General features: G+C 45.3%; 16 protein-coding genes across 24 annotated transcripts in view; 10 read left to right on the top strand and 6 right to left on the bottom strand.

The window, feature by feature from the left end:
• LOC117589475 (ecdysone receptor) overlaps positions 1-1,455 on the top strand; it is a 64,964-nt gene extending 63,509 nt beyond the window's left edge. For all 3 annotated transcript variants that reach the window (XM_034281430.1, XM_034281420.1, XM_034281440.1), the window contains one exon: positions 1-1,455. This exon is cut by the window's left edge and continues 7 nt beyond it. In XM_034281430.1, coding sequence (XP_034137321.1) covers positions 1-1,124 — 1,124 coding nt within the window. In that variant the 3' untranslated portion in view covers positions 1,125-1,455.
• A 5,301-nt stretch (positions 1,456-6,756) lies between these two features.
• Positions 6,757-12,028, top strand: LOC117589449 (serrate RNA effector molecule homolog). 4 transcript variants are annotated; one of them, XM_034281409.1, is made up of 8 exons: positions 6,757-6,821; positions 7,167-7,316; positions 7,371-7,555; positions 7,614-7,890; positions 8,552-8,618; positions 8,692-10,712; positions 10,771-10,878; positions 11,753-12,028. In XM_034281409.1, the coding sequence occupies exons 2-8, from the start codon at positions 7,177-7,179 to the stop codon at positions 11,823-11,825; spliced, it is 2,871 nt and encodes a 956-aa protein (XP_034137300.1). In that variant the 5' UTR covers positions 6,757-6,821; positions 7,167-7,176; the 3' UTR covers positions 11,826-12,028. The 4 variants fall into 4 exon arrangements, 3 of the variants coding, with proteins under 3 accessions (XP_034137300.1, XP_034137297.1, XP_034137289.1); XM_034281406.1 differs by lacking the exon at positions 11,753-12,028 and adding an exon at positions 11,347-11,719; XM_034281398.1 differs by lacking the exons at positions 6,757-6,821; positions 11,753-12,028 and adding exons at positions 7,083-7,100; positions 11,347-11,467.
• A 103-nt stretch (positions 12,029-12,131) lies between these two features.
• LOC117589486 (SET domain-containing protein SmydA-8) lies at positions 12,132-13,984 on the top strand. Its single transcript, XM_034281453.1, has 2 exons — positions 12,132-12,570; positions 12,632-13,984. The coding sequence occupies exons 1-2, from the start codon at positions 12,233-12,235 to the stop codon at positions 13,947-13,949; spliced, it is 1,656 nt and encodes a 551-aa protein (XP_034137344.1). The 5' UTR covers positions 12,132-12,232; the 3' UTR covers positions 13,950-13,984.
• LOC117589499 (mitochondrial mRNA pseudouridine synthase Trub2) lies at positions 13,950-15,139 on the bottom strand. The gene is made up of 3 exons (XM_034281480.1): positions 14,939-15,139; positions 14,671-14,883; positions 13,950-14,608 (listed from the first exon to the last, which is right to left on the bottom strand). The coding sequence occupies exons 1-3, from the start codon at positions 15,066-15,068 to the stop codon at positions 14,004-14,006; spliced, it is 948 nt and encodes a 315-aa protein (XP_034137371.1). The 5' UTR covers positions 15,069-15,139; the 3' UTR covers positions 13,950-14,003.
• An 82-nt stretch (positions 15,140-15,221) lies between these two features.
• LOC117589507 (alpha N-terminal protein methyltransferase 1) lies at positions 15,222-16,243 on the bottom strand. The gene has a single exon (XM_034281492.1). It carries the CDS (start codon positions 16,185-16,187, stop codon positions 15,396-15,398), a length of 792 nt encoding a protein of 263 aa, XP_034137383.1. The 5' UTR covers positions 16,188-16,243; the 3' UTR covers positions 15,222-15,395.
• A 613-nt stretch (positions 16,244-16,856) lies between these two features.
• On the bottom strand, positions 16,857-17,840 carry LOC117589933 (40S ribosomal protein S18). The gene is made up of 3 exons (XM_034282220.1): positions 17,701-17,840; positions 17,286-17,471; positions 16,857-17,218 (listed from the first exon to the last, which is right to left on the bottom strand). Exons 1-3 carry the CDS (start codon positions 17,815-17,817, stop codon positions 16,949-16,951), a joined length of 573 nt encoding a protein of 190 aa, XP_034138111.1. The 5' UTR covers positions 17,818-17,840; the 3' UTR covers positions 16,857-16,948.
• Positions 17,789-18,548, top strand: LOC117589941 (DNA replication inhibitor plutonium). The gene is made up of 3 exons (XM_034282234.1): positions 17,789-17,893; positions 17,944-18,342; positions 18,399-18,548. The coding sequence occupies exons 1-3, from the start codon at positions 17,878-17,880 to the stop codon at positions 18,500-18,502; spliced, it is 519 nt and encodes a 172-aa protein (XP_034138125.1). The 5' UTR covers positions 17,789-17,877; the 3' UTR covers positions 18,503-18,548.
• A 120-nt stretch (positions 18,549-18,668) lies between these two features.
• On the top strand, positions 18,669-19,851 carry LOC117582321 (proliferating cell nuclear antigen). Its single transcript, XM_034269971.1, has 2 exons — positions 18,669-18,968; positions 19,037-19,851. The coding sequence occupies exons 1-2, from the start codon at positions 18,861-18,863 to the stop codon at positions 19,709-19,711; spliced, it is 783 nt and encodes a 260-aa protein (XP_034125862.1). The 5' UTR covers positions 18,669-18,860; the 3' UTR covers positions 19,712-19,851.
• A 17-nt stretch (positions 19,852-19,868) lies between these two features.
• LOC117582305 (hormone-sensitive lipase) lies at positions 19,869-23,835 on the bottom strand. Of its 2 annotated transcripts, none has more exons than XM_034269951.1 (4): positions 23,722-23,835; positions 20,914-23,316; positions 20,731-20,856; positions 19,869-20,674 (listed from the first exon to the last, which is right to left on the bottom strand). In XM_034269951.1, exons 2-4 carry the CDS (start codon positions 23,308-23,310, stop codon positions 20,603-20,605), a joined length of 2,595 nt encoding a protein of 864 aa, XP_034125842.1. In that variant the 5' UTR covers positions 23,311-23,316; positions 23,722-23,835; the 3' UTR covers positions 19,869-20,602. The 2 variants fall into 2 exon arrangements, with proteins under 2 accessions (XP_034125842.1, XP_034125850.1); XM_034269959.1 differs by lacking the exon at positions 23,722-23,835 and adding an exon at positions 23,420-23,430.
• A 647-nt stretch (positions 23,836-24,482) lies between these two features.
• Positions 24,483-26,884, top strand: LOC117583279 (arginyl-tRNA--protein transferase 1). 2 transcript variants are annotated; one of them, XM_034271521.1, is made up of 8 exons: positions 24,483-24,625; positions 24,683-25,120; positions 25,175-25,350; positions 25,709-25,858; positions 25,945-26,126; positions 26,183-26,346; positions 26,408-26,559; positions 26,631-26,884. In XM_034271521.1, exons 1-8 carry the CDS (start codon positions 24,511-24,513, stop codon positions 26,724-26,726), a joined length of 1,473 nt encoding a protein of 490 aa, XP_034127412.1. In that variant the 5' UTR covers positions 24,483-24,510; the 3' UTR covers positions 26,727-26,884. The 2 variants fall into 2 exon arrangements, with proteins under 2 accessions (XP_034127412.1, XP_034127404.1); XM_034271513.1 differs by lacking the exon at positions 25,709-25,858 and adding an exon at positions 25,520-25,672.
• A 1,055-nt stretch (positions 26,885-27,939) lies between these two features.
• On the top strand, positions 27,940-35,295 carry LOC117583291 (sialin). The gene is made up of 7 exons (XM_034271533.1): positions 27,940-28,087; positions 33,128-33,196; positions 33,548-33,699; positions 33,764-34,306; positions 34,373-34,652; positions 34,713-34,954; positions 35,016-35,295. The coding sequence occupies exons 2-7, from the start codon at positions 33,178-33,180 to the stop codon at positions 35,172-35,174; spliced, it is 1,395 nt and encodes a 464-aa protein (XP_034127424.1). The 5' UTR covers positions 27,940-28,087; positions 33,128-33,177; the 3' UTR covers positions 35,175-35,295.
• Positions 35,296-36,928: 1,633 nt separating this feature from the next.
• On the top strand, positions 36,929-39,494 carry LOC117579759 (2-hydroxyacyl-CoA lyase 1). Its single transcript, XM_034265800.1, has 4 exons — positions 36,929-36,979; positions 37,602-37,797; positions 37,871-39,110; positions 39,177-39,494. The coding sequence occupies exons 1-4, from the start codon at positions 36,929-36,931 to the stop codon at positions 39,394-39,396; spliced, it is 1,707 nt and encodes a 568-aa protein (XP_034121691.1). The 3' UTR covers positions 39,397-39,494.
• Positions 39,409-42,142, bottom strand: LOC117579755 (EF-hand domain-containing family member C2). The gene is made up of 5 exons (XM_034265785.1): positions 41,991-42,142; positions 41,383-41,936; positions 40,801-41,317; positions 40,219-40,740; positions 39,409-40,164 (listed from the first exon to the last, which is right to left on the bottom strand). The coding sequence occupies exons 1-5, from the start codon at positions 42,039-42,041 to the stop codon at positions 39,514-39,516; spliced, it is 2,295 nt and encodes a 764-aa protein (XP_034121676.1). The 5' UTR covers positions 42,042-42,142; the 3' UTR covers positions 39,409-39,513.
• Positions 42,143-42,278: 136 nt separating this feature from the next.
• LOC117579769 lies at positions 42,279-43,791 on the top strand. 2 transcript variants are annotated; one of them, XM_034265828.1, is made up of 5 exons: positions 42,279-42,552; positions 42,776-42,857; positions 42,911-43,037; positions 43,106-43,446; positions 43,504-43,791. In XM_034265828.1, exons 2-5 carry the CDS (start codon positions 42,847-42,849, stop codon positions 43,661-43,663), a joined length of 639 nt encoding a protein of 212 aa, XP_034121719.1. In that variant the 5' UTR covers positions 42,279-42,552; positions 42,776-42,846; the 3' UTR covers positions 43,664-43,791. The 2 variants fall into 2 exon arrangements, with proteins under 2 accessions (XP_034121719.1, XP_034121725.1); XM_034265834.1 differs by lacking the exon at positions 42,279-42,552 and having other exon boundaries at positions 42,759-42,857.
• LOC117579760 (leucine-rich repeat and death domain-containing protein 1) lies at positions 43,642-45,845 on the bottom strand. The gene is made up of 5 exons (XM_034265815.1): positions 44,976-45,845; positions 44,743-44,925; positions 44,523-44,670; positions 44,153-44,464; positions 43,642-44,000 (listed from the first exon to the last, which is right to left on the bottom strand). The coding sequence occupies exons 1-5, from the start codon at positions 45,304-45,306 to the stop codon at positions 43,844-43,846; spliced, it is 1,131 nt and encodes a 376-aa protein (XP_034121706.1). The 5' UTR covers positions 45,307-45,845; the 3' UTR covers positions 43,642-43,843.
• Positions 45,846-50,970: 5,125 nt separating this feature from the next.
• On the top strand, positions 50,971-55,584 carry LOC117589987. The gene is made up of 7 exons (XM_034282277.1): positions 50,971-51,191; positions 53,241-53,346; positions 53,777-53,927; positions 54,015-54,157; positions 54,220-54,376; positions 54,434-54,548; positions 54,605-55,584. The coding sequence occupies exons 2-7, from the start codon at positions 53,295-53,297 to the stop codon at positions 54,758-54,760; spliced, it is 774 nt and encodes a 257-aa protein (XP_034138168.1). The 5' UTR covers positions 50,971-51,191; positions 53,241-53,294; the 3' UTR covers positions 54,761-55,584.
• The last annotated feature ends 8,837 nt before the right edge of the window (positions 55,585-64,421 follow it).

Raw genomic sequence — 64,421 nt, 5'->3', positions numbered from 1 at the left:
CATCGGAGGTCATGATGTTGCGCATGGCGCGGCGCTACGATCACAATTCAGACTCGATCTTCTTTGCGAATAATCGGTCGTACACCCGGGACTCTTACAAAATGGCTGGTATGGCGGATAACATTGAGGATCTGCTGCACTTCTGCCGCCAGATGTTCTCGATGAAGGTGGACAACGTCGAGTATGCGCTACTCACTGCCATTGTGATCTTCTCGGATCGGCCGGGCCTGGAGAAGGCCCAGCTGGTGGAGGCGATACAGAGCTACTACATCGACACGCTACGCATTTATATACTCAATCGCCACTGCGGCGACACCATGAGCCTCGTCTTCTTCGCCAAGCTCCTCTCCATCCTTACCGAGCTGCGCACGCTGGGCAACCAGAATGCCGAGATGTGCTTCTCGCTGAAGCTCAAGAACCGCAAGCTGCCCAAGTTCCTCGAAGAGATCTGGGACGTCCATGCCATCCCGCCCTCGGTGCAGTCACACCTGCAGGCCCAGCAGGAGGAAAACGAGCGAATGGTGCGGGCGGAACGCATGCGCGGCGCCGTAGGTGGTGCCATTGCCGCGGGACTCGATGCCGACTCTGCTTCCACCTCACAGGCGGCGGCTGCGGCGGCCGCCCACCATCAGCATCAGCACCATCCGCTGCCCAATCACACGCTGCCGCTGTCGGCACCCCAACCGCAGCCCCAGCCCCAGCCCCAGGGCCAGCCCCAGGCTCAGCCTCAGCCTCTGTCTCTGACGCTGCCTCTGCCTCTGCCACTTCCCTCCGCCCCAGTCTCCGTCTCTGTACCCGCCACTGCCTCTGTGTCCGTTTCCGTTGTCGGCTCGGGATCCAGCTCCGGATCCGTGTCGGCCGTTAGCACCAGCAGCGATTACATCGGCGGCGTTGGTGGTGGCGGAGCCATGGGCCCCACCACAGCAGCAGCCACCTCCTCCACCAGCATCACGGCGGCGGTGCCCGCCAGCTCCACCACCGCGACGGTGGGCAACGGGGCGCCCGTCAGCATGTACGCGAATGCCCAGACGGCCATGGCACTGATGGGCGTACCGCTGCACCCGCATCAGGAGCAGCTAGTCGCCGGCGTGGCGGTCAAGTCGGAACACTCGACGACGGCATAGCCCCTGCTCCACCATCAGCAGCAGCACCACCACCACACCATCCTGCATGAGGTGGTGGGTGGAGTCCTGCTCGACTAGAGCTAGGACTAGGACAAGGAAAGGCAGCTGAAACACACTCTCACAGACATCCCGATCATCAGAGGGGGGATGGGATGCCTGCTCCTGATCCTGATGCCAGACGGAGGGAGGGATCACTGAAGGACAAGCGTAAAATGCAGTTATTTAGTTATTAAGTCTGCAAATATTAGCAATAAGTCATTATCCGTACAATATAACCGATAAACAAATTATTAACAATTACACAAATGCTAAAAAAACAACAACAAAAACAGAGAGGAGAGAGATGAATGGAAAAGCGACAGCGACAGAGAGAGAGAGAGAGAGAGAGGAAGAGACACACACTGAGTGGAGAAACAAATGAAAAAATTATGTGGATCGTGTGGCAGATTTTTTTCCGCCTCACAGTCAATTCTCGAATTTTGTTTTTCGATATCGAAATCGTCCTCCATTTCGAACAGAGTAGAGAGAGGCGAGTGGAGAGTGGAGAGTGTAGAGGAGAGTAGGGTTGTGTGGCAGAGAGAAGAGAGTAAAGATTGTTTATATTTAAAAAATATATAAAATAATAACTATTACCAATAACGATAACGATAACTGTACACTTAATGAAACGCAACTGTATAATACCTAACCCTAACTGTAAAGCTAACATCATTTGGAGCGCATAGATCTGTTTAGTGAAGAGGTATAACAAAATAATACCTTGTATTCAGAATAACACTTATAAACAACTAAAAGAAAGCAAACCTAAGTTAATTCAGATAACAAAACTCTAAAAACAAAACAAACAAAAAAAACACGCAAAACTTGGACTGATTTTATAGATATTTTTTAATCATAGCGAAGGGGAAACTGTAAAAAATATATCACCCAAAACAAAGAGCAACACAAACGTAAGAACAGAACGCAAAACCATTTTCGTCACACCCTCCTTGCATGTAAATTTTTTAAAGTTTAGAAATTCTTATAGTTTTCCCCACACGAATACAATAATCCTTTTTGAAATTGGCGTCGTTTTCTAGGCATTTTTTTAACATTACACTTTTGATAACGAGAACTTTAGAAAGGAAATTCAAGTGATTGGATTAAAAAAGAAGCAACCATCGCATATAAAGGTTTTAGATCGTACAATTCACATCTTTTTTTTTGCTGGCAAGTAATATTCAATCATTCGGACACCACACACACATAGACACACTCGCGTACACACACCAAAAGACTTCAATATTTATTTTTAAAATTTACCTTAAACATTTTATTAAACTTGTGTGAGCAACAAAATGTAATCAAAATTTATTTAAACAAAAATGTGCAAAGTTTTTATTCGGCAATCTATTATGTTAAACAAAATTTGAATGCAATTTATTTCCAAACATTTTTTATATATACTTTTTACATTTACAAAATTTTAACACAAATTGTTGGCCTTATTTAAACTTAAATCAAATTTATTCTAATTTTAGTAGCTACAAAAAAATAAAATACAAAATGGAAAGCGATTGTAAAGTACTAAAATAAAATAATGTAAAGTTTTTAAGTGGACTTTTACGTAGCTTTCAACTTGAATTGTGCAATTTTTTATTTTTACTACTAATATTAATTTAATTTTATATTTTACACATACACCCACAGGCCCCGAATTCACCCATGAACACCCATAAACACACACTAAAACATGTAAAAACCTAAGTAAATTTAATTTATGAAGAGAGCTGAGAAAGGGAAGCCCACGAAAACGAAATATGATATATAATAAAGGAGCACACTGCTTTACAAGAGTGAATTCTAATTACAAAACATAAATCAGTGAATACTTTAATCGTACTACTCGTAGGATCCGATTCCGAAGAATCGATTCCCCGATCAGGCTGGCTCTTAAGTTTGTGTTTAAGTTCGATTCTTATTATTAATATTATTATTGATATTTTTACGACGCATATACCACTACATATACATATACATATACAGATACCGATACCGATAACAGCTACCAATACAGATACATTATATATATGCATACCTTGTTTTGTAGTTTTACAAGAATACTGTAAAGAGCAAACCCTATCGTAATGCGGAAATAGTTTTTACCTTTTTACGATACGAAAGCAAGCAGAATATATACAAAATATATATAGAAGAAGATGTGTTGAAAACGAGCAAAAGAAAACCAACAAGAAAATCTCCAAAAAAGAAACAAAAAAAACATAAACCAAAATCTGTGTGTTTTCATTTTCCCACAAACTGTTTCCTAAGAACATTTTTTAATTTTGTGAATAATCCTGACTGGGGTAAAGTGTGGGAAAGAGATGCCCGGAAAAGTGTGGCGGTGGATGTGAGCAAAGACTTATGAAGAGCTGGAAATTCAGAATTTGAACAAGATTTGCAAGTGCGAAGCAAACGGCTGTGAAAATTGGCTAAGAATGACAGGCAAATAGAGTGAAGTGAGGACATTTGGCGGACAAAAGGAAGGAACATTTTGTATTGATTTATCATAATTTACAAGCAGCTAAACAAAAACACAAAAGACACGAGGCGCTATTAAATAGCTTTATATTGTAAAAAATGGAATAAAATTGTGCTGCTACCTATACATGAATAGATATGGCAGAGCCCCAGTCGATGACGACTTCTCCCTAAAGTACGTTGAATATAGTATAGGATAGGTACAGGCAGTAATAAATACCCACGATAGATCCTCGCTAACGCTAAACCTTTTGAAATATTACAATATTATATCCCCTAGCCTAAGATCTGTACATACATGATGATTATGATATGATATATGATATGGCTATCGCTGTATGAGTACGAAAACAAAGAATGCTACTAACAAAAATACAAAAACTGCAACCTGATGAATTACGAAAAAAAACGAGAATGTATGGTATAAAGTAACAATTTGTTGAGAAATCCATTCATAGAAACGATAAACATAAAGATAAAATAAAGATAAAGTACCACATGAAGTTAAAGGACAAAGAAACAGAAACAGAAACAGAAACAAAAACTGAAACGTGAAACAAAATCGTTATGTAGATTCTTGAAATTTCGAGAGGAAGAGCGGAAGAGAAGCAACTAGACTTTGTTTGATTTTTATGCACTGTTTTCTGTTATGTGTAAACTGTAACTTGTTTTGCCCCTCCCCCCAATAACTAGCCCTAACTATGTAGAGCCCATGACCACACACCATACCATGTACACAGCTAACCCTAAGCTAAATTGAATCACACTCACAAGCATTTTTGTGTTCGACTTGTAGATATTGATCCTGAATTGAAAAACTACCTCAAACGAAACAAAAGCAGAAGTGGACGCAGAAGTGAAGAATGGAATATTAGACGGAACATGATCGAAAGGTTTTGAGCATTAAAATAATAAATGTAACTACAAGCGAGACCTTAGCAGCAGAGAAGAAAATTATACATACACAAAATGTGTATAGGATGATGGACATTATACATAGTTTCCGTTTCTCTTCTCAGTATTCTTTTCAAAAGCACTCTCACACCTTATTTGGAAGCCTTCTTAGAGGTACCTGGATGGCAGCAATCCGAAGATGGTAAATCACACGCAAATAGAGACAGACATTCATAAACGAAACCCCCCAATAGAGGATATTTTGGTGTTCTTGCATTAGTATAGCGATGTGGAGCAAACGAAAGTCATACGAAGGCTTTTTGAGTTGAGTTTTACTCACTGCCAAATCTAAATTGAGATCTAATAACCATGCAGAGGAACCCTTAGTTACCGCAGCCATTTTGAAACATAGAGATTGGAGACGACGATGAACGCCACATAAGTCAAATTTCATTTGCAATGTATAGCAATCAGTAATCTAAAGCTAAATGATAATATTAATATCTACAATACAACTTATATACAGTTATTAATGCAGTTCAGGCTACGATTTCGAGTACATATATATTCTAAGTCAGAAGAACCCATCATACGTACGTATAAAAAGTATTGACAACGCACACGATTCAATCCGAATCGAAGGTTCGAAGAGGTAAATGATTTTTCCCGGAAAATACGAAAATACAATTAGAGAATACAAAATACAAAACTGAAAACTGATTTGATGGCATTTTAGTGTAACGCGAAATACAAACCGAGCAAAGCCGATAATCTAATTAAAATACAAATATTAAACATATTCTAAATGAAACCCGTAAGAACACACACACACACACACACACAAAATATGTACGTAGGACAATGCGATGAGCAACAGATTTTAATTCTTCAAAACTGTGGCGAATATATCCATAGGAATACCTTATCTCCACTTGCATTATGATTTCCATGCTACACTGCCAGCAAGCATTCGATTACCCTGTCAGGCCCACTGTCCCCACATGGGGAGGTCAGTTCGAGCCTTCAGTTCGATTCACTCAAGAACCTCAGACACTGCGCATTGTTTGAGTTGCCGTTTACCAATTATGATAATGAGAGAGATGTAGAGATTGTTAGCATTTAAACCGAACCGATTAAACGATTCAAAGAGTATCTACACACGCATACTTAATTATTTGGCGTAATATTCGGAACTCTAATGTGAGAAGTTTGCTTGTTGTTCTCAGAACGTACGGTGCATAAATATATAATTCTTACGGACATATATCTAGATATACTTACGAGTACTTACTCCTGTCTACGAAACTGACAACTTATTTGGAAATCTGTTCACTTACAGTTAATATTATTGCTAATAACTTACAATACAACCAGAAAAAAAGAAACTTTTATACTACAAAGTCGGAGGATGCTAAGTTAAGTTGGGGAAGGAACGGATCGAAATGTTTATATAAATGGTTAATGGCTCGGCTCGGCTCGGCTCGAGTGGTCTGGCCTGGCGCATCGACACGGCTACTTATGTATAGCGGGGGGCGCAATCAAGGTTAATGCGTATATTGTATGTATAATTACATTTTTTGAAATTAATTTCATAAATAAAAAATTTATTTAGGTCTAGACTACACCGAACACTTTGCATAGTTCTAAAACTAAGTTGTAAATATATACATACAATATAAATCCAACAGAAAGTCTATATATATATATACGATATATGAAACGTGTAATAAAATAAAAATTATATATTTAAAAAGAGTTTATCAGCTGAGCGCATTTCTTTTTCTTTCAGTCGAATCATTCGAATGCAATTCAGTTCCGAGGGTCCTATTTAACAAGTTTAATCTTTTGAATCAAATTTTGATACTTGAAGCGCAGTTCCTTTGAATGAAAAGAGATCTGTTTAAATAGAGGAACTGTAGTGGGCTAATACATTTCGGTGTTTTCGGTATATTTCGGTATATTTCCGAGGCTCTGTTGGTACATGATTCTGCGGTCACACTCTAACCGATTTCCTTCCCTGCGTTACATATGTACATCCACTTTTGTATCCAAATACAATAAACCCTATTTAGTTCCAGTGGTTAGTTACCAAAGATAACATTTCAAAAAATATCGCAAAAATATACATTTATATTGATATTTTTCCGAAACAAATATCACGATAAAAATATATGTTTATTGTAAAAAATATCGATATATTTTATATTTTTGACAGCCCTAATTCATCGTCGTGCCAAATACCAAAAAACAATAGAAAAATTGTATAATTTAAATAAAAACAAGGTAAGCGTTCATTCTGGGAACACAAAACAAATTAGCTAAATATGCATAAGTTAGTGCGACCACTTGCCAATAGTTTTCGACAAAAGAATTCGTAGATTTTCCAAAACACGTAAGCGATTTGTTTTCTGCCAAGCGGCAAGATGGCGGCTTGTGTTTTCGTTCATAAACTAATTAACTAAAGATTTTTTAATGACTAGTTTTGCTGTCCCAGAATAAGTGATTGATTGTATGTGTGACAACTGAAAAATTGTTTTAAATAGTTGGAAAAAGATAATAAAAGTAGGAGAAAATTGAGGTTATGGCCGAGGCACTTTCACTAAATTTGGAATTCGTTCTTTGTTTCAGACAACTACCAATGGCTGATTCGGATGATGAATACGACCGCAAGCGGCGCGACAAGTTTCGTGGAGAACGCGAGAGCTATAGGACGGAGCGACGGGATGAGCGTCGCCCCATAGGTGGTGCTGGCGGAGGCCGGGACGAATGGCCGGAGCGGTAAGTGCACCACCGGCAAATGGTGACATTTAACTGTACAAATTCACATTACAGCAATCCCTTCAGGGGTGGAGGTGCTGGAGGCGGAGGTGTTCAGCGTCATCGACCTGATTACAGCGATTACCGCGGTCCAGGTCCACGGCCACGATACGGCTCTCCCGGCCGCGAGATGCCACCAGCGAAACGTATGCGTCCTGACTGGGGTGACGGAGATGGACGCCCAGGTCCACGATATGGTGGTATGTTGGCTCACAAAACCATTCGGAACATATGATTGTACTATATTCGGAATTGCAGGCTATGACCCCTATCTGATGCAGGCGTGGACCGATCACTATCAGTCGATGCACTCGGCGTACCACCACGCAAGTCACCCACAGCCAGTGCGAGAGCTACCAATCTTAGGGGGAGACACACTGACTCAGCCGGCTATGCTGACATTGAAACAGTTCCTGGACACACAGGACGAGAACATTTCCGATTCGGAGGTGATGCGCAAGTACACCGAATACAAGACGGACTTTAAGCGGCAGCAGCTGAACGAGTTCTTTGTGGCCCACAAGGATGAGGAATGGTTAGTAGCTAGCCCACTGCCCGGACTCCTACGACGAGTGAGCTTCCAGCGTCGATGCCGATGCTGATGCAGGGCACTCCATTTTTCATTTGGTTGATCTACATATATCTTCCCATCTATACCATCCCCATGCAATCCCTAGCGTTGTTTTCCCCCCGTTTTCCTGTGCGCCACTCAAATCATAACTGTTTGTATATTATTAAGTTTTTCTCTTCAGCTTATTGGGTTTGTGAGACAGAGTCCTATCTGAGAGCCTCTGCGCCGCTTTTGCAGAGCTGCTGTCTGATATTCATATAACTTAAAGTCGTAATTACCCGGCGAGCAATGCCGAGGTGTGTTTATATTTTGAAACCGCGATTTATTTCAATTCGATTGTTGAGCGAAAGCCCACATAACCATATATCACAATTCCTATAAATAACGAAAGCGCAAAGCCATCAAAGGTAAGACTTTGGGTAATAACAACAACAAAAACAAACAAAAAACCAATCGCTATCTAAACCAAGTAAATCATTAACTAAAACTAATGCCAACAGCCGGATAAGCTAAGGATAAGCGAAATGTAGAAATTCGACTGACGCGCAGAATTGTTAACCGTCAGGAATTGGTGCTTCTTGCCCCCACCACTTGCTCACTTGAAAAATCTTTTGTCTTTTCACAGGTTCAAGAATAAATACCATCCCGAGGACAGTGTGAATCGCAAAGAGGAGCAACGCGGATTTCTGCGGGTATGCATTATTATGAACTACAATCACTTTGTGTTCGGTTTTTAAATCACACTCTCCCTTCAATTCCTTGCAGAGACGCACAGATGTGTTTGTGGAACTTCTGGAGAATGGCACCATTGGCAGCGTCAAGGTAGATTCCTCCCATAGCGATGCGCTGATCAAGGTTTTGGATACGTGTGTGATCAAGCTGGAAGGGGGAACCGACGAGGATCTTAAGGTTCTCGATGAGAAGCCAGTAGTCAAGGATCCGGTTGTCTTCGAGCGAAAGCCAGAGCCAGATGACACAGCCAAAATGGTCGAAAATACGCCCAAGAGTCCCAAGAAAGAGAAGCAAGAGGACGAAGAAATGCCGCAAATTGTTTCGCCACAGCGTACAGAGTTGAAGCCAGTAAATTCGGACGATGAGAACTGGGATGAACCTGAAGTGGAAGCTGCGCCTGTGCCTGCCAAAAAATCGGAGGAGGAGGAGCCAAAAGAGAGCGAGCCGATTCCGGACATCCAGCAGACGCAGAAAAAGCAAAAGAAGAAGAAGATCAAGAAACGCAAGCGAAACAGCAGCAGCGACGAGGAGAGTTCCTCATCTGAGTCCGAGTCTAGCTCCAGCTCCTCCGAAGAAGAGGAGGACGACGAGAAGCTTAAAGCGAAATATGATGTTGAGGATGGCCTGAGGGCCGAACAGAAAGCGGAGGCAGAAAAGGATCAAGCAGAAGCAGCCAAGGCGAAGCAGGGATCAGCTAGTCCCAAAGAGGAAGCATCCGCAGAGAAGCCCGCTGCTGATCCTCCTGCTGCCGAGGGTGAAGCTAAAGAGGACGGTCAGGCAGAGAAATCACCAAAACCCGAAGAGGATGAGAAAAAACAGGAAAATGGAGATGCCGCAAAGATAGACCAGACTGCAGCTGAGCCTGGGGAGGACGCTGAAACCGGTGAGGTGAAACCAGTAACCATTGACCTGGACAAAGTGAATACTCCGCGGGCCATGCACCGAACCTCCTCGATCTTCCTACGCAACCTGGCTCCCACCATAACCAAGGCCGAGATTGAGGCCCTTTGCAGTCGCTTCAGCGGATATTTGAGAACGGCGATAGCAGATCCGTTGGTAGAACGTCGTTGGTATCGTCGCGGCTGGATTACGTTCACACGCGATGTCAACATCAAAGAGATTTGCTGGAGCTTGAACAATCAGCGATTGCGCGACTGCGAAATGGGAGCCATTGTCAATCGCGACTTGAGTCGGCGAGTGCGTCCAGCCAACGGAATTACTTCCCACAAACAGGTGGTGCGATCGGATATCAAGTTGTGCGCTCGGATCGTCATGAATCTGGATGAGAAGTTCAAGCTGTGGTCCGATAATCAGCTCAGCAAGCCCTCGCCTGCCAGTGACCCGGAAGCAGCGGTAGCTGGCAATGGAAGCGGCCCCAGCTATGGCTTCAATTCGAAGAATCCTGTGCTGCAGAACATCACCGACTACCTCATCGAAGAGGCTTCTGCGGAGGAGGAGGAGCTCTTGGGACTCTCCGGCGACCGCAAGGACGGTGAGGGCGAGCCCATCGAGCGCGACGAACAGTTGCTGTCGGTGCTGGATCGTCTGGTGCTGTACCTACGGGTTGTACACTCGGTGGACTACTACAACCACTGCGAGTATCCGTACGAGGATGAGATGCCCAATCGCTGTGGCATTATCCACGCCCGTGGCCCGGCTCCCTCACGTGTGACCAGCAACGAGCTCAATGAGTACATCAAGTCGTACGAGGGTAAGCTGCTGCAATTTCTGACCAAGACAGCGCTGCTTAGCGAAGAACAGATCAAAGATCTCGGTGCCAAAAATGCCGACACCGAGGTGGAGAAGTTTGTGCAGGCCAACACCCAGGAGCTCGCCAAGGACAAGTGGCTGTGTCCGCTCTCCGGCAAGAAGTTCAAGGGACCCGAGTTCATCCGCAAGCACATCTTCAACAAGCACGAGGAGAAGGTCGAGGAGGTCCGCAAGGAGGTGCAATATTTCAACAACTATTTACGCGACCCAAAGCGTCCACAGTTGCCAGAGCATCCCGGCAGCGTGAAGCGTCCTGAACAGGAGTCTGCTCGTGGACCCGGAGGGTGAGTGCCATGCAATGGATTTCATCTAAACGGAATTCATATCCATTTTTATCTTCAGATACCGTCCGCCGATGTATACCCCAATGGCTGGAATGCCTTATGGCTTTGGAGGCCATATGATGGGTGGTGGTGGCCGTGGTGGACGCCACTTTGCGCCCGCTCGCAGGTTAGTACTTGAGCCTTTAGTGCCTTTCCTTTCTACTCTTAGTCTAAGCGCGCTATCCCTTGGAATGGGTTCGGTTCTCATTCGAGCCACAATCTTTCTCCTCAAGGAGTTTCGTAGGTTGTTCGTTCGTAGTTGTTTTCACAACTATAATCCCTGAGAGCATTCCGTTTAACGCATATATCTACACTTTCTCCTTGCTTCATTTGCAATCTATTCCTGCATCCTTGGTGGCATATCATGTCATCAGTCGGATGATTACTGACTCGAATCATGACTGAACCGAGCTGTGGAATGGCCAGCAGCCAGCTTGATGTTGCCTCCACAGCGCCTGTTCAGTCCTTTAGTCGCCTCTCAGATAAGATTAGATATCGCCCACTTTTACGTCTTTGTTTCTATATTTTGATTTCATTTCTGTTGGTCTAAAAACGAAAATTGTCACAATCTTCTTGTGTCGCAAATATTTTGCAGGGAATTGCCTTTGGAACACCAGCGCCGGCTTGTCGGTTACCATGATTTGGATGCGCCCGCAAATTCCGATATATTTGACTAGTTGATTAGACCAAATGCATTGCCAAGTACACAAACAAAATGAAAATGAAATCTGATCCGATCTGATGATTCCGTTTCCAGCATTGAGTTCCAGCAATGCTCCCGAGAAAGAGAAAGATAAAGAACAATCCAATGCAAATTATAAAGCTGATTTATATATGAAAACCGACCGCTATCTGATTTCGTGTACAATGTTTTGTCAATTGTATTTAGAAACCGTCTTAACTAGAATGACGTTGCCGAAACGGGCAAAGCCATAGACTAAATAAATAAACATGTAATATTCCACAAATATCTAAATTACTTCAATTCTCGTTGCTTACAGACCCGGTGGTTTTGATTATCGATCACACAGATCACACTACCGGGACTTGGATGCGCCACAAGATCCTTACTAGACTGTAGAGCTACTGTAGTGTACAATCAAGTCTAAATCAATTGTATTTATATTATGGCTGCATTGATCAATTCCCCTTAAAATGCAACTACGTGCTGTATGTAATGTAAACTTAATCTGTTTCTAATTGACGAATGTATTGTACGATTCAATTTTATAATCAGCATCGGATAAAATGTGAAATAAAGTTCATGTAAACCATTATTTGGGTCGGAAAAAGAGAGCGAGCCAGAGAGAGTGAGAGAGAACGAAATTGCGTGAGTATGGCAACTCTTGTGTTCTTGTTTTGGGGGAAGCGCGCTAAAAATAAGCACAAATCTCAGCCGGCTGCGTACAAAAACAGCCGAATCGCTGCCAACGTAACGATTTAAACAGTTTCGGAATCATATTCCGTGTATAACATACATCATGCGGAGCCTGGAATGTGCCTGTGCCGTGTGCGGAGTGGCAGCCACTCAGACTTGCACTCGCTGCAAAATTGTGCGCTACTGCAACAAGGAACACCAGAAGCAACACTGGCCCGACCACAAACGCTGCTGCAAACCGATTCGAGAGGAGAAGGATGATGTGTTGGGTCGATTTTTGGTGGCCACACAGGACATCAAGGCCAATCAGATCATTTTCGTTGAGGAGCCGCTGGTCGTCGGTCCAAAGTGGTACATGTCGGAGGGGGAGAGATCCTCCACAACCGTGCCGTGCGTGGGCTGCTACACACCCTGTCGCTTGGGTAAACATCTGTGTCGCAAGTGAGTACACAGCGAGTTTTCGTTGGCAGACAGCTGCTTATTTTTTCCACTCATTCCACAGTTGTCGCTGGCCAGTCTGCAGTTCTACCTGCGAACACGAGGCCCTGGAGTGCAGCGTCCTCAGCCTGGGTCCGGGTCCGTCTGCCAGGGCCGACGCACGTGGACTGAACGATTTCTACCGTGGGGATGCACTTCTTGTGCTTAAGTGTCTACTGCTTCAGCGCAAAGATCCGAATAAGTGGGCAGATCTGCTCGAGATGCAGTCGCACGAAGAGGAACGCAAAGGCACTGAGCTCCACCTGGAGGCAGAAGATGGAATTGTTAGCTACTTGACTCAGCGCTTTCTGCAGCGTCTCAAGCAGAGCAAGAAGGATCTCCTTGAGCACTACGAACCTGAGCTGCTGCATCGGCTGTGTGGGATCATTGAGACCAACTACATGGTGGTCGAGTTGCCCACGGGCATCGAGCTGAGTGGAATGTTCCGAAATGCGTGCATGATGGAGCACGCCTGCCAGCCCAACTGCTACTTTCAATTTGACGGAACTACCATGCAGATCGCGGTGAGGGCAGGCGGCGACTTGAAGAAAGGCGACCACTTGAGGATCACCTACACAAACATCTTGTGGGGCACTCATCTGCGACAGCATCATTTGCGACTGACCAAGCATTTCAAATGCGGCTGCGAACGCTGCTTGGATCCCACGGAGTTTGGCAGCTATGTGAGTGCGCTGACCTGCTTGGGAGATGTCAACAAGTCCTGTGGGGGCAAGCAACTGCCCGTGGATCCAGTCGACGAGAACAGTCAGTGGAAATGCGACTCATGCCCCATGTCCATGGATACGTCATACGTGACCGAGCTGCAAACCCATATGACGGAGCAGGTGGACAGGATGCTGGCCGGCCGCCCTTCGGCCAGTGAGATCGAGCTAACGTTGGCCCGTCTGACGCAGATGCTGCACCCAAACCACTTTCACATGTTCAATCTGAAGCACACGCTTATCCAGCTATATGGCAACGAAGTTGGTCTAGAGCTGAGCTCGCTCAGTGACGGGACACTGGAGCGAAAGCTGCGCCTGTGCGACGACCTGTACAACGTGTGTCGTCGCCTGGATCCCTATAGCATTAAGCTGGCCATCTATTTGACTGTTATTCTCGTCGAGATTGCCCACACCCTGGAGGAACAGGCGCGCAGGAATCCCGCACAGGCTTCTTCACTGCTAGAAGACGCCCTGCTGCGACTTAAAGAGGCTCAGAATGTGCTGGAAAAGGAACTCGATTCTGTGGCAGGTAAGAAGCTGAACGAGAAGCTGCAGGCGGAGATATTTGAGTGGGAGAAACTAATGCTGACCCACAAATACCAACAGCAGAAAATTGACTAGTTATCCGAATAAAACATACTTTATTATCATCTTAATCTAGTCTATCTCCTATCATCACGCATGCAGCTCTATACGCTCTTGCTCCAACATTTGTGGATGAGCCCGCAAAATCTCCTGCTGCTGGCGCAGGTTTTTCACGATACCCGGCAGATGCCAGCCATGTCTCAGTAAACTGTCAGTGACATCAAAGTGGGCGTGGCGAATGCATCGTAGCTGACTGCAATGGGCCACGGTGCGCAGCTCCAGCGCCATGTCATGCACCAGGGCGGTCAAGTACTCCTGCGTCTCATTGATGGCATGCACCTCAAGAGTAAAGTGCGGCCGTTCGAAATAAATCAACTTGATGCCATAAATGACGGGCAAACTATTGTCGGCTGGCCGAATGAGACCCTTGCAGGCTAGCTCGTAGGCAGCCTGGGTTTGCAGGTCGACGCCGCACAGCTCGTACATCTTCCTCTGATGCGAGGCCTGCATGGAGGCCGCCAGGCCACTGATTCTTTCCGCAGAGATATGTTTATGGTTGGATCGCGCGGTTATGCGGCTGTCTGGCAGGTGATTCTCCGTGGCAGTGCCCATGCGACCAGTAACGTGATACACTCGCACCGGACGGTTCTTCTGTATGCGACTCGACTGACGCAGTCCCTTGTTGATGCCAAAGACTGTTGAATAGCACTGTAATTAGTGGGATATATTCCAGTAAAAGAGTGAGTGTAATACTTACGCAAAACACCGCTGGTGTGATGCCCCAAACTGGCTACTGTGGCACAGCGTATATCGTCGGGCATGTAGCGAGGTCCAGTGCACAGAATATCGTCAGAGAGATCCACGTTTTTGGCAATATTGTGGAGCACACTGTCGGCGGCTGTGCCCGTGCCCAGGAGCTGCGTGTTCTCCGGCAGCTTGCGAGGCTCGCGTTGTTTCATTTCGTTGAGACCTTAAGGAGATTACGAAATATTATCTTCCGAATATTTAAATATTGTTCCACTTACCCTTGCAAATGTTGCTGAGAACAGCACTGCGCACGTGTCCCACTTTCATGCCGGCGGGTTTGTATACATTTAAAACGCCGTTTAAGTGCCTGAAAACTGTCGCGGCATCGTAGACTTTTGTCAGTGCCATTTAAACGTTTAAATTATCCAATTACAAGCGGATACAGTTTTTACGACGAGCAATTATTGGAGCAGCTGGCGACACGGCGTTGCCGGATCGATGAAACGAATGGGACAATGCTTTGGGTTATTATTGAACATAAATGAAAAGAAAACTCGAATATTTGCGCATTTGTGACCCGGCTTGGTCATTTGATACATTTATTTGTCTCTATGAACTATACAAACTATAATTTAAACATTTTGATGACTAGCTAAAATTGTGATATTGGTTTTTGTGGGTACAATTTCGCTTGTACGTTCGTTTCGTTAGTAACTACATTTTGAATTTAAGCCACTAAAGCGGCTTACAGGCAATCATATAAACTGGATAAAGGTCTTTTGGAAAGTTCTGTTGTCGCACTTTTCGCACAATACGAAATCCAGCCGTCTTGAGCAATATATCGTAGTGCTCCAGCGGGCGAGTAACTGAAGAGTCTTCGTCGTCATCGATTATCTCTTTTGACTTGGTTACGTTCTCCTTGATGACAAAGAAGCCGCCTGGAGCCAGTCCCTGCCGCACGCGTCGAAAGAAGTCGACCAAGTCCAGCTCAGTGAGATGTCCTAGAACCCATTGACTCCAGATGAGATCGTACTTCTTTGTGGGAGTGAATTTCTGTAGTCCAACGTTGTAGATTTCCCCCAAACTGCCGACAGGCTGGCTTTCAGTTGTACAGTACTCCCGGGCTTTATTCGCAAACGCTGGGTCCTGCTCCACAATATCAACGCAATGGAAGCGGGGAATCAGCAGATTCCGACTCACTCTTCCAATTCCGGCACCGCAGTCCAACGCCAGCTTCTTGCCAGGCACACGTATTTCGCGCAGAAACGTGTTTGATCCCTGTATATCGATGGCGCTGATGTATCCCAAGCCGCCCAGCATCCCATTGACTGTGGCCGGCACTTCCGACCAATATTTTTGCGCTTTGCCATAAAATTTTGGCTCTTGAACGTTGCTCTCTGCGACTGCATTCACCACATCCACTGCCTTCGCCGCCGACTCTTGCGGAATATTGCTGGTTTCCTTAATGCACTCATCCTCGCAGCTATTCATCTTGTCTACTAAATCTTGGCAGTTTTCTGACTCCATGCTTTTTAAATTTATTTATTTACTTTGAATATTTGGAAGGCATCAGTGTGGCCGCGGAAAAATGTAACAAGACATACCATATATTTCGAACGCATGCTGTGATAAGTTTGTGGATTGATCGATATATCGATGTATACTATCGTTGATAATGTTTCTATGCGATATTTGTTTTCATTGATATACATGTGAGATAAGTGGTAGGAATTTGGCGGTCACATCAAAATATTTAAAAAAGAAAAATATACCCACTATATGCAATTTAATTGATTGATGTTCAATACAAACTATATGCCATTAGGACCAATTGTATCTATCCAACCAACAGCAACTTCATTCGCCGTATCTTAAGGTACAATTCATGTTCCATTTGTCTGTTTTAAGCCCAATTCTTGTTGCATTTCTTTGCATATTGCATATTCGACTGTTAATCCTATGTAAAGAAAACCTTGTTCATATGTATGTGCTCCATTGCAGTCCGAGAAGCAGATTGGACTGTCAAATTGCCGTGCACACAGTTTATGTCTAGGATCTGCCATTGCGTTCTTGGTAAATAGTTAACCAGTGGAAAGAATACATTCTTGAAACAGTGAAAAAAGGCTGCTGCTCCACTGGGATTAGATTCACAAATACGAATACAAAAAACACTACACATTAATTCCGTACTAAAACTTTCCAGTTTCCGTTTTTTCAATTTATTTTTTGTGGTTTTTTGTAAAAGTTAAAGTAGAATTAGCGATCTCTCTGTGGGGAACGTTAACAGCTTACTTCTTCTTGGACACACCCACAGTGCGACCGCGACGACCGGTTGTCTTGGTGTGCTGGCCACGGACACGGAGGCCCCAGTAATGACGCAGACCGCGATGGGAGCGGATCTTCTTCAAGCGCTCCAAATCATCACGCAGCTTGGAGTCCAAGTTGGAAGAGGTCAGCTGCCAGTACTTGCCATCGATGATGTCCTTCTGTCTGTTGAGGAACCAGTTGGGCACTTTGTATTGCAGAGGGTTGGTGATGATGGTGACAACCTTGTCGACCTACAACCGAAATAGAATAAATAACATTAGTTTGGAAGCTCGAGAAGTATCTACGGTGTTTGTTTACCTCCTCCTCAGTGCATTCACCGGCACGCTTGGTGAGATCAACATCGGCCTTCTTCAGCACAATGTTGGAGTAACGACGACCCACACCCTTGATGGCGGTCATGGCAATACCAACTTTGAGCTTGCCATCAATGTTCGTACTCATGATACGAAGGATGTGCTGGAACTTCTCTGGGATGACGAGCGACTGCAAATATCAAACACACAGAAATTGCATTACACGAAAAACACAAACAATGGGAACAGAAATTAGCAATGGCATTTTCGCAACAAAACTATTGCCATAGTTAGGCTGTGTTAATGCAGCATAAACATGTCATTGCATACTTCATGCTATGCACTGAACAATTTCACTCCAGCATAATGTTTTTGTTGTTTGATGCACCGAGATTTTGCATTTTTTTTCGACGACGCACCATTTTTGCCGTTTGTGTGAGACGAATTCTCGAATCGGAAAGAAACCGGATGACGTCTTGACGTTGGTCGGTGTTTTGACAAGCAGTGCTGTAAAGTGCTATCGGACAGAGTTGCATTTAGACACGAGTAGCTTAGCCCTGGTTTTCTATTAAGCGCCGTTATAAAATCATACGAAAATGCCTGGATTGAATGGTAAATTAAAGTGATATTAAATGCATTAACCCATGATGAAATATTTTAAGCTCTCAACTGCGTTGGACAAAACGATTTGGTGTCCTTGCGTATAATTTGCACTATGGCGCGCAACCGAGAGTACAATGTAGAGGATCTGGACACGTACGGGAACACGGCCTTGCTGAAGGCTTGCTATTTGGGGCGCATCGAATGCGCTTGCACACTTTTGGAGTTTGGAGCGAATATTTACGCGGTCAATTACTTTGGACAAAACGCATTGACCTTGGCTACCTACTCCGGATGTTATCCTTTAGTCCGAGAGCTTTTGCATCTTCGTTCCTACAAGGATTTTAATCTGTCTTCGCTGATTCCGGCCTCTTGTGTTGCCGCAATGCAAAACCATGTCGAAATTGAAGAATACTTTATGAAAATAGATCCCAGCGGTGTCCATGATCAGACGGTGCACGGTGAGTTCATGGCATAAACATTAGTTAAATTACAATTCTTGCTTTCTTTTGGTAAGGTCTTGGCGTCCACGACTTGCACGAAATGGTGGAAAAAGCAAAGAAGATTGATCAGCAAATACAGTCCTCTCAGCCTACCTTAATGCATCATCGCTTCCGCTAATCTTCCTGTAAAACTATAAAAACAATAAAATTGTCGCTTTAATTTAGTTAAATAATGTTCGGAATCCAGGGCTGTTGTAAAACACTTGGGTTGGCAGCGCGGTCGGATCATACCTATCGATAGGACACCGCCGATATCATCCGCATTGTACATCCCTATCCCGCTCATTTTTGCCCGCCTGATCAATGTAATTTTTCTGCCAACACGTTCGTCACTCGTTTTGAAGTCCCTCTGCCAGCAACATTAAACAGATTTTCCTGTAAAATCGAACAACAACCAGAGAACTGATCAGCTCATATTACACACTACATAGAGTCGCATAAATTGCATTCCGTATTACAAAACTAAAGAGATCATCATGTTCGAGGCACGCCTGGGTCAAGCTACCATCCTGAAGAAGATTCTCGACGCCATCAAGGATCTGCTGAACGAGGCCACCTTCGACTGCAGTGATTCGGGAATTCAGGTACACATTTTGAATTTGCACACTAAGACAGTTTTCCGAGCAAGTGAATTCATTACTCCACCCCTCAGCTGCAAGCCATGGACAACTCTCATGTGTCTCTGGTGTCGCTGACACTGCGCTCCGATGGATTTGACAAGTTCCGCTGTGATCGCAATCTCTCGATGGGCATGAATCTGGGGAGCATGGCCAAAATTCTGAAGTGCGCCAACAACGAGGACAACGTGACAATGAAGGCGCAGGATAATGCGGACACAGTTACCATCATGTTCGAGTCGGCTAATCAGGAGAAGGTCTCCGACTATGAGATGAAACTAATGAATCTCGATCAGGAGCATTTGGGTATACCCGAGACGGACTTCTCCTGTGTAGTCCGCATGCCAGCCATGGAGTTTGCTCGCATTTGCCGTGACTTGTCCCAGTTCAGTGAGTCGGTGGTCATTTGCTGCACCAAGGAAGGCGTGAAGTTCTCGGCCAGCGGTGATGTGGGCACTGCCAACATTAAGCTGGCCCAAACTGGCAACGTTGACAAGGAGGAGGAGTCGGTCACCATTGAAATGCAGGAGCCAGTTACGCTGACGTTCGCCTGTCGCTACCTGAACGCCTTCACAAAAGCCACTCCATTGTCCACCCAAGTGCAGCTGTCGATGTGTGCAGATGTGCCCCTGGTAGTAGAGTACGCAATCAAAGATCTGGGCCACATACGCTACTACCTGGCGCCCAAGATCGAAGATAACGAGACATAAGGCAACACGAAACAAGAGTCTGTCCTGTCCTCTCATATTTATATGTCACTTAATGAATCATCTGCCTCATACGTAACTTTTAAGAATCAACAAAAACAGCATCTTTTCCTCAATAAAAACAAGCCTGTAACAAAGTCTTATTTGAGCCTGAAGTTGGTTAAATTGAATGGCAATAACCGTTTATTCGCATAAATGTATAACACTGCACTGGGAAATAGTTTAAAGAGATTACAAACGAAAGATTACAAATTAATATAGCAAACACCTGGCTGTAATTCAGAGATAGAGTGGGACAGGCAAAGAAAACTAGGCATATCTCGGGCATATTTGAAATATTTGAATGTATATAAATGGCTAGCCTCCATTGTGTATGCGCAAACTCTTAATTGGTTAGATTGTTTGAATGATTTGCTTATATGGTACATGTATATCGTATCAGGCACATATTCGGCACGTTTTACATTAAATGACTCTTGGCGAGTGTGTGCCTGGAACATAGGTCATTGTACAATGTACATACATACATTTATGTATATGTAATATATGTAATAAATATCGCATGTTTACATGCTTCCAATACTTCCAATAATTGGCTTGCTTATACTAAAAGCCTTAACCTATAATATCTATCATTTGTATGTCTATAAAACATAACAAACAAATCTGTGTCAAACCGTATAAAAGTGTATAAAAAACGCTTGAGATTGCGAAAAACCTAATATAAAGCAAGTAAAGTGCGCATAGCAAAGAACATCTTGTGATTTACCACTCGGGGAGGTCTCTATACAGCGAATAACTCTTTCCACATCACTGGGATCAAGTGGAATTATATTCAACATCTGTTGGGGATCTGTAGAAATAGCACTGGAGCGGAACTGCTTTTCTGTGCATTTATGTGATCTGGAGTAGTGCCTGCAATGATTTAATGCAGTGATTGGATCCATCCATAGCCTCATTGGATAGCTAAGAAGAGAACATCATTAGTTTATGAACGTTGCTGTTGTTAGCTGTGTAAATACCATAGTAAAATTAAGAAATCCATGCGGCAAGCCCTCGAGTATTTCCAAGTTAACTTGACGTCCCAGTCGCTTTAGCTTCTTGGCAAACATGACGCAGTCATCGAGGCAGGGATCCATGTTCAGTGTCTGCATAGATAATCAAATAGAATCGATCATATATGGCCGAGTTATGAGAGGACTTACGAGAATCTTTGTCTCTGGCAGTTGGGATAGCCAGTCGTCGCAGGCCCAGTAGGGCGATAAGAATGGATCCTTGGGCACATCGAAGGCAAACTCCTCGCTGGGACTGCGGGCTATCAATGCGTCCATGTTGCGCACATCCTGGGGGCTAAGGGCATTGCTGCCATGTATTTCGTAAGATTTCGTGCAGCGCGACAGTGTGTTGGTTATATTGTTGACAGCCTCTTGCCACCGGCCATGCAGTGTATCCATTGCAATGAGGTCACGTCCCGTCTCCACCAGAATGTTGCCATCAGTCATATCCTTGCCCAGGCCATTGGATTGCACTTGTGTAGCTGGGAGTGTTGTCTCCTCGCTCACTTCAATGGTGGCCGTGTCAATGAGATATTTATCCAAGAACTGATCAATGTAAGCAGCGGTTTCCAGATCCTTGGGCGTGTCCGCTGAGATCTCAACAGGGTAATGGACAATGGGCTGCGAATCGTCCTCGAAGGAAACACACGAGCTGTTGTCGCCCTCGCTGTTGGGCATATCGGTTCGCTCCACGGTCTGGCTGTGGTACGACGCTGACGCACTGGCAAACGTATCGCTGCTCTCGTCATCTGGATCGGCATTTGCCTCCAGAGATGTGAGTGTACTTCTGGCTAAAGAAGTGCGTCGGCTGGAGGTGGCACTTCCCAGCGACGACTTTGGAGCATTGCGTATTTGGGCCACCTCCTCCACATGCTTGGCATTCTGCTGCAAAGTTTCTTTGGCGGGTGATGCATAGGCACGCAGACACCGCATCATGAAGCCAAACGGCAGCAAGGGATCCATGAGGCACAGCAAGCGGGCCGGACTCGGCACAAAACTGACGAGGGTGGGGCAGTAGGCCAGAAAGAGTCCATCCGGAACACGCACACCCTGCTCAATGCATTTCAGAGCCACTCCGATGGACAGATTCGCACCAGCAGAGTCGCCAGCACACACAATTCGCTCAGCCGTCGTGCCGAGATGCTCGGCGTTCTTCAATAGCCAACAGTACGCATAGAAGACTTCTTGCAGGGCACGCGGAAAGGGAGCCTCCGGTGCTAGGCTGTAGTCCACCGAAAGTATGGGGCAGTCCAGAGCCACAGCCCAATCGCGAAGATAGAGCTCGTGAGATTTCGATGATTGAGCCACGAAGCCACCACCGTGGCAGTGAAGCAATATGGAACGACTGGGGGGAGTGGGCTTATGCCAGCCGCGATACCTTCCTTCGCCAAGCATTCCAGAGCGTCGCTTGGCGCTGAGCAGCCGCACAGAAATGGGCAGACCGGGTCCCAGATGAGCACTGGGCACGGCTATGTCCACAAATTGTATGGCATCCTCATCGTCACCTTGATTCTGGTTTACATCGCTGCCAAGTTTCTCACTCGGTTTGAAGTTCTTTCGTCGCGGCAGTTGAAAAGGCTCCGCCGGAAGCTCGATTATGCGATTCACCTTAATGGAGCTGCCCACGATGCTGGGCAATTTGAGCATCAGCTCCGACTCAGCCAGAAACCAGAAGGACTTGCAAAAGTCAATTTTAGCATTCTGCGAGATGTTCACGATGCGCCTGGCTCGCAGCTCTGGGTTCATTAGGTACTTGCCACTGGTCCAGAGGCTGCGCGTTGTCTTTACAATTGTTCCATCGTCCGCCCGTGAGTAATAGGACTCGGAGTAGCTGGCCATGCTGATGCCCAGGAAGCGTAGAACGCCACGTATGGAGTTACCGTACTGGAATCCCAGGCAACGTCCATAGAAACAATACTGATTGATGGTGTCCCCCAACTCGAAGAGCTGCTCCGCCGTGTGCGTGCCGCACGCAAACAGATCGCCAGTATTGGCCGACCATTGACGCAGTATGAGCAGATACTGCAGGCAAGTGCATATCGAGGAGAGCAGCTGCGAGCAGGCCTCCACCTCCTTCATGTAGACCTTTTTCCGGAAAAACATTGTGGTGCGTGTGGCCAGCAGCTGCTTGCAAATGCTGATGCCATGCGAAATGCAGGCATTGGTCACGTAAACGAAGCTGCGATATCCGTTCCCTGGGGTGTGCTCATCGAAGTCGTACTCATGGGCAAAGGACTCGATTTGCAGGACCAGTCGGTTGGCAAGCACTATAAAGTCCTGCCAGGCAATGTGGGCGGCATGCAAGCGTTGGCCAAATTCAGTGTGATCTTTGGCAAAGAATGCGGCGTGTTCTTGGCAAGCGACAAACAGACTTCGATACGATGCCTGCAGCTCGGCGGGTATGTCTGCTGGCGGTGGTGTCGGTTCTGACGCCTCTTTCCCATTGACATGGTTTATTTTCTCCTCTTCGTGCGCCAGTTTAAGATTGTCATCAAATTGTGAATTCAATTTCTGGCTGGCCAGCTCGGTAGACGCCGCGTCAATCATTGTGTACTGTCAAAAGAAATGATGCTTTACTAGCCATAATTCATCATATCATATAATCAATAATACTTAGATTAATATGATTTACAAGCGGACAAAGGCTATCAATTACAGGAAGCGTCAGAACTATGATTGAACTGTATTGGTTGGCACGAAGGTCGTTGTTGGCCAGAGATGAGCCAATAGAGTCACTGTTCTTATTAGGGAGCGGGATATATACGCACAGACTATAGTATTATAACTCAATTTAAGGACAACAGACGGATTACAGATGAAGTTTATTCTCAGCAAGAGCAACGAAAACTTTCACTTGGCAACAACGCACTTCATAAACCTACTTAAAAATTGACATGTTTATTGTTGTTGCCTTGCCCCTTTGTCTGCATTTGCTGGTTCAAGGACCAATACACTTACAGATTGTATGCTCGTTTTCCGGGCTAATTCATTTTAAATGGAGAATCTATATTATTATAAAATGATTGTTTTGTTTCCCGACTGACCAGTGTGGCCGCGGGTTTATCGAAAAAGTCTACCGTCTAAATATACTGAGAAATAATACGAACTTAACCCAAAATAGACCACAGGAATAAACAGTAACATATGGTTTGTATTTTCTCTGGTATATTCAAGTGGTATTTGGCTGTTTGCTGGTTTTGCCCAAATTGATAGACCTTTTCTAATTAAATGTTATTTCATACACAATACCCTAAATGGCAGTACTTAAATGTAGACATTCTTGTACAAAATTTATTGGTTTTTTTATTGGGTACAAATTGTATAATCAAATCGGGATCCTAGCTAGCTTTTAATACTAAACCGAACATTAAAATCAATGAATATTTATCAGTCATTTCCGATAATCCACCAAAAGAAACGATTAACTAAGTATCATATTGTTTAAATTATAAGAATATACCAATGCAACACCATCCATGGTCTCATTAACAACTATCGATAGTCAAGAAAATATCGACAGCCCCATCATCGAACTGAAGTACCTGGTCAATGCGGACTCATCGTCGTGCAACAATCCCATTTCGCGACAGCGATTAAAAAAAAATAAAGAAAAAAAAGGAATCGAAATTAACGTGAAAAAGTAAAGAAAATTCGTTCAACTGCAGTGTCAAATTTCACAAGCAGGCGTTGTTTTGCATACATTCTTTTTATTTATAAAGCGGAATACTTACGGAATCCATTAAAAGGATGTTTCCTTCCTTCCTTTCAAACTCATGTTTGAATGTCAGCATTGTGCAATACTTTGGAAGCCAGCTCGGCAAATGCGGCTACTGTACAGGCACAAAATGCAGCAAGTCCAACGGTAAGACCAGAAGACCGCACCAGGTACAAATTATTCACTTTGTTGTTGCTCTTAAAGGTATGCTCGCATATCACTTGATGTGCCAAGACTACCAAGATCTCATTGATCGGGGTTGGCGACGATGCGGCAAGCACTGCTACAAGTTAAAGAACAAGGAGACCTGCTGCCCCTGTTACGCAATCAAATGTGACGCTCTGGAATTCAAGCTGACGAAGTCAAACAAGCGAATACTTCGCCGTATGAATCGATTTTTGCTTGATGGCAAACGTGACCCTGTTGAGCAGGGGTCACGCTCAGGAAACGACGATGACGTAACTGAGGGTGCGAATGCACCGACCAGAAAGCCGCAGCCTCAGATGCCCGATAAGAGTCCGGCTGTAATCAATGTCGAGCAGGCCATGTCACTCGCGCAGGCTCAAAAGTCCAAAGCAAAGCCGGCCGGTGCTGCCGGTGCTGGGCTTTTAGCCCAATCGCCATCGCTGGGATCCAACAAATGTGGGTAGTATTTTACGGAGAGAAATGGAGATTATATTAATCTTTCTTTAACAGCTGCAAAGGACATTTCGTACAAGCCGTGCAAGAAAGCCAAGCAAATGCGATTGGAACGCCGACAGGCTAAATTGGGCGATACGAAGGAGCCACCCAAGCAGAAAGCTGTCACGCAGGAGAAGAGTTTGACAGACTTTTTATCGGAGCCCAACGAAAGTTACAAACATCAGCTAAAGGTGAGTACAACTATTGATTTGACCGTGTGCAGAACTTAGCTGGTTAGCGTCAATTTAGTTCTTTTTTGTGCCATTTCGGTTTTTGTTCATTTCGTGTCCGTCCCTGAGTATTTGTCTCCCTACATGTAGACACTTTGTGTATGGCTTTGTGCTGTTTGTGTTCTTGCAGATCGTTCTGGTCGCATCCTCAGACACACAGCGCACTTGTGCCGATGCTGTACTAGCGTTGTATCGAAAATATCAAGTAGTCATACACAATGATAATCCCGCACGCCTAACCCTAGCTAGTATGCAGCGGTTTTTGATCAAGTCGGCCCTTAAGGTAATTATTTATGTTATATGAATTATCTATCCGCAGTTGAGTTTGGTAGACGTTGATAGTGAGGAATTCATCCGGACACTGCCCGATAGCTACGCGCTGTATAGGAAGTATCAGATATCGATACACAATGATCCGCCCAAGGATCGGAATGCCTACGTGTACCATCTGCAGGATTCACCCATGGAGGTTGCTAAACAATTAATGATTTAAACTAACCCTTAACTCTTATCCAAATATTAAACGTTCGTTTATTATAATTCACTCCATTGTAGAACGAAAAGCCAGACGATGGACCCGAGATGGGCTATGGATCGTTCCATCAGCAGTATTGGCTCGACGACAAGCTGATTGCCGTGGGCGTGATTGACATCTTGCCGGGTTCGGTTAGCTCCGTATACTTCTTCTACGATCCGGACTACAGTTTTCTCTCTCTTGGCACATATGGCTCGCTAAGGTAAGGCAATACACAACCTTCACAAAATATTAACAACTAATTTCTGTTGGTTGCAGGGAAATCGATTTCGTGCAGACGATTGCTGCCACCACGCCTGCTGTGAAATATTATTACATGGGCTTTTACATACACTCCTGTCCAAAGATGCGCTACAAAGGAAATCTTTCCCCCTCATATTTGCTTTGCCCAGAGACTTATGTTTGGATACTGCTCACCGACGGTAGGTTTTTTATGAACCAGCTTCCCTCTCCTCGCTGATAACTAACTCCAATGGAATTTAGTCATTCGTTCTAAGCTCGATGCCAACAAGTATCAGCGACTAAATGATGATGCAGCTGCTAGAGATGTCAACGAATTCACACTCGAAGATTTAGGTGAAGTGACTCTTCTGATGGGTACCGATTACACCCTGAAATATAAGGAATATTGGCAGGTACGTACTGCTCTTTAATTATCGCTGTAAATCATCCACGAGCTAATGTTTTGCTTTAAACTTTTCAACAGATACCTGACGTTACCCATCGCGTTGATGTTATCGAGTACAGCGAGTTAGTGGGAAAAGTATGCGCACAGCGCATGCTTTACGTTATCATGAAGTAATTTTATTTGTTAAATATGTCCGTTTGAAATCCGAATTGATCAGTCAGCGGCCATTAACGCTTTGTCAAGCTTGTGCTCTAAATTCTGCTTAAAAAATATCGAACATTTTTAATTAATAATGATATGATTCGATGGGTTAGCATTTCATTGAAAATTAATCTATTCGAATCGAATTAATAAACATGGAACTCATTAGGAAAATGTAGCCCTTTACGTTCCCTTAAATACCGTGAAAATGTGACTGACAGTTGGTAAATGAAAAGATCTTATCATAAGTCATCATTGTCGCTTATCTGAAACCAGCAGCTAAATGCATCAATTGAGTTTTATGAGCTGGCAACACACACACACACACAGCCCTGGATGATACAAGACATTTAATTTGAATAGACGGAGGCAGGGAGATAATATTCATATTTTATGGCACAAACACACACCGTGAGATAGGCAGCCAGGAAGCTAAAGATCGCAGTCAAGTTTAAGATCCGTGAATAACGAACCGAATATAACAGAAATAAAGGGATCCGAGTTGATAAATTCATAAATATTATGGTGTAACGACGAATATCTTCAATAACAAATAGATTCGTGATAACAAATTTATTTCTCTGCGCCTCTCTGGCTTTTTGCTGGCATTTGTCAAGTGCGCTAATTGAAACAAAATATTTAACAAATGAGCGCTTTGCTCAATTTTCACAACAGAGCAAAGGCACCGCACCACACCACACCGCACCGCACCGCACCGCACGTGTGCTATAAAAGTATTTTTAAAAATTTCATTCGGGCTTAGAGCGTTTTGCTCGACCAATTTTTCGCTTAGATCAACTGTTGAATTTTTTAATTATTATTTTTTTGGGCAATATTATATGGGCGGAGTGAAATTGTTGGAATAACTGTTAGTCATCATGTTTATTGATTCACAGTTTAGCACGATTTTGTGATTTTTTGTTAGTAATTTTCGCGTGTGTATATATTTTTGAGCTCTCGCACAAATCGCATGCGACTTTTGGCACGCTATCAGCGAGCGGAGCGGAGCGTACAGAAACAGCAACAAAACATTTTTAAATGTTTTTTGCGCTGCTCCTCTGCTACTGCTACTGCCACTGTCGCTGCTGAAACTGAGACTGCGACTGCGAGTGTGACAGCGGGTTGGCTCGCTGGCTGGCTGGCTGGCTGGCTGGCTGTTTGGGCTGCTGGTCGAGGTTTTTGCTTAAAAACGTCGTCCAAGTATATATGCCATTGGCTGTTGGCAATTCAGTTTCATTAGCTTCGCGGCGTTCTCAGCTGACGGCGATACACAGCAGCTTGAAGTTGGAAGTTGGAAGTTGGAAGTCGAGTCGTCCCAAGGAAGTCCGTACAATGTGAGTCTGATGCAGGAAGGTAATGGACATCAACAAGAAAGTCCAGTTTAGCCACCACATTGGCAGGCAACACCCCAATCTTTGGACACTCTTCGCTCTGTGTGCGGCTGCCCAGTATTTTGGGGGCCGTTATGGAAAAATTTCATACGAAATCTGGTAGTTAATTTGTGCCCCGAAGAAATACAAACAAAAACTTAATGAGACATCTATGGAGTGCCGCGACGTGTGCTGATGATCGCGTATTGTGTCGTGTGTTGTGTTGTGTTGCACTTTATTAAAGATTTTTGGAGAAATTTCAAGAAAACAAACGAATAAAACAGTCAAAGTCGGTTACAAACAGTACTCGCATATCGTGTACTAGTAAATAAATCAGTTATGCGAAGAGCACCCGGCTCAGTGGTCTGCGAGGAGGACACCGCAAACCTGAACCTGCCTCTGGAAACGAGACGTGCCCTCTTCGGGTCTATTTTTGTCTGTCTGGTCTGTGTGATTGTGCGTGCCGTGCCTAGCCCAACTGTACAGTGGAGCCAGGGGCTATTTTAGGCCTGGCTATTTTTATTTAATTTGCATTTAAAATAATAACTGGTTTTCGTTATTGGGTTGCGATTCGTTGAACCGCGCAGCTGCCACCATTCGCAAAAAAATTCAGTTTTTTGCCTTCCTGCCTTGACAACAGGCCGCCATAATCCATAATTAAATAAGGATCTGCAGTGGAATTTGTTGTGCAAGTTAGTGTCTCTTTTTTTTGGGCTGTATGTATTAAATATTCAAATTTACTTTGCTTAGTTATTCAATAAGTTTGCTTGACAAATTAGCTGCTCTTTTCCAAGTTATAAGTCCCCCCGTTCCGCGATCTCATTGTTTAGTGTTCTTTAGTGTGACGTACGCGTGAAATTTGTCGAAAAGTGACATTGATTTAGACTTATTGGGAGTACGCTAACTTTAACGTAAAATATTTGCAGTCCTGGGCACATAATATACATATTTCAGGTCGTTTTTCAAGTGCCACGTAATTACCGCGTGCAAAAATGCAAAAGCGTAAATAATACGAATCGAATGCGAATTAGAGCTACGCTACGGCTATGAGAACCGAAATTCCGCAACAACAACAGCAACAACAATGATCTAATCTACAACAATAACTGCTATTTGACTGAGTTCATTACATATTTCGGTTTCGATTTGTGTGCTTGCGAGTTACGGTTCAATGCCGACGCTGATTTCGCATGCAGAATTCTATGCAAACAAAAGCAGAATCCGCTGCTCCGCAAAAACAGCAATCGAAAGAAAGACGCGAGTGGGAATAAAGCAAAGCAGGGGGATACCAAAAACCATGTCAAGTGGATGAACAACCGACCAACCAACTAGCAGCAGCAGCTCCCAGCTCTTATGTAAATAGCACGCGTGCCCCGAATACACAGACGAACTTTGGTTCACCTATATTTCGCTCCTCTGTTCAATATAACGGATCATAAAGCCTTATGGGTCTTCGATTGCATGTACAAATTGTACTGTAAATCAAATCATATATAGTCCCCAGTCGATATGGCCACAGTCCAGCAACAATAGAGTCCACTCTGATTACGGCTAATTGACGATTAACCTGACTCTAATGCACGCGTTTACAAGCTAATGTGAATGTGATGTGATGGGCCCCCTGTTATCGCATGGTCACAGCCACAGCCACAGCCACACAGTTCCATTCCATCCTTTTATAATTCACTCTTTATGGCCCATAAATTGTCGAGCTGCTTTCATAAAGTCACTCATTGGCGGGAAGGGCAATGCATGACGATGATAAGACGACAACGCCTTCCAGATTAGACAGAAGAAGCTGACAAAACACACACCTATGTAAAGACCTACACCTACATTTACACACGTACCATTCACTGACTGACTTTTGTGTGGAGATGTTTCGCTGATAATACGTTTCGGGCTCTTGGCACTTGTATATTATCCAGAACCAGATTTCCAAACAACTGCAATGAACACACTAATTACAACCCGGAGCAAATTACTTTCACAAGCAAAACATTTGGTTAAAGTCAATATCGAAGGTCATTAGCTGGGCTGCGTTCCTTGATCTTTGCTGTCAGTGCACGTATCGACACTATTGCTGATCTTGTGGTCACTGTTTGCAATATTAGTTTTCCGAAAATGATCCATTCACATCCATGTCACGCAGCCATACGCAATACACCAGCAGCCAGCAGCCAGCAGTTGTGGCGCCTATTATATAGGATTCCAATCAAACCAATCAAATTAAACTGGTAGGTAGGTGAATGTAGGTAAGGTGCAGACGTCCCTTTCTGAATCAGCTGCTGTTTACACGCCGATGAAATGGGACTTTTGATTGTGATAAGATGGCGCTTGCTTGAATTTGAAGACTTCCATTGAGAACAGGGAATTGGTTGGGTCGGTTTAGATTGCTTATCGCGACGAGCAACTCTTTATGCGAACATTTATGGGTCTCTTCTTGGTATTGCGAAAATCAATTAAGTTTTGTAGAAGCGCTTGTTGGCTTAAAGGAACAGTTGGATAATTATTGGCAACACACATTTTAAATGGCATATGAGGATTGGATTCGTGGGGTGTGAGTATTGTACTCGTAAACAGTTGGGGAAGTTCCCTAATTTTGGCCCAAATGAGCTGTGTCGAAATATTTGTGCCATATCAGCAGGCGATAATTACGTTTTCTCCGCAAGTCAACAACCGTGCGAGAGCGAGACTTTAATTGAAACTCTTTTATAATGCAAGGCCCTATGTGCCTACAGATGTAAGTACATATATAGTATGTAAAGTCTTTATATATGTACGTGCAAGTGCACTTGCTATGTACAGCCTTTGTAGACGCTTTCGCGCAAACATTTCCTTTGTGCGGCCTGAAGCAAAGTGAAGTGAAGGGCAGCTGTGTAAATGGTTCAATGGCTGTGACAAGGGCGGCATTATTAAGTCGAAAACTATTTCGATTTCATCTGCCGAAATATTAAGACCAGGTAACTGCCCAAATGTTACACTTAACGGCTCACCAATTCCACAAAGTACCTGTGTGAAGTATCTCGGCTTGCATCTCGACCGCAGATTAACATGGAAAAACCACATTAAAGCAAAATGTCAACAACTTAGACTTAAAACACTAAAAATGTCCTGGCTGATTAGTCGAAAATCAGAAACCACTTTGGAAAACAAAATTCGCCTCTACAAATCCATACTGAAGCCTGTTTGGACCTACGCTATACAGCTTTGGGGAACTGCTAGCAACTCAAATATTGAAATACTTCAGCGTTACCAATCAAAAACTTTGCGACAAATTGTCAATGCTCCGTTTTACGTATCTAATGCAAACATCCACAAAGATCTGAATATTCCAACCATTAAAGAAGAAATAAAGAAAACTAGTAAGAAATACATCGACAGACTCCACAACCACGAAAATAATTTAGCCTTAAGTCTATTAGACAATAGCCTAACAGTAAGAAGACTGAAAAGATACCACATTCTCGATATCCCTGATAGATAAATTTAACAAACTAAAAAGATGTTATATATAATAGCAGGGCTCATTGGAAAACTGCTATTTCTGTTAATTGAATATTAATTATACAATTTACTTATTGTTTAAAAACAGATTGTAAATATAAAGAGAGAGAAAAAAAAAAAAAAAAAAAAAAAAAAAAAAATNACTGGTTCCTTCGATGGAAAATTAGAATAAACTCCCTGAAATCCGTCCAAATAACGTTTTCATTAAGACCAGGTAACTGCCCAAATGTTACACTTAACGGCTCACCAATTCCACAAAGTACCTGTGTGAAGTATCTCGGCTTGCATCTCGACCGCAGATTAACATGGAAAAACCACATTAAAGCAAAATGTCAACAACTTAGACTTAAAACACTAAAAATGTCCTGGCTGATAAGTCGAAAATCAGAAACCACTTTGGAAAACAAAATTCGCCTCTACAAATCCATACTGAAGCCTGTTTGGACCTACGCTATACAGCTTTGGGGAACTGCTAGCAACTCAAATATTGAAATACTTCAGCGTTACCAATCAAAAACTTTGCGACAAATTGTCAATGCTCCGTTTTACGTATCTAATGCAAACATCCACAAAGATCTGAATATTCCAACCATTAAAGAAGAAATAAAGAAAACTAGTAAGAAATACATCGACAGACTCCACAACCACGAAAATAATTTAGCCTTAAGTCTATTAGACAATAGCCTAACAGTAAGAAGACTGAAAAGATACCACATTCTCGATATCCCTGATAGATAAATTTAACAAACTAAAAAGATGTTATATATAATAGCAGGGCTCATTGGAAAACTGCTATTTCTGTTAATTGAATATTAATTATACAATTTACTTATTGTTTAAAAACAGATTGTAAATATAAAGAGAGAGAAAAAAAAAAAAAAAAAAAAAAAAAAAAAAAATCTGCCGAAATGTACAGTTTTGTTAGAACAGAACGATAAGCGTGAGTGTAGCATGTTGCGATGCAATTACCTTATGAATTGGCCACTCGCGATTCCAATTCCGATTCCAACAATTCCGGCAACAATGCCATTGATGGGCAGCTCTCGCGAATCGGTTCTCGCTCGCGTTTGACTTATGCACTTTTTCTCAGTTCATTTTTAAATTCAACCAAAATGCATCTCTCACGTGCCTGTAGCAAGTGGCAGCCGCGACGTGCTTATAAAATTCGACAAGTGTTCGATAAGCCGCCAGCACTGCAGCCCTCTCTGGTGATACGAATAACGATCATGTGGCGGCAGGGTACTGTTTGAAGTGCAGGCAGCACATGTAACTGAGATTATCAATTGGTCAAGAGCTATTGGCTAATTCGCATTAAAAACTCGATAGACACGTTTGGCACCAAAATGAATGCCACAAGCTGTCATTATTGGCCAACTAAAATTCTTCTTCTCAATGCTGCTTAATTATACGCTCCGCCAGGGAGTTCCCCTCCGACTAAATTAACACCGCAAAATATTCGACACTCTTCCTAACTGTTTCCTGCTGTTCTCCTTTCAGCTCTGACACCTGACTCGAGGCACAAAAAGCCATAAGAAAACGCAGCCGAAATGGCCGTCATGCCGTGCTGTAAGTATTCCAAACCAATAACCGACTTAATTGCCAAAAATATTGCGACACGTTTCGATTCCGCGGAAGCACGGGCTTCTCATGTATCTCATCAATAACACTTCACTTCACGTGATGTGGGTCCAATAATCCAGCTAAGAGACGTGAAGTGAAATACCCAAATACCCCAAAAATCCGCAACGCAAATATGGAAAGTTGCGCATGCGCAGCTCATTAGATGGATTCGTCAGGTTGATTTGGATCGTATATGATCTGCTAATTGCTCTAATGTGCTGCTAGGGGCTTGTGCCGAAATCGAAAATTAAATAATGATCTGTCAATAATCAATATTTGGTGGGTGTCGTTTTGCAGTCTATGTGCCCAAGCGGATCAATGTGGCGATCATGCTCTTCATGGCCTGCCTCCTCAGTTACATGATGCGGGTGAATCTCTCGATAAATATCATAGCCATGGTGGAAGACACGAGCAATAACGAGAACGGCACTGTTGAGGTCCTGCCAGATGTAAGTGCCCATAAACTCAATCATTATCCCGAATTCCTCTATATCTTTGCATTATTCTGCTCAGTATGGTCCACGCTACAACTGGACACAGTCGGATCAGGCTCTGCTTCTGGGTGCCTATTTCTATGGCTACATGATCACCTCATTGCCAGCAGGCACCCTGGCCGAAATGCTGGGAGCACGTAACGTCGCGGGCTACAGCTGCCTGGTGGCTGGGATCCTCACAGCGCTGACTCCGGCTGCCGCTGCCTGGGACAAATACGCAGTGTTCGCTGTGCGATTTCTGATTGGGTTCCTCAATGGCGTTGTCTATCCGTGCTGCCACAGCCTGGTCTCCAAGTGGTCGCCGCCGGACGAGAAGGGCAAGTTTGTGGCCTCTTTGATGGGCGGCACATTTGGAACGGTCATCACATGGCCCATCAGTGGCGTAATCATCGAGAATCTCGGCTGGGACTGGGCCTACTACATTGTCGGCATATTCGTGCTGATTGTGGTTGCAGTTTGGTTCTATCTGGTGGCCGACACGCCGGCACAGCACAGCACAATCAGCATCAAGGAGCGGGAGTACATTGAGAACAGCTTGGGCAACACTCTGAGCAACAAGAAGGTAATTGGGGAGTCTATTTATACTCTCTTTAGACGAACTCACATTCCTCACTCTCTTGGATAACAGAAATGGCCACCTTACAAGGAGCTGGTCCTGTCCATGCCCTTCTGGTCTCTGATGCTGCTCCATTATGGCAGCATGTGGGGACTGTTCTTCCTGATCACGGCCACACCCAAGTTCTTGAGCGAAGTGCTCGGCTTCAATCTGTCCTCCGCCGGCGTACTTTCCAGCTTGCCCCATGTGGCTCGTCTCATCTGTGCCTTTGGCTTTGGCGGAGTGGCTGATTGGATCCGCCGCAGAGGCTGGTGGACGGTTACCAAAATGCGAAAAGCATTCTGCTTGCCTTGTGAGTCCAAGTGCTGCATGGGGATGAAGATCGTGAAATAATGTGTCCCCTTTCTGATAGCTCACATCTTGCCGGGTGTTATGTTGATCATCCTCGCCTACTTTGGCCGCGATCCCTATGTGTGTGTGGCCATCATGACCATATCGCTGGGCTTTAATGGCGCTGCCACCGCCTCCAATTTGGCCAACTCCCAGGACTTGGCACCCAATTATGCGGGCACGCTGTACGGCATCATCAATTGTGTTGGCACCACGCCAGGCATCTTTTCGCCGCTGATCGTGGCTGCCTTCACCGAAGAGGAGGTGAGTACTTGGATACAAAAATCGATGGCACTCCCTCAATCAATCATTGCCTTGCCCATAGAACACCATCGATCAGTGGCACTGGATATTCATCATTGGAGCGGCAGCGTACATATTGCCTGCTCTGTTTTTCTGGGCCTTTGGATCGGGAAAGATACAAAAGTGGAATGAGGTGGAGACGACGGAGTCGCGCGAGGATATTGTTAACACAAAGTTGTAGTTTGTGCCTCTTGCGTGCGATTGCCCGTTTGTATTCTTAGTGTTAATGCCATAAATTACGATGTTTGCTTGTTAGCGGAGAGTCCTATTAAAGCTTTACCTGTGTATTTATTATTACAAAATGTAATAAAATCTTTCTCATTGCTGAATCATAGCCCCGAAACCCGTTCATCTTAGTTTGGCGCAACGACCTTAGTTTTGGTGGCGGAGCGGAGGGGACTCACAGTTCAACTGGTTGCGCCACATTGCAGAAGTTAATTAAATTTAGGAGTAGAGCAAAAAATGCGAAATTGACGCACGTAATTAGTCAAAGGCTAATCAAATTTGATTTATGATAATTAACGTCAAGGCTCTACAATGCTGGGTACATATTTTGTGTGTCAAAACAGTCTTGAAAATAAATTTCAAATTTCCTGCCAAGATAATCTGAAGATTCTATAGAACAGAACACAAAATAAGTCCATGTTATCTGACTAACTATTAATATATCCAAGTGCACAATTGTATTTTAAAGTCCGAACAGCTTATCTCTACACAATATCGTGATTGGAAAAGTGTCTGCACAATTCGATTTATCTACTCGCTGAGCTATTTTTAGTTTATTTTCATATATTATATTAACGCCTTTATCTTATTACAATAGTCTTGCCACTAATGTATTTAATGTTATTAAACAATGGTTCGTAACATAAGATAGGGCGGAGAATTTTGTTTGTACTCTTTCTTATGATTAGCGGGACTCCAATTGGGTGATCCTCAAGTTGTGAGGAAGTTATGCGCCGGTTTCCAGCATCGAAGCAAGCGCATCCCAACTTATAAATTTGCCGCCACATTGTCGAAATATTTCGATCTACTGTTATTTTATGTGCTCCATCGAAGATATACATGCGTACATGCAAGCCAATATGGGCGGCCCCGTATTCGTACATCCTACTCATCCTACCACCACATTAACCGCCAATTAGTCATATTATAGCTAAAAATAACACTTCGAACAGAATTTGAATATAAACAAATTCCAGCTGGCCTCTGGTCACACCTGGCCTCTGCTAGGGTTGTCAAAAATATATCATAAAATGAATAATCGATATTTTTTCAAAATAAAAATATATATAAATATATATCACATTTTTTGTGATATTTTTTGATAATTTACGTTTGGTCACATATATTTCGAAAGCCAACGGAAACGGTATGAGCTCCTTAAGGCAATTAATGCATAATGCATTAAGAAGGTAAGTAAATGTGTGCGTGAGTATAAAATTAAAGAGAACGCAAAGCTATTTTTTAGATTGGTGGCGTCAAAGTGTTCTTGTGAAATATATCAAGAATACAATTTCTTAATCAAAATCAAAAATAAAATATAATAGTTTACCGCACCAGTATAAAAATGCAGGCGTCTTAGAAAATCACCTTTCTGCGAAATCTTTTGAGCCAGAGGTGTGAGCTAATATATCAATATTTTTTCAGTGATATATTTTATATCATTGTGATATTTATAAAAAAAAATACATCACTGATATGATATTTCTTAAATATCTGACAACCCTAGCCTCTGCCCGGTATTGTACCAGAAAAAAGTACAATAATCCTCAAATCCGTTTTTGGTATTATATGGTCTCTCGGCTTGCGGTCACCGCGTTCCGTCCCGACGACTATATTTTAATTTGTTTAACTAATTTTTAGCCCAGTTCGCAAAGTAACGCGGCGGCGCCTGATACATTTTTAGCACAATAACAACAAAACGCACACAAAATGGCAGACGTTGAAGCCGTGCAGATTATTGCGGAATCGCTGAAGCAACAGGTAAGAGCCCCCGCAACGTCTGGGATGCATTTTCTGCATTGCAATATCAATGCGGGCGGAAAAATGTGCAATCTCCATGTTGGCATATCTAAGATGGCTAACCCATGGACGTTGATTAAAATAGCCGAGGGTCGGTGTCGGTCCGGGTCGGTCCACTGCAAATGGCAGCAGCAAGAACAATGGAGTCTTATCTTGCACCTGTTTGTTGTGCAAAGTTCAAAAACATCAAGTAGTTGTTGTTTCTCGCTACCTGATTATTCTTGTTAATAAAAGTCGAACGGATTTTTGATAAAGACAATGTTCCAAAGGTTTGCGCATACGAACCAAGTTAACGAGCTGTTGCAAACACCTACGATAATCTCCCTGGGGGCCCCAGATTAAAATCAATAAACCCCCAACCGGATTCCAAACAATTCCCTTGAAAACGTGTTTGCATTTTTGGTTAAGAATCGAATGTAGGCAAATAAATTGGAGCACGAATTGTAATGTTATATTTTCAAAGGGAGTGAGGTGATAAATATTTGTGTTTGCATTTAAAAACTTAAGAGGAGGAAATGTTTACCCAATCCTTGAACTTTGAACTCATCCCATTCAACCATGTATCACTGCTTTTTGTCAACAGGGAGTGGACTATGTGTTTGGTATCATTGGCATACCCGTCATCGAGCTGTCGATGGCCTTCCAGGCCGCTGGGCTGAAGTACATTGGAATGCGGAATGAGCAGGCTGCCTGCTATGCAGCTCAAGCCATTGGCTACCTCACCGGCAAGCCGGGCGTCTGTTTGGTTGTATCTGGACCGGGACTGCTGCACGTGACAGGTATGGAAAACGGAGAAATTCATCTTGGAATTTTGCTAATCACACATACATACACACACACTGCCTTGGTTAGGTGGCATGGCCAATGCGCAGGTCAATTGCTGGCCTCTGATCGTCATTGGCGGAGCCACAAATCAGGATCATGAAGGAATCGGCGGCTTCCAGGAGTGCCCGCAGGTGGAGCTCTCCCGTCCGTACTGCAAGTATGCAGCTCGTCCACCCACCGCTGCCCTCATCCCCCTGCACGTGGAGAAGGCAGTGCGTTATGCCACCTATGGACGACCCGGAGTGGCCTATTTGGATTTCCCCGGCAATATTTTGCAATCGAAGGCCCCCGAGGCCCGCATCTACAAGGCGCTGGCCCACCCAGCTCCCCCCATGGCCTATCCACCGCACGATGATGTGATTGCCGCAGCCCGCCTTCTGCGACAGGCCAAGCGCCCGCTGGTCATCATTGGCAAGGGCAGTGCCTACGCTCACGCTGAGAATACGCTGAGGCATTTCATTGAGAACACAAATCTGCCCTTCCTGCCCACACCCATGGGCAAGGGCGTGGTCTCTGACACGGCTCCACAGTGCGTCTCGTCTGCCCGAACTCTGGCCCTGCAGAAGGCGGATGTGGTCTTGCTGCTGGGCGCTCGCCTCAATTGGATTTTGCACTTTGGACGCTCGCCTCGCTACGACAAGGATGTGAAGTTCATTCAGGTGGACATTTGTCCCGAGGAGCTGCACAACTCTGTGATCTCGTCGGTGGCCATTCAGTCGGACATTCGTCCCTTCGCCGAGCAGCTGTTCGAGCAGATGAATGCCGTGAACTTCCGATTCGGCTACGAGCAGGACTGGTGGAAGCAGCTGGCCGTCAAGTGCAAGCAGAACAAGGACACAGTGCAGCAGATGTCGCTGAATACCTCGACGCCGCTCAACTACTACGCTGTCTTCCATCACTTGCGGGAGCTGCTGCCCAAGGACACGATCATCGTCAGTGAGGGTGCGAATACCATGGACATTGGACGTTCCATGCTCCTGAATGAACAGCCACGTCATCGCCTGGATGCTGGCACCTTCGGCACCATGGGTGTGGGTCCGGGCTTTGCAGTGGCCGCTGCCCTGTTCTGCCGCGACTTTGCTCCGGGCAAGCGTGTGCTCTGCGTTGAGGGTGACAGCGCCTTTGGTTTCTCGGGCATGGAAATCGAGACGATGGTGAGGTACAAGCTGCCAGTGACCATTGTGATTGTGAACAACAATGGCATCTACGGAGGCTTCGACAAGGACACCTTTGAGGCCATTCGCAGCGAGGGCGATCTAACCCAAATGTAAGTTGAAAGCAGAGAAGATCTTATCGGGGCTGTACTCAATGCTAATCTAATCTTCTACTTCAGCACACCGCCTTCGGCACTGGGGGTTCAAGTGCGTTACGAGGAAATGATGAAAATGTTCGGCATGCAGGGCTACTTCTGCACGGAGATCGAGCAGCTGCAGACGGCCATCAAGGCGGCCAACCAGCTGACGGACAGGCCCACCATTATCAATGTGGCCATCAGTCCATCGTCGGATCGCAAGCCGCAGTCTTTCAACTGGCTCACAGAGTCCAAACTGTAGGATACAATCGTCTAGGTCTTAAGCACAGATTTCACCATTCCGAAAATTTTATTGCCACGAATTTTTTCTGTATATACATGCAATTTTGATAACACCGACACGTCGGATGGACACACCTCACTGATTGGCCCGCTTGAGTTCCTCCTCGAGGCCCAAAAAGTCCAGGAACCAGGTGAAGTCCACCAGGCGGCCCTTGTGTAGGAATGGCAGCTTGGGGCACAGCTCAAAGGCGATGTTCAGCGGGGCTATGTCGGGCACTTGGTCGCATCGCATGTTAAAGAATCCGAGAATGTCGCGCACTTCGATCTCGCCCTGCCCATTGCGCTGCAGCACCTGCAATATGTCCTCCACCAACTCCAAGCTGAACGGCAGCCGACAGCCCCGCAGAGTCGATCTTACCCGTGCCTCACTGATGTACGGCTTGGAGGTTGGATTGATGTGGCTCAAGTGCTCCGACAGCTCCTCCACATTGTTCCACAGAGCTCGCTTCAGCTCCAGCTGTGCTGCCGCTCGCACCCTGTTCCTGTCGCAGCTGGGCGGCATTGCCTGCTCAGCCGAGAAGTAGCGACAAACGGTCACTATTTCATGGTTCAGCAGGCACTCCTTCGTCAGATACGACAGCAGCGTGGATCGCATGGTATCAAAGTCAATGGTGGCGTAGTCCCCAAGATTGCCATCGGGCTTGCAGCGCAGCACAAATTGCTTGTAGTCGGGACGCACCGCAGTGCGAATCTTTTCCATAATGGCACGAACGTCGGCTACAGGAAACTGCAAAAGGAATCAAGTGCGAATAAAGGGAACCCGTAGCTGCACTCTACTCACCTCGCTGGGATGCTGTTCCATGTACAGCAGTGTGAATTCATCCGCTGAATTGATGTGAAAGATGTGATCCTTCAAGCTGAGAGTGCGTCCAATGTAAAAGTCATTGGCCCGATAGTACTCGGGTCGTGCAGAGCTAAACTTCTCCTGTCCCGGCAGCGCAACGCGTGCCCGCTTGAGGAACTCGCCGCCCACGAAGCCAGAGTTGCGTCGCGAAGATTCATAGACCTGCAGAGTGTCGTCCGCCAGGAAGTAGCTGATGATGAAGACTCGCTCGCAGTTGTCGCGTATGGCGGAGACCAGCCTGGCGCCGAAGCGCAGAATGCAGCCATCGTACTTGATCAGCTTCTTGAAGTCCGCCTGTGGTGGCTTCGGCTCAACGGTGATGCAGTTGCCCTCAGAGTCCTCGTAGCTGCCCCAACCATTGTAGGGCGGCAGGCGACGCACGGCACCGCCACCCTGGGTGTGCGGACGCACATCGCTTCGATCTGGCACGGGCTGCGGTGTGAAGTCCTCGATGCCGTACTGCAAATGAGTTCTCAAGTGTTAATTGTTTTGGCGTGAATCCCGGTCTCTGCCACCTACCTTCTCTTTGTAGTAGCTCTGGGTGAACTGATCGCATCCTGTGAGTACCACAGCGCGTCCAAAGACATTGAGGACGGCGCCAATCTGCAGATCCTGGTCGGTGTAGTGATGCACTGGCTTCTGGCCCGTGTTGAGTGGATCGGCCACGTAGCGCACATCCCGCATGTTGGAGCCCAGCACATTGAGCAGCGTCACCGAAGTCTGTTGGCCCGGCTGCGCCAATCCAGAGAACTCCTTGGGCAGCTTTCCTCGCTTCAGGAAAGTGCTGGGCCCCTCGCGTCCCGAGTTTCGTGGGAATTTCTCCTTTATGTCTATGGTGTCATCGGCCAGATAGTAGCAGATCTCCAGCTTCCGCACATCCCCAAACTCGCTGCGATCATTCCAGTAGCCAAAGAACTTGAGCACGCGCCTGTCAAACTCCAGGAATTGGGCAAAGGAATGCCGCTTGGGCAGGGCACTGCTGACGCCAAGTGTTTGCTTCAGTCCCGATCGTTTGCGTATCTCCGTGGTGGGATCACTGGAGCAGAATAATATCGGGAATAAGTGATTACTTTTCAGCTACGGTCGGAAGGTATTCGTTACTTTGGTTCCTGCTGCGTTTCGGGCACATAAATGCCAGCTCGATTGAGGAATTGTCTGGTGAAGATGTCACAGCCGCTGATGCGATACACACGATCAAAGATCTGCACATCCGTGTCCACGTTGAGGTCAAAGATGGAGATGAACTCGCGATCCCTGGGCGGTGCCTTGGGTATGCGCTGGCGATGCACCAGACAGCCCTGCGGTATGCCCGAGTTCTCCACCTTCGGCTCGGTGACCTGCATGGTGCCATCCTCCAGATAGAAGTAGATTCTGACCTTGCGCACCTGGTAGGGAGCGTGGTAGATCTCGGTGAGGTTCTCCTTGAAGTAGGCGTGGAAGCAGAGCACCTGCTTGTCATACGCCAGCCAGGGTGGCAGCTTCGTGGTGACCTTTGGTGCCCACAGCGTGTTGATTTGTGCGGGCACTGGCGGACACTTGGGATCCGCCACAATGCCATTGGGTTCCACCAGCTCCGGCTCACGGCGATCGGAGAGCATTTGTATGCCCTGATAGTGCATCAGCGTCTGCTGTCGCGGATGGCGACGCTTGCCGTACTGCAAGGAGAAGGATTACCATGGAATCGAATCTGTTAGGTGCTTCCTACTCACATCATAGAACTGTGCACCCGGCAGCAGTGGCATTCCTGGTAGCCGCAGCATAATTTCGATTGCTTTTATGGGTTTAATACACACTTGAAATTTCTAGAATTTTGATTAGCGAATTCTTCTGCTTACATTTGTGTCGAAAAGGCAACGAAAAATCTGTGGCAGGTCCAACTAGGCAGCTGCGATTGGATTATGTTTCCACATTTCTCCACTGCCATTCCCTAAATGGAACAAACAAATGCTATGGCAATGCGGAGCAGGGCTGTCTCGCCATGGCAGCACCTCACTGCATTTATGTATCTATGGAGATGGAACCCAATCCTTCACATCGATTCGTTTGCGAACCAAAGTGTCATTTGTTTACTAAGCATCTGAGGTCGCCCAAACTAGGGGGACAAGCATTGAACGACATTTATTGCAATATATACAAACATTTATATAAATTTTCGTTGATTAACATTTAGTTTTGGTTGAGTTTCGACTATCCATTCAAGTTATTGCCTTTAACCGGACGTAAACACAGATCACAATTTGTTACATGGAGATCTAAAAGAGTTTTTCGGTGGTGACTGGTTGGTTGGTTGGTTGCTCGACTGCCAGACTCCACTCATCCAGCGGCTAGCCAACACTGGCTGATGGATAACAAGTTCTGGCCTCTAATTACTTTCGGTGCAGACGTTGGGCTCCGTCTTTGCTAATTAGTCTGAAGCCCAACGACAGCCGGCGACAGCAAGTGCCTTTTCTCACCTTCTCCATCTACGATCTTTCTCTCTTACAATTCTTTGCAGAAGTTGTCGTAAGATCGAAGAGATCTATAAGCTGTCCAGAGCTCAGGCGAACAGCACAAACAAGCGGCAGAATGATTTTCATGTGAGTTGGGACCACAGATAGATGTAAAACTTATTGTCTTACCTTCTTTATAGATTGATTCTTTCGCTGCTTTTGCTGGCTGTGGAAGGAGCGCAAGCCATGAGCGCCAATCTCACATCCTGGCAGCATCACAGACGGCAGAAACGCTCTTTGATCTACCAGAATGGAGGAGTGGTCAAGGTCAACTATCAATGGATCATTCTTACAGGTTGTAACATCAATCATTTAATTCCTATTTTCCTTTACAGCTCGTCACTGGCTGCGCCTTTCCAGTGCCCTTTGAGGAGAAGAAGGCCTGGCGCCAGCTGGTCTGGCTAATGAATTTCCACTACCAATTCAATGAGCCGCAGACACCCATCTATTGGTGGAATCTCTGGAGCAGTGCACGCCAGCTAGAGGGCCCTGCTCCGGCTCCACCTCCTCCGCCTGTGCTGGATGAGCCGCAGCTTTTGCTGTTCAAGTTTGCCGAGAATTACATGTCGCAGATTGGGCAGAATGGCACCGCATGCCTGGAACGTCTGATCTGCGAGAATGGACAAGTGCACGAGCACAGCGGCCTCTATGCGCAGCTGTTGCACAGATTGCTGAGGTAAGCAAAGGCATACAGCCCACTTATAGACAGTTCATGATGCGTTTTCCATCAAAGACCCCATCGAACGCTGGACGATCGATATCGGGATGCGTATGAAATGGGTCGGCATGGCGTGGATTGTCGCCGCGCCTATCCACAGGCGTCACACTGTCTCCTCGATGCCTTTGTTCACCTGCACGAGCGTGGCCCAGTGCAGAGTTTCGTTTCAGCTTAGTGTTGCGAGTTTGTTGGCGCTGGTTGCCAGTAGTAAGTAGTAGTAGTAGTAGTAGTAGTACACGACATTTACACAACTAACTAGAGGTACGAGAGTAACTAAAACAATTCTACACGTGTGATGAGTGCATTTGTGCAACATTTGGGCGGGTGGAGTGTGGCTGTGGCTGGCTGCTTTGCTTTAGTGCTTGTCAGCATTATCGACATCTTCGTCGTCGTCGTCGGACACTCTCCAGGGTAGTTGGTAGTACCTTCGGCTGTTGCTGGCTAGCCACAGATTGGCACAGCGATTGGTGCAAAAGTTACATGTGAAGAGCTGCTTCGACGAGCTGCCAAATCTTTCGAGAAGAAGGGAAAATTATGCTTCAGATACAGATACAGAGACAGATACAGAACAATGGCCCCAATCCGCACTGGACCGGTTTGCGGTGCAAAGAACAAAAAAAAAAACATTGACGCAGGCCCCCAGCTCAGCCCAGTTCACACTCACCTCTTGACAACCATGAAGTAGTACGAAGTGTACAAACATCTCGAGCACTGGGAAGTCGTGCAGCGGGCAATGGCGCCGTTATTGATCTGGGAGCTCATGTAGGGTTCGGGTAGCAGGCGATGCAGCGCAGTGTTCTCGTAGACGGGCACCTGGCGGTTCAGCGTTTGGATGGCATGCAGACAGTCGTCGTAGAGTGAGATTCGGTTCTCCTTGGAGGGCACCTCAAAGACCTGCCGCGTGCCCACTGGCAGCAGCAGGCGTTTCCTCGTCTCCAACTCCCGCACCCAGAACAGACCCTTGCTGCTGACGGAGCTGCAGGCAAAGAGAAGAGAAGTAAGAGATCGAGGAGGAGGAGGAGTTATGGACTCACATGGGCGTGAATCTCTGGCGATTGTCGTAAAAGTTCTGGTAGAACTTCTCGTAGATCATCGGCAAGTAGTTGATGGACGTGTTGTGAAAGATGCGCACATGGTTCATAAACTTGGAGAGCGCAGCCGGCAAATAAATGAGAGAGCAGCCTGCAAAGAGAGAACAAACGAACATCTCTCTGTCTCTCTCTCTCTCTCTGCTTCGGTATTTGCGGTACTTACGATCGGCGGCCAGGGACTGCAGCATGGGGAGGTTAGCGATGCGCTCGGGTATGTGCAGCAGCGTCTCATTGTCGCTCACATTGAGCTCGTTGAGGCGCACGCATTCGCTCAGCTGTATGGGTAGGCGGCGGAATCGGTTCTTGGATATGTTCAGCTGCTCCAAATTGCGCAAGCTGCTCATCTCTGAAAGGGATACTCGAAGTAGCTCGTGTGTCATTCCGGGAAGCACTCACCTAACGGCAGTTGTGTCAGCTGGTTGCCGGAGACGTTCAGCTGCTGTAGGCGCAGCAGCAGGCCGAGTGTGGGCGGCAGCTCTTTCAGCTCGTTGTTGGAGACGTCGAGAAACTCAAGGTTCTCCAGCATATAGATGTCTGTGGGAAGCTCGCTGAGGTTATTTCCCGCGAGATGGATGAACTTGAGGGTGGTGATGCTCAGCAGCCACTGTGGTATCACCGATATGAAGTTCTCCTTGAGGTACACCTCCTCCAGGTCCTCGTACAGGAACAGATCCATAGGCACATCCCTGAAGTTCAGGTAGCTCCAGTGCAATATCGTTCTGTTCATCTTGCTGCTGCCGTTACACAATTCTCGCCTTAGTTTTTGTTTCAAACTTGTTTGCTGTGCGATTGTTTTCTGTTTTCTTCTCGGTTTCAATTATATTTATACGTATTTTTACGCGGTCATGATCAACATTTGGCACCGTCACCCATCAAACACAAACTGCCACCAGCAGCCAGCAGCCAGCACCCTAGTGCCCCAGCCACCAAGAGATAGCAGCAGCAAACAGCAGCAACAGTTTGCTCTGGCGACCAACAAATTTTCTTTCCTTCCTTCGTTTTGGCTAAATTTGTCTCAGTTCTCTGTCGCAATTTTCTCGCACGCTCACCCGCTCACCCGCTCACTGGCGCCCGTTTCCGATGTTGTTGTTCTACAAATTCGTCTTTATATTTTGTATTTATTTCTCTAATAAATCGCACGTTGCACTGCCGCTGACCATCCCCGTATGCGTAATGTGCTGTCCGCCTCGGAGTATGCAACGGATACAGACGAGCGTCCGTCCAAATTGCACGAGAAAGCTTTTGCCTTGCGCCCCTGACATTGAATTTTCCCCGGCCGAATTGATTTGCAGCTTACTCTGCTGTCGCTACTGCTTGTTGTTGCTTGTTGTTGCTGTCGCGCTTGTTGCAGCCTTCAAGGTCGTTGCTGCAATGTGTGTACCCATGAGGCAGGGGGAGCTTTTGGACAGCTTTACCGGTAAACGGTAAACTTTGTACTAGATTCTTAGCAGGGCCAAGATTTATGGCATGTGCGATATTCAAGCGAATCCATAAACGAATCCATAGTGCAATAGCATTGATAACAAAGCAAATTGTTGTAGCAAAAGTTCACGTTTTATGTTTATCTATTTACATAACTTAAACACATAGAAATATTTGTTAATCCAGCAACTAGTCGCACGTCATCATCCATAGTGGCTGTGGCCATATCCGGGCGAGTGATGACTGTGATGGTAATGATGATGGTGTGGATAGTATACTGGCGGCCGTCCATAGGGCACACCCACACCCACACCCACACCCACGGGCACCGGCACAACCACCACATGAGGAGCGGGAAGTGCTCCAACTAAGCCCAACAAGAGCACAAGCAAAGCGATCACAGACTTCATGCTTTTGGTCAAGATTTCACAACGAACTGATGAGAATTTGGAGGCGCACTTGGGCTTTTAAACAAATCTGTCTCTGGGTTTTTGGGTAAACCTCTGCCAGGCGTGGACAAACAAAGTGCGAAAACAAAAGTAAATTTCACCCAGCAAATGGTGTGAAACGATTGGAGATGGGATTTACCCCCGAGTATTTGCTTTATTTAGCATAGCAAACTTTTGACAATTAAATTAAACCCCCAGTCTCCTGGGGTGGAGTGCAGATGGGGAACAACAGTCTTTAGTTACCCCTTGAAGTCCAAGATGTGGGAGATTTGACGCTTCACAGGCGAGGAATCACACCGAATAGTAGCACATTCCAAAGTCTGAAGCAGATTCTTGTAAGTACGTTCCTGATGACGCTGGTACATATATTTGAGGTGTTAATTGAGAGAGGTAGAGCAATGACACAGCAATGAGCACTCACCAAAGTGTCCAAGTTGATCCAGCAGCATCATCATTGTGTGGAACGGGGTGGACTTCGGGTTCGATTTGCATTGAATCATCTCTGAAAATGTTTTTACATTTTTACCGAAACATATTGACAATATTGAAATCAATGTTTAGTCGTCGTAGCTTTGTGAAATGTGCATCATGTGCTCTGCTCTCAATTTGACAATTTACCTGCTGGTCATATGCTATTTTGTCCACAAACTAAGAGAAACTATTCCAAGTTCCCGTTACCAGAGCTTCGGTGAGCATGTACAATGGAATTCAAAGAGAATTTGTTTGACAATTTATGCATTTCAGTTGATTTTCGGACTGTACAAGCGATCTAATGGTTATAGACCATTCATTCCTTTAAAATTTCACTTTTACACATTTCACTTTCCAACATCCAAAGTAAACCGTTGATCACTAGAACACGACCAAGTGCACAGTTTTTGTAGACAAAATAATTAATTTTAGTTGTGCAAAAACAATAATTGATAAGTGCAATTAATCTCAGCAAATATGTAATATTTTATTTCTTTGAACTTATTGCAGTTCCGAATAGAGTTTCATATCAACCAGCTTTAAAGCAAGCAGCTGTAAGCTCTTAACACGAAGCTATCAACTAAAGGTACGAAAAATTGGCGCAGTGGTGACAACCACCTCACAGCAGACACTACCAGAAATGTTTTAGCAGATACAACACTCTGGGAAGGCTATGCCATAAATGCACACCATTACATTTGTACATTTAAGTTTCAGTTGGAAATTTAAAAATGGACATTTCTGATATGTACCACAGCAGGATTGCTTCTCTGTTATGATTCAACAGTCTGTTAACTCACTGTTCGCCCACATTACTCTCTCTGTCATCCCATGATATATTCATTAATTAACCCGTTAAATAAATGAAAATAAAACTAAACTAAGCGTAAATGCTTAGGAAGTGTATGAATGCTGTGAGAAGAGCTGGTGCTTTGTTCCTGGTCCAGGCACCACCTTTGCCCTTACCATTAGCCAAACAACAATTGACCTTTGGCTGGCTGCTGTGATGGAGTGGTGTGAGGTTTCCTTGCGTTTTAGCCTCTTTGAAGCGTCTGCTTATGGGAGTGTGCGTGTGCATGTGTGTGTGTGTGTGTTGGCTAAACTTTAAATTGTCCAAATGCTACGTGCCCCGAATGCGGAGTTCATAAATCCAAGCGCTAAATGTAAACATCAACAGTTGCGCGCTCGTGGGAGGGGCTTAAGTACGGGTACGGCAGCAGCAGCAGCACCAGCAGCAGCACCAGCACCACCAACAACAAAAGGAACAACAGCAACAACAAACAACCATAAAAGCAACACCAACAATTACAACAACAGCAGCAGCAGCAACTACAACAATGATGATGGCGAAAACTTGCAAAGTTCAAACACAAACTAATGCAGCAGCGGGCGGCGGGGAGAGGCGGTGGCGGCGGGTTGAGGAACAAAAGCCAAAGCATGAAGCAATGCGAAAGAGTGTGAATGAGGGTTACCTACCCCAGAGTACCCTCTATATGCTAGACTAACCATCACTGCAGACCACTCTCTTTGCTCTCCCTGCCGCCACCCACACCACACTCTACTTGGGGGCCACTTTCATCGTTGTTGTTCGCTTTCCTGGCGGGGGGTATTATGCTTTCCACCATATTGTTTGCAACTCTAATACTTAGTTTGAACTAATCTAAGATCTAAGACCTAACGGATCTAACAGATCCGTAGTAGCAATGATCGACTTGTTAGGGTATTCAAAGCGTCGCTCACGATTGGTCAACCTTTTCTCCTGTTTGTTTTGGTTATTCTTGTTGGTACGCTTAATGCGCGATAGCCAAATGTGTGTGTGTGTGTGTGTTGTGTCTAGGTGCTGGATCCATGGGCTTCCTGCTGTAGTCCGTCTCCCTCCCCTGCCATCATGTCCGATCCAAGAAAATAAAATAAACTCGAGTTTTGTTTTCGTTTGTCGTATAAGCAAGGGCTTAAAGCTTACGCCTTCGTCCTACGCATGTGGCCAGTGGTAATGACCTCGACTAGAAAACTCCAGACCACCACCCACCAAACACACCACACATGCACGAGTGTTGCTGCTCGTTGCAGTTGCACAACTTTTGTTAGCTGTTGGCCAGAAGAGGGTTAAGTTCCGATAATTATGGATGCAAAAGTGGAGCAAAAACGAAACGAAACCAAATGAAACTGGAAGTGGAAGTGGAAGTGGAAGTGTAAAAGTGTAAAGTAACCCAGAGAGCAGCACTTAAAGCTATTTACCTGCCTGCCACCACTTTTTGCTCCCTCTTATTCATTTTTTTTAAACCCATTTGCCCCAGTGGGATACTTAATTGAGTTGCACTGCGAAAATAACAGACTCGCATATCATTTAGGATAATTGGGATGAACATGTGTGAGGGTTCAGCATATTTATGCCATAAATCTATTCCTTTCATGGCCCTGAAGTTAAATGAAACCCAAGAGCGAAGCGCTGTTTCCATATTCTCAGAACTCCAAATGGAACTAGCACTTGCTCACACACTAAAATATCCATTTAAATCACGGGAAAAACGTCGCAAGAAACATAAACCGTGGAGTATCTAATCTAGACAGGGAAATGGGCCTGATAAGTCTCGCCTTTCGAGTGGCCTCTTCAGTGAATTACGCCTCTATCAGATCTACTCGTTCGAGGAGTCTACAGAAAGTCTGTTGGAATTAAATCTATGAGGGCTTTAAATCAAGCTGAAGAACCATATTGATTAATGAAAATATTTATTACGCTGATTCATGTGGGGTGAATGGAAGATTGCAGATCGTAAATCACAACTTAAAAACACAGACAGAAATGATTGTTGACCTTTCACTTTCGTTGTAAAAATATGAAATTCCATTGAACCCTCTGCTGGATGGCCCTTTGCTGCTTTCCTGGTGACATCCAAAATGGAATTTGTGCTCCTAATTGACTGCTGGCCCCACACTATTTCTTTGATTCGAAATTCCAAGTTTGTCTGCGCTTTTGAATGCATTTCCGGAATCCACTTCGGGGCGGAGACTATTTCCTTGGAACCAACACCCCACGCTATCTATCCATGGGGGCGTAGAGAGTGGGCTGTTCCATTTTTGGCATGCCGAGTATTGGCCGGGGGCAAACAAGGTGCCAAGGACATGGCTGAAAGGAAATCTCCGCCTAATTTAGACAGTGTGTACAGTAAATATGCAAACAAGCCGCTAAATTGGCATAGAACAAACAGAAACTCTGGCAACAATCGAAGTACCGAGCCACAGAAGGACAAAGGGACAACGGGACAAAGGGGAGTGACACAACAAGAGACACGAACACACACGTGTAAATCAACGATACTTGAGAACCTGTAGTCGAGTGTAGGAGAAGTGTAGTGGCTCTTGTGTTGGCACTCGACAAATATCAACACATGAATATTTCACAGGAACAAAAAGAATGATTGGGAAACGTGCAGTGGATCCAGTGGATTCTTTGCCAGATAATCTTATCTACAAGGGGGGTTTCCTGCGAATTAAATTAATTGAGTGGCAAATATAGATTCAGCTAGAAAAACAGAACCACTGGCGCCACAAATCGTACCAAATTTATGGAAACAGTTTGCTGGATTAGTTGTCTATCAGCCAATTGCTTATCATTTTGCACTTGCTACGCAGGCGGACAGGTGGATAGCCGGACACTTGGGGAGATAATCAGACAGACACTCGAACAATCGTAAAGGTCTGGAAGCAGGCCCTAGGAACAGCGCACACTCCCACAGGTGTCACTTGTGCAGGTGCAGAGGCGAACCCCCCTTACGGGCGGACACTTGCTGGGGCGGATATTTGGATAGGGCGGGCCAAGAAATACCTGTTGTTCCATTTGCATGCATTTCAAGTGCACCAGCAGCACTGAGCAGCAACATGCCCGAATGTTGCCCAGCAACATCCCAGCAGCCTCAGCAACATTTGGTACCCGAACGCTACATCGGTTCGGGGGCTTTGAAGTTTTGTGGGCGTTCGGCTTGTGATTTGTTCGTTGCGTTTGGCGCTTTTCGTTGGGGTCGCTGCTTGGTCGTCTGGTTGTATGCTTAGTGTCTTGGCGCTGCTACTGCTACCACCTCTGCCGCTGCACAGTACGTTTTTGTTACTCGCACGGTGAACAACGCGGCGCGCTTGCGTCTCTGCTCTGTCCATTGCATCGCTTCGCACATCGCACATCGCACGGCTGTCTTCTGTCATTCGAAAGTGTCGTCGTCTCGTCTGGCGCTGTTTCGTCTCTTGTGCAGCGAGCGCCGATCTACCAATCTTCCAAGTAATACATAAATTAAGAGCAGAGCCATATCAAAAGCCAAACGAAATCATTAAAATGTATAAATAAACGAAAGAAGAAAACCTGATTTCGCACAGGGGCGACGATCTTGCATACGATCCCCTGATCCCACGGCCAAGATGATGATGTTGCCAGTGAGAGGCTCGCCCGACTGCATTCTTGCATCACGTGCGTCAGAAACTGCACTACACAGACAGACAGACCACCCCACTTTCAAGGCAAACCTTTGCGCAGCGATCTGCAGGCAGAGCAAAAGCCGAATTACAGTTGTTCTTGTTCTCGTCTCTTCTTTCGTCTCCTCTTTGTGCGTTAAGTGATTTGTTTTCGTTTCTCAATTGAACGGCTCCCAAGCTCTACAGGGCGTGTGGGGGTAACAGCTGGCAGCGACATACAAGTACTGATCGGAAAGAGACAGAGAGTGTTACAAGAGAGGGCAACCCAAAGAGCGGGAGAGCTAGAAAAAGTTTAGCTGCAGTAGAAATGCATGCAAATCATACGATCGATCGATCAGTGGCGGCGGCCCTTTGGAAAAGTGTGCAATTTCTTCACATGGCTGTTTCTAGTTGTTCTTGCTTCGCAAGTGGCTAGTATTGGTGCTGTTGCACCTGAAATTGATTAAATTATAAGTGCAAAACAATGCACAATGATGTGTGTACATACCCGTAGGTACACAAATGTCTGTTTAATTGCACACAATGTCAATTTGATTGACTTTTCCATGTCGTTTTAGGGCGTTTCGTTGCAATATACTTGTTGCCGTATTATTATGCAGAACCTAATCGACTCCATAGATCAATTTATTCCTATGGTAAACTAGTCTCTATCAAAAAAACAAGTTTTGCTCAACAATTCGTATGTACACACAATTTCCATTAATTGTGCTGTAAAGCGGAGGATTACAACTTTTCCTATGTTTGACATCATAAATATTGATATAGAAGAGCATCTAAGCCCTCGACTTTGACTGCCTGCATTCCGCTCATTCTCTTTGAGTTATTTCGAGTATTTTTCTATGATTTGCCATCAAAATTGGCCAAAACCCTGACCTGTGGACACAGAGCAAGTGTGACTGCGAGTATTTGCTGTTCCCATCAATCCATCAATCGCCCCTCAACGAGGCATTTGAAAAGTGTTTTTACGAGTGTTGGTGGTGTGGTGGTGGTTTGGTGTTTGCTTGTGCATTTATGGGCATTAAATGCATCTGTCGCGGCTTTCATCGTTCACACATTTATTTGCATTTACACATCGCAAATAATAACTTAAAAGCCACACAGAAAAAACCAATTTGGCACATTGGCAACATTTAAACATCAACACTGATTTTGCTGCTGATTCTCTGTTCATGTTTTGTGTCTCCCCTTGATGCTAGTGCAGTTTATGAGAGTAGAGTGCAGCAGAGGGCCTATCAATTGTGTGAGTGCATTTGCACAATGCTTTCAATTGATTTTCATTGCAACAACTTGACCATTTGCATGTAAATTATTTGTGTTTGGGCAATGAAACATCGACAATAACATCTAGAACCACACTCTGCACAGTTAGTCATTTAGTCATGGATCTGCCTCAAAGCAAATTTCAACCTGTGTGCACGCCACATTTGCGGCAATAATTGGCAAAAAGAAAAGGGTAAAAATACTCGCCCAAATGGCCGTTCGTCAGCCAGAAGAAAGAATATTAGAAGGAACCCCCAGACCCAGACCACAGAGACGAACCACTCCGATCGAAAGCAAAACAACCTCTGACGCTGTGCTTTCGCTTTTCGAGAATATTTTTAGATCCATTCTTTGTCTTCTTTCTGGTTTTTTGTTTTACTTGTTCATAGAGTCTTCTCTCTTCTGCGTCTCGCTGATCGTCTCATATAAAAAAATGCAAAACGCCCCACGTATAAATAATGAATAATGAGAGAATTGTGCCAACAACATATTAAAACCATTGAGGCGACACAAAGCTGTAATTTGTCATAAATATTTTGCATATTTGAAATATCAACTCCCCTCTCCCCTTTGATTTATTTCTACAACGAAAAACCAGTTGCGGTGCAGCAAACAATTCCATTCAATACCTGAACAACAGAACGGCGGGAAAATGCATTGCAGTTGGAATTTCAACAGGAGCTGGACTTTGCTATGGATGTCGGGTGAGTGAGCTTAGATTCTAAAACGTAGATATAGCTAGAATCATCCGACGGAATGGGTTATCTTAACGTCTGAGCCTGACCCGACCCGAGCTGTCAGTTCTGCTTCAAATACATTAAATCTCTCGCCTGAACTGGCGGAATACAAAAAGTTGGCGAAAAAATTTATGAAATGCCAATTTCACTTACGCTTAACTTTATTACCCCTGACGCACATTTGCAACTTAGTTGCAACTGACTGTTTGACTGTGCGGGCCACACAGCAACCCGTGCCACCTCCCCTCTGGGTTGGTCGAGAGTCTCAGATTGCCTTTTAGCTTTCAACTTGAGCACTATTTCAATGTTTCTGTTTGTTTATTTGTCTCCCACTCCAACACGCTCTGGCATGGGCACTCCTCTCGCCCTCTGCTTTCTCCACTGCTCGAATTTCCAGTCCTGATGCTGGCGCTGGCCGTGGAGGTACGGTCCGAGGAGTGCGGCCAGGAGGAGTTCACCAAGTGCGCGGAGCCACTCGAAATGCTGCATTTAACGCCAGAGTTCTCGATTGGCCCCGCCAAACGAGAGGAACTGGAGAAGCTTTGCCAGTAAGTGTGTGAACCAGGGAAAAGTTTTCCCCCCAGAGATAATCTCCCATCCCATCCGATCCGATCCGATCCGATTTGATCTTCCAGCGAGCTGCGGAAAGGTGTGCGCTGCATTCAGAGTTACACGCGACGCTGCATGGACCTGCAGCAGAGGAACCAGTTCAACAAGCTCTACCACGGCACCAACCAGTTTATCCGCGATCTGTGCAACAAGGGAGAGTTCCAGGAGGGTAAGCTGCAGCCCAAAACCTACGCCACAGATCTGTTCTAGCTAGAGATATACCCCCTGTAGAGTACCTGAAGCACGTGCCCTGCTCGGAGATGGCCAAGAAGGAGTTTGAGGTGTGCGCCACGCGCTACAAGGAAACGATGGTCTTCCTGAAGCCCAACAAGAACCAGGAGAATGCCGAAAATGGCACTCTCAATGAGAACATCAAAACGATTTGCTGGTGCGTACAGCTAAAACTCTCCCGAGTATTCCTTCTTACAGCTGTATACCCTCACAGCTCCATCAACGAACTCGTGGACTGCTCGGAGATGGCAGCTCGCCGCATCTGCGGCAATGAGGCGGCCAAGTTTACGCGGGAGCTGGTCGATAAATATGCCAACAGCTTGACCAAGGTAAGTGGGAAAAGTCTCTGCATAGGGAAAACTTGATCCTTTCTCTATTTTCGCAGACATATTGCGAGGACTACACCCGGAATCCAGGCCTCTGTCACGACGATTCGCGCAATGCTGCATCTCGGGTGCAGAGGAGCAGTCTGCTGCTGCTGCTGCTAATAACAACGACGCTGGCTGCGCTGCTGGTCAGCAGCTGGCGTAGCAGCAGATAAACAGCCAGGCCACAACTACAGCTAAGTTCAAGACACTAAGTTCACACACACAGCAGAAAAGGAGAGCAAAATAGTTAAGGTTTCCCCCCTGAAGCACAAAAACAAACCCAAAACACACACGCAGCAAGAATTCCACACCCGGTTGCATACTTTTGAGAGTCAGTTTACGCCGCTTGAGAGTACTAAAACTAACTAAATGTTACACCTAGCAGATAGGAGGGATATTTGTATGGCAGTGGAGAAGAGTGAAAAAGAGTATTACCAAAGGGTCGTACCATGTTATAGGGCATATCGAATGCCACTAGTTAAAGGGCGTAGGCTAGCAGCTGTAGTTAGTGCCAGTGTTGAGGAGGAGAGTTAGTTGCTTTACCCACCACCCAACCCCCATGTCGATCGTGCAATATCTAGCGTTGAGTTAAGTTTCGTTGAGTTTTGTTAGAGAGTTTTTAAGTGTAGCACATAATTGATTAGTTTCTAAGTCCCCCCCGCGATATCCCAGCAACAAAAAGTGCATTTCTTTGAATGGAAATTCCACAATTGTGTAGATCATTTATAGATCCCCGTCTAGTGGTTAGCGTTTATTTATTACACACACTGTAAATACCTTCAGGCGTACTCAAAAAGTTGATCAAGATTATTGGTCAAAGCATATGGAAATACAACACTAATATAAATATCAATAAATATAAATAAATATTAGTTTAACTTGAATACAGAACACACACACACACACACACACACATAAATGCCCACAAAACTGTGAATATATCTGTTATGATTAAAGAGTAACATTTATTTTAAGTAAAACACACAAACACACACACCACACACCACACACGAATGCGTAAGAAAGAATAAAAAGGAGACTACAAATATAAATGAACAAAAAATGTGTAAAAGCGAGAAAGACAGACAGAGAGAGGGCGAACAGAGGAGTGAGAATGGGAGCAAGTGAAAATAAAATAAAGAAAACAAGAAAAACAAAACGAAACGAGAGGGAGAGCGTGCCAAAAATGCTTTTTACTGCAGGATAAAACCAAGCGGCGCCAAAAAGTATGCAGCGCGCCGCAGTCCGCCACCCAAAAGTATGCTGCGCAAATATGCAACGGGGTTTTGGCTACCACGAATAGGGTAATGGCGGCGCTGTGATGATGACTCCAGCAGGGTGGGCAAGGCAAGAGCCGAAGGCACTGCACTGAGGCTGGCCATAATTTATGTTTATGTGGTGCGCGCTCGTTCATTAGACCAGCAGCGTGGACCCTGCACCCTGGACCCTGGAGCCAGCAGACAGCAGCTAGGATGCTCGGTACGCCGCTGCAGGTTGACTTCTCGCCTGGCAGCTAATTTATAAGGTCGCCACATGGCTCAAGGACATGCTTATAGAGGGCAGGGCTCGGGGGTATGTAATAATTATAGTTATCATTGTGGGCCAGCGGCTGCTCCATTTGCATTTGACATTTCGCAACCATGTTGAGGCATCGATTTCGAATCGTATTTAAGCGCCAGCTGAATGCTACGAGAGAGCAACACTCAACCGCTTGAAAGCGGAGGCTTCAAGCAGTTATAAGGTAGGCTTGAGATTGTCCGCCTTTCACTTGCAAAAATGAAAAGGCTTTCGTTAAAGTCTTTCACTTACCCAATTATAGGTGGGCCTCTATTTGAATTGGCAGCCAAGCTGCAGCTGATTGCAGATTGGTGTTGGAGTTGGCCTTTAATTGATTGAAAGCATATTCAAATGACGATTGCAAGCAGAAACCCAATAGGCCGGGGCCAAGGGTTTGCTGCAAGAGCTCGAAGATGCTCTCAAATTTCTCTAAAATGTTTGCCAAGTCTCTTTTGGCAAGGACTCTACACAGTCTACTCTCTCTCTCTCTCTCTTTTCTCTGGCTAATGAATATGTCCTGTTGCTTGGCCATTCTGTTGTGCTTTTAACAAAAAAGATCTCTCTCTCTCGCAATTGCATTTCAATAAAGACGATTTCGAGCAAAAACGCTTAACAAATCAATGACTGAGTGCGGTGTGGGTTAAGGGGGGAGTGGACTCTGGGTTGCAGCTCGATTGCAGCTCAAATATTTACGTTTCCATTTGGAGATGCCCCAGGTGGTGGTGGTGTGGGATGCTCAGGTACTTCCCAGAGAACTCCTCCAATCCAGAGTCATTTTCAACTTCATTTGCTGTGCAAATAGGCGAAACGCATTGCCATTTGCCATTGCCAGTTCTCCTCTCTCTCTCTCTCTCTCTCTCTCTGGCTTTTTCGTATTAATTTTGTAGCCATATTTTGTTTGAGCTTAGCAGACGATCTAAAAATCGTTTTTGCGGCTGACTCGAGCATCCTTTTGGGAATGCCAATTGCCAATGCCAATCTACACTTCGCAGAGAGTATCTCCATTCTGCAGATACTCTGGTTGTTCCACGAGGCAATAACAGATTCCTTTTTTACCTGTGAAAGATGGAAATCAAATATTTATCTGTCATGTGAGAGGGCAGCTGAAGCTCCCAGCGGCTTCGTTTTCATTTTCGTTTAGCTCTTAATTAATTGAAAATATCCTTTTTGTCCATGTGTGTGTGTGTGTGTGTATGAGTGGGTACTTTGGCGTTCAAAAGGGGTAAAGGGGTTGGCGAAAAGAGAAACAGAAAGAGAAACACCAGCAGCAAGCAGCAGCAGCAGCAGCAGCAGCGGCGTCAGTGTTGGAGAGTGGCAGAAAGTGGCAAACAAATTGACAGCCAGTTGCCGTTGCCATTGCAGGATTCGCATTCATACGGCAATTGTCGAGTGGCGGCACTCATGCAGTCTGCTCTCCCCCTCTTCACACCCCCTCTGCATTGCTTAAACTATCTCTGGACTGCTGCTGTGGCATCCCTGGCGTTCTTTCACTCATGTTTAATCCTCTTTAAGCGGCAAACAGAACGATTACAATTTGATTTGCTTTCTTTTTACGCTTCCTTTTCGCTCTTTGTTCTTTGTTCTATTTGCACATTTCCGCAGCGACTAATCTGCAATTATGTTTTACATAAAAATCCTATCACATACAACAGCAGAGAGAGAGAGAGAGAGAGAGAGAGAGAGAGATGGCGGAGCGCGAGAGAGGCAGTGTGGTAGAGAGCGGTGGAGCTCGTGTGAACTGGCAAAACTTTTCACAAACTTTGTTCAGGCGCTGATTGTTTTCCCTGCTCTGATAGCCGGGCAAAATACAAATATTTAACAACAAAACAGCAACAACACAGAGGGAAGAGTGGAAGCAAGACGAAACAGTTGATACCCTGCAAATAGTCACTCTGCGTGCTGGCAAATGCTTTCTACACAGCGGTGCAAATGTCTGCTCGAAACCACAATGCCCCAAAGGTTAGCCCATAACTGGGGACAAACTATCAGGGACAAAGCTGGGCATTAACGCAGTGGCAGTCTTCCCGTCTTCTCGCATTAAATTCTCAATCTCAATTTAAATTCTAGTGCAGAGAGCAGAACCAAGCCCGAGCACAAGTTTAAGCCAAGATGCACAGCTTATGGCCATGATACACAACTAATTAGAGCGAATCACATGAGTAAAGAGGAGGAACGCAGCCAGTTGGGCAGCTGATGAAGAGAGCAACAAGTGCAGGCCAAGGTGAGTTTACGTGGAAGGTGGACCAATAACTTATTCAGCCAAGCGCTGGAAAGGGATAGGAAGCAGACGTCACCTTGTGTGTAAATTCCCCTTGCTGCAGTCTGTTTATTATGCAATGAAATGTAACAGTTGGAGCGAACTGTCTCTCTTGCTGCGGATTGTCGGCCAGGGCTTGGAATGATGATACCCAGATAAGCATTCCTTGATGAATGGTTGCCATTTGAATAGGTCTGCCACTTGCAGTGCAGTTCCCAAATAGAATTCGCACAGGCAAACAACTAATTGGCATATTAATCACGGGTCAAAACAATAATTGCAACCTGCTGCAAGCTGCCGAAGCTCTCTGCTCATTTAATAACTATTCCCGTAGCTGAATAGTGAGTGGCAGAAAATGGGAAATGGTAAATGGGGGGGAAATATGAAACGGGAAACCCTCTTCCACTTTGACCAAAGCCAACCCAAAAGCCATTCGATGCATTTAGAAGCATTTATGTGTCGAGTCCTTCTGGTGCCGGTCCTGGTCTCTCTCTACAGCCCCTCATCATATTCACTTTGAGTTATTTTCGTTTCAATTTCAATTGCAAGTCACTTGGAGAGATTAAATGGGGTAAGGTAGGGTCCTGGTATGGGTACGTGTAGTGGTCCTGCTCCTGCTCCTGCTCCTGCTCCTGCTAGACTCTGAACGCCATAAATGCGTTGTGGTTGATAGGTTGTTGCCCCCACACAGAGCAGGGAAAGGGGGAAAGGGGGCAGTGGCAGCCTTGTCAGCTGTTGGCCAGCAGCTGGATTCGCTTCTCGAATGCATTTCGTACATGATAATGCTGTTGCTGCTCGTCTTGTTGCATGCGTTGCATTTGCAATCCTGTGGATATTGGGGAACTGTGGGCTGTGGGCTGTGGGCCAGCGGTGTAGGCCGTGAGCCTGTCTCGATGCCTTGCCTCTCTCTCTCTCTCTGGCTGTGGCTGTGGCTTGTCGTGGTGTGGTTTATGGCAACATCTTGTCCAATTTATTACCACTTTCATTTGGTAGCATAATAGGCAATGCACACACACACACACACACACACACACACGCATGCAATTGCGGCTTGCAACTGCTGCACACATCTACAAACATATATCTATAACACGTAGCACTCAAAAATACTCAAACATTGAAATTGGAGTTCTCATTCCGCTCGCTTCCATCTCTCTTGTCTGTCGTCTCGTTTCTGCTTCATCAGTTACATGCTTTGAATAATTCAAGCGTATTGCTCGGATTGCCCCCCTCCCGGCTCGTGTTCGTTTATTCGTAGGCCTTTTGGGCCAAAAATTCCAAATGTTTTTTCTGTGCCGTCATCGCTTAGCTGTGCCCCTTGCTTCCTGCAGTTCCTGCAGATGGCGCTCGGTTGCTCTCAAAAGTAATTAAAATATTTGGAAATATAATACTTTATTTCTGGCTTCTTTTCATAAATGTTTGTGGCAGAGTTACTCACTTTGTGGCAGCTGGAAGATTTTTGATATTCATTTCAAATTTGTTGAGTGTAGGAGCCAGGGAAGAGTGCACTCCAATGCAGATCAGCGATGTCCCTCACCCTTAAAAAAAGAAGAGAAAAAAGACTATAATTAGATGGGTTTCCTACAGCTAAAGCTGAGCTCTTTTTTGGGTATTTTGTATATTTTCTGGCACACATTAAAGCCCGCCCACTCCCTTTCTTTGCCCCACTTCTGCTGCCCTCCGGCTGTGTCCAGTCAATTGAGTGCTGATTGTTGCACAACTATCGCATAATTATTGCATATTAAGCGTGAGCTTATTAGCATATTTCAGTGGGCATAGTGCATCATGGCACTGCCACGCTCCACAGGCTGTTGCCACGTCACATATTGCGTATACGCAGTGCTTGCAGCAAAGCCATTTCGCGGGCACATCCCCAGGCGCAGTTAGCGGCGAAAAACAGACGAAAAAAAGAGACCAAAATGTGCCGTCACTTTGGCGGCTGTTAAAAACAAAAACTCAAGTGTTGAAGGCAGCATGCACCCCACTCTTGCCACTCGTTGCTGCCTGCCACGCTCCCACTCTCTCTGTCTCTCTCTCTGTTTGTGTGGGTGTCTTTTGTGGCCTTTTAACAGCAACAACTCGAGGGCCGGGCATGGTGCTGGGGTAGGTGCTTTTTAATTGCACTGAAAACAAAATGCTAAACACTTGTTGGCTGCCGCCTGGCTGCCTTCCAGCTAGTTGCTGTTTGCTGTGTGTTCTCCTCCCGGACGAGGTGTCATCAAAGCTCTCTCTCAAAACAGCAAAATCCGTGCCCGTGCCCGTGCCTGTGCCTGGGCCTGGGCTGTGGCAGCTGCTTTGATTGTGCGCTGCGCTGTGCCATAACTGAAGGCAGTTTCCATGTGGCAGCTTCCTTTGCTGTTGTTTCTCCTTTGGAGTGTCTGAAGCTGCGCTTTGATCGCACTGCAACATTCAGCGACAGTTTTAGCATTAGCAATGCGGCACCCCAGGGCGACACTCGAAGACTCTTTTGAAAGCAATAAATGTGGAATTAATCTACAAATAATGAGCGATCTCTACCCAAGTGGATTGCTGCCTAAAGATCGCTTAATGCAGTTGCTATTCGCCCTCCTATTTATTCGATTTATTGAGCGCTTCATTAGCCTTCGAGGCATGTTTAATTAACGAGCAGAATGCTAGAATTTGTCACTGACATTCGGCATTGGCTGCGTGGGGGGAAGGTTGAAAATTTCGTTGCGACTCTCTGGTGACATTTGAAAACTTTAAAATAATATAATTTTCAACGCTCTAGCTCTGGCTGTGGCTCTGGCTCTGGCTCTGGCTCTAGTTCTGGCAAAACTAACAAGTTCGACTGACGGCAAGCCCTGTCTGGGGAGCTGCTGGTGGGGGGGAGGATGGGTTTGTCTTAGCCAACTTTTGCCCAAAAACTTTTTGGCTGCTGCATGTTGCAATGGACCTGGACTCACCCACACACACATAGATCTATGCATGTATTGTGTGTATGAATATGAGAAAGTTTTCTTGGGCTGGGGGGTGTGGCGGAAAATGCAGCGTTTTGCCCCGTGAAACCAGCATCCAACGTAGTCTTTGGGGAAATTAAACATTTTCTATTTGAAAACTTTGCTCGTGTGTCTTTCGGCTGGCGCAACAGTTGCGATGCCGTCCGTGCCCCCTTTTGTTCTTGCAACAATTGCGGAAGTCATAATTTTTCCTAATTTTTTTTACTTGTGCCAAGTTTTTCGGGAGGTTCTTCTTCGGTTCTTCGGTTCTTCGGTTCTTCGTTTCCTGTGACAAATTCAGCAGCAAATTGCTGGCAGATTTCCGACATCAAACCCCCACCCTCCCCAAAAAGAAAGTTTCCTGTGTGAAAGTTCACGTTCAGGTTCAGGGTGGCAAAAGAGGGTGGCCCAATGGCCGGGATCTAAATGTCAAGCGGGTTACTGTCATAGGTGTTGCATATTTAATGCGCCTGTGGAGGTGCAACGGCAGCAACACCAGCGAACAGCATGCGAGGCAACAATTCAGCGATTCAGTGAAGTGCACCCCAAACGGCAAAGTGCATGCAAATATTTTTGTCAACAATTGTTTTTGGTCTGCCAGAACGAGGAGCTGCAGGACTGCAGGATAGAGGACACAGGACACAGCTCCCAGTTGTTGTTGAGTAATTGCCGCTGGCGCGAAATTTGGCAACGCTGACACAGAGCCGGAAAGGATTTTGCTGGGGTTATGTATGACTCCAAAACTCTGATTGAGATGAAGTAGGAGCAGCTGCCTGGCCATCAAACGTTGCCAAATTTCAGTAATCACCGGGAATGGCAGCATGGTAATTCATTCAAGTGAGGAGACTGTGGAAACACTCTCACAATTGGGACACAAACTTGCACCTTTAATTTGTTGAGCTCTTTGTCCGAATTTTGCACAAATAAAATCAATTAAAGCGATTTCGCAAACACAAAAATAAAAATGATATTCGAGTGCTGCTGAAGGGGGAAAAAAACCCCCGCCAGCTGATGGAAAAAATACTCATTTTCCACAGAGAGGAAAATACACGAAAATACAATTCAAAGGCCAACACAAAAAGAGTGGAAAAAAAAGGGGTTAAAAAACCGAAAATAATTTGCACATTGACAAAAATGAAATGCGATGAGTGGGAATCCTGTTCGGGGGTTGTTGCAACTGCAACTTTGGGGCATTATCAAATAATTCAGTTGTAATCTGTTTTAATCTGGCAGACATCCCTCGTCAAAATTGCTTGTTTGTTTGTCTGCCCATTGGCATTCGCTGAAAGATCCAATCTCAATGCGTTTTTTACGCGCATTTATTTGCCGGTTTTTGCTAAACATTTTCCGTGATTTAAATCGTGTCTGTCGTGTTCTGCCACTATCTGATGGAGTGATGGAAATGTCCAGCTTTATTTATGTCCCACTGAGATTTCTTTTTTAAGCCAAAGCGTAAAATATTCAAATGATTTAAGCGGCTTAGTATAATGGCTGCCAGCCAGCGGCTCTAACAGCAAAAGAATCTGTTGCGGTGGCTTCAATTATACAATATAATTTGGCAATATAGATTAACAAGTTCGCATGTGCAACGAATACAGATGCAAATATCCACGAATACGCATAAAAAGCGCGCAGGCTGTCGGTGCTTTTTGTTCGTGGCAATAATCGGCTTTGAAATATTTTCAATTCAGTGTGGAATATTTGTGTATTGTTTTGTGGGTGCACTCACTTGACCTAGTTTATTGAGACCAAAGCTTCTGGCATTCACTTTAAGTAGTGCACTTCCCCTTTAAGCAATCGGAAATGGCAGTAACTCAAGTTGATGAACGATCCTACCCGCAGATAGGCAAATTCTTCAGCTAAGAAATTCCACACAATTCCCATAAAAGAAAGAGCTTTGTTAGCCTCAATTCGGTTACGGAAAAAATGTGCCAGCTGCTGCTCCTTCTGTCAGTCCTGCCTCTGACAGTGCTTGCTGGGCAGCGCTCGCTCCTCGCATCATTGCTGGCTCCATCATCCAGGAGAACTTCATACTGACCAGCGGCTGGTGTGTCCACAGGGTCGCCACCTGCCAGCTAGGTCCCAGGGGATCCATGATCCAGCAACAATGTGCCAGGGATCTGTCGATCTTTGGGCAGTTCCAACTCATCCAAGGCATCTCCGAGCGCACACTCTGGCTGAGCACAGGAGCTGGCTGCAGGAGAACACCAAGTAGTAGGTGTGGTGGCTGGAGCTGAATAAATTGACACTAGCGAGGATCCACTTACCAAATGGGTTTCCCATGCGTTGGGTTTTTGTCGACTGCAACCACAATCCTGGGGCGGCACTCAGCACACACACACAGGACACAGGACACAGGAAACAGGACCCTGGGACGAGGCAGTTCATGCAAATTTGTCTCCTGCACCGCTGGACAGTTGCATTATTCATTGTGGTTGCAGCAAAGAGACAAAAAGAATGCACAAAAAACAATGTTAAAGTGGAGTAGGCGAAGTGGAAATTACCCTGCGAAGTTGAAGCTCATCTGAAAGCTGCCCAAAAACTAAAACTCCAGCCAGAAATCTAAGGAAATGGCAGACTCCAAGGAAGACTTTACACACCCACTTTCCCTCCTAGTATACCCTACTAAGAATCCCAATCAAATTGCCTGTAGCCATGTACTTAAGTTAATTAAAGTTTATTTTTGTGCTCGGCCCAAAAAAAAGAGAAGGCAAAAGCCAAAGACAAATGGGAGGAGGCGGCAGGGCCATGATGAAGAGAACCGCTGGCTTGACACCATTTATAATCCGACCTGCAGGAGCTGCAGTAGCTGCTGCTGTGGCAAGTGCAACCGCGACAGGTGGCTGGCTCACTCCTTTGCTGCCACAAAATCACAAGAGCTGGCGGGACACAGGATTGCAGGGCAGCAGCAAAGGAAAACACTTTTAGTGAAAATTGAAAAGTTCTCTCGCTGCTTAGACAAATATCTTCGAGGCAGCTGGTCCTGCTGCTGCCACTGCCGCTGCCAGTGCCAGTGCCTCAAGGACATCGACACGAAAGCCGTTTTGACCATTTATCAGAATG

The sequence above is a fragment of the Drosophila guanche genome, unplaced genomic scaffold (assembly GCF_900245975.1).
Source record: "Drosophila guanche unplaced genomic scaffold, DGUA_6, whole genome shotgun sequence".
Lineage (NCBI taxonomy): Eukaryota > Metazoa > Arthropoda > Insecta > Diptera > Drosophilidae > Drosophila > Drosophila guanche.
This window is presented reverse-complemented; position numbering and strand designations above follow the sequence as displayed.

Excerpts from the sequence above, each read along its gene's own strand:
- LOC117589987 (XM_034282277.1), top strand. The coding sequence starts at position 53,295 with ATGCATTGCAGTTGGAATTTCAACAGGAGCTGGACTTTGCTATGGATG. Across the intron at positions 53,928-54,014 it reads GAACTGGAGAAGCTTTGCCA|CGAGCTGCGGAAAGGTGTGC; the intron begins GTAAGTGTGTGA and ends TTGATCTTCCAG. Across the intron at positions 54,158-54,219 it reads CAAGGGAGAGTTCCAGGAGG|AGTACCTGAAGCACGTGCCC; the intron begins GTAAGCTGCAGC and ends TACCCCCTGTAG.
- LOC117589507 (XM_034281492.1), bottom strand. The coding sequence starts at position 16,187 with ATGGAGTCAGAAAACTGCCAAGATTTAGTAGACAAGATGAATAGCTGC.
- LOC117589449 (XM_034281406.1), top strand. The coding sequence starts at position 7,177 with ATGGCTGATTCGGATGATGAATACGACCGCAAGCGGCGCGACAAGTTT. Across the intron at positions 7,891-8,551 it reads GCCCACAAGGATGAGGAATG|GTTCAAGAATAAATACCATC; the intron begins GTTAGTAGCTAG and ends GTCTTTTCACAG. Across the intron at positions 10,713-10,770 it reads TCTGCTCGTGGACCCGGAGG|ATACCGTCCGCCGATGTATA; the intron begins GTGAGTGCCATG and ends TTTTATCTTCAG.
- LOC117583291 (XM_034271533.1), top strand. Across the intron at positions 34,307-34,372 it reads ACACTCTGAGCAACAAGAAG|AAATGGCCACCTTACAAGGA; the intron begins GTAATTGGGGAG and ends CTTGGATAACAG. Across the intron at positions 34,955-35,015 it reads CTGCCTTCACCGAAGAGGAG|AACACCATCGATCAGTGGCA; the intron begins GTGAGTACTTGG and ends CCTTGCCCATAG.
- LOC117579759 (XM_034265800.1), top strand. The coding sequence starts at position 36,929 with ATGGCAGACGTTGAAGCCGTGCAGATTATTGCGGAATCGCTGAAGCAA. Across the intron at positions 36,980-37,601 it reads CGGAATCGCTGAAGCAACAG|GGAGTGGACTATGTGTTTGG; the intron begins GTAAGAGCCCCC and ends TTTTGTCAACAG. Across the intron at positions 39,111-39,176 it reads GAGGGCGATCTAACCCAAAT|CACACCGCCTTCGGCACTGG; the intron begins GTAAGTTGAAAG and ends CTTCTACTTCAG.
- LOC117579755 (XM_034265785.1), bottom strand. The coding sequence starts at position 42,041 with ATGCTGCGGCTACCAGGAATGCCACTGCTGCCGGGTGCACAGTTCTAT. Across the intron at positions 41,318-41,382 it reads GAAACGCAGCAGGAACCAAA|TGATCCCACCACGGAGATAC; the intron begins GTAACGAATACC and ends ATTCTGCTCCAG. Across the intron at positions 40,741-40,800 it reads AGAGCTACTACAAAGAGAAG|TACGGCATCGAGGACTTCAC; the intron begins GTAGGTGGCAGA and ends ACTCATTTGCAG.
- LOC117579760 (XM_034265815.1), bottom strand. The coding sequence starts at position 45,306 with ATGAACAGAACGATATTGCACTGGAGCTACCTGAACTTCAGGGATGTG. Across the intron at positions 44,465-44,522 it reads CGCCAGAGATTCACGCCCAT|CTCCGTCAGCAGCAAGGGTC; the intron begins GTGAGTCCATAA and ends CTTTGCCTGCAG. Across the intron at positions 44,001-44,152 it reads TACTTCATGGTTGTCAAGAG|ATTTGGCAGCTCGTCGAAGC; the intron begins GTGAGTGTGAAC and ends TCTTCTCGAAAG.
- LOC117589499 (XM_034281480.1), bottom strand. The coding sequence starts at position 15,068 with ATGGCACTGACAAAAGTCTACGATGCCGCGACAGTTTTCAGGCACTTA. Across the intron at positions 14,884-14,938 it reads TCTCAGCAACATTTGCAAGG|GTCTCAACGAAATGAAACAA; the intron begins GTAAGTGGAACA and ends AATCTCCTTAAG. Across the intron at positions 14,609-14,670 it reads TCACACCAGCGGTGTTTTGC|TCTTTGGCATCAACAAGGGA; the intron begins GTAAGTATTACA and ends GCTATTCAACAG.
- LOC117589941 (XM_034282234.1), top strand. Across the intron at positions 18,343-18,398 it reads CCATGATCAGACGGTGCACG|GTCTTGGCGTCCACGACTTG; the intron begins GTGAGTTCATGG and ends TCTTTTGGTAAG.
- LOC117589486 (XM_034281453.1), top strand. The coding sequence starts at position 12,233 with ATGCGGAGCCTGGAATGTGCCTGTGCCGTGTGCGGAGTGGCAGCCACT. Across the intron at positions 12,571-12,631 it reads GGTAAACATCTGTGTCGCAA|TTGTCGCTGGCCAGTCTGCA; the intron begins GTGAGTACACAG and ends CTCATTCCACAG.
- LOC117589933 (XM_034282220.1), bottom strand. The coding sequence starts at position 17,817 with ATGCAACTCTGTCCGATAGCACTTTACAGCACTGCTTGTCAAAACACC. Across the intron at positions 17,472-17,700 it reads TCACACAAACGGCAAAAATG|TCGCTCGTCATCCCAGAGAA; the intron begins GTGCGTCGTCGA and ends TGATATTTGCAG. Across the intron at positions 17,219-17,285 it reads GTGAATGCACTGAGGAGGAG|GTCGACAAGGTTGTCACCAT; the intron begins GTAAACAAACAC and ends TTTCGGTTGTAG.
- LOC117582305 (XM_034269951.1), bottom strand. The coding sequence starts at position 23,310 with ATGATTGACGCGGCGTCTACCGAGCTGGCCAGCCAGAAATTGAATTCA. Across the intron at positions 20,857-20,913 it reads TGCCAGAGACAAAGATTCTC|ACACTGAACATGGATCCCTG; the intron begins GTAAGTCCTCTC and ends TTATCTATGCAG. Across the intron at positions 20,675-20,730 it reads GATTTCTTAATTTTACTATG|CTATCCAATGAGGCTATGGA; the intron begins GTATTTACACAG and ends TTCTCTTCTTAG.
- LOC117579769 (XM_034265828.1), top strand. Across the intron at positions 43,038-43,105 it reads AGAATGGAGGAGTGGTCAAG|CTCGTCACTGGCTGCGCCTT; the intron begins GTCAACTATCAA and ends TTTCCTTTACAG. Across the intron at positions 43,447-43,503 it reads CTGTTGCACAGATTGCTGAG|ACCCCATCGAACGCTGGACG; the intron begins GTAAGCAAAGGC and ends TTTCCATCAAAG.
- LOC117583279 (XM_034271513.1), top strand. The coding sequence starts at position 24,511 with ATGTTTCCTTCCTTCCTTTCAAACTCATGTTTGAATGTCAGCATTGTG. Across the intron at positions 25,121-25,174 it reads ATCGCTGGGATCCAACAAAT|CTGCAAAGGACATTTCGTAC; the intron begins GTGGGTAGTATT and ends TTTCTTTAACAG. Across the intron at positions 26,347-26,407 it reads TTGGATACTGCTCACCGACG|TCATTCGTTCTAAGCTCGAT; the intron begins GTAGGTTTTTTA and ends AATGGAATTTAG.
- LOC117582321 (XM_034269971.1), top strand. The coding sequence starts at position 18,861 with ATGTTCGAGGCACGCCTGGGTCAAGCTACCATCCTGAAGAAGATTCTC. Across the intron at positions 18,969-19,036 it reads GCAGTGATTCGGGAATTCAG|CTGCAAGCCATGGACAACTC; the intron begins GTACACATTTTG and ends TCCACCCCTCAG.